General features: G+C 30.4%; 2 protein-coding genes across 11 annotated transcripts; both read left to right on the top strand.

Moving 5' to 3' along the window:
• Window positions 1–23,752: 23,752 nt before the first annotated feature.
• LOC139510298 (pancreatic lipase-related protein 2-like) lies at window positions 23,753–42,079 on the top strand. Of its 2 annotated transcripts, none has more exons than XM_071296806.1 (9): window positions 23,753–23,959; window positions 28,184–28,635; window positions 30,565–30,799; window positions 32,590–32,829; window positions 33,540–33,643; window positions 34,436–34,565; window positions 38,179–38,287; window positions 38,492–38,677; window positions 41,967–42,079. In XM_071296806.1, the coding sequence occupies exons 1-9, from the start codon at window positions 23,890–23,892 to the stop codon at window positions 42,049–42,051; spliced, it is 1,611 nt and encodes a 536-aa protein (XP_071152907.1). In that variant the 5' UTR covers window positions 23,753–23,889; the 3' UTR covers window positions 42,052–42,079. The 2 variants fall into 2 exon arrangements, with proteins under 2 accessions (XP_071152907.1, XP_071152915.1); XM_071296814.1 differs by lacking the exon at window positions 23,753–23,959 and adding an exon at window positions 27,358–27,473.
• Window positions 42,080–43,936: 1,857 nt separating this feature from the next.
• On the top strand, window positions 43,937–71,567 carry LOC139510246 (FYN-binding protein 1-like). Of its 9 annotated transcripts, none has more exons than XM_071296749.1 (15): window positions 43,937–44,392; window positions 53,477–54,524; window positions 57,037–57,187; window positions 58,352–58,473; window positions 58,880–58,903; window positions 61,484–61,524; window positions 62,399–62,466; window positions 62,615–62,726; window positions 63,133–63,198; window positions 64,010–64,178; window positions 64,806–64,840; window positions 67,779–67,810; window positions 68,463–68,506; window positions 68,878–68,899; window positions 69,703–71,567. In XM_071296749.1, exons 1-15 carry the CDS (start codon window positions 44,384–44,386, stop codon window positions 69,734–69,736), a joined length of 1,977 nt encoding a protein of 658 aa, XP_071152850.1. In that variant the 5' UTR covers window positions 43,937–44,383; the 3' UTR covers window positions 69,737–71,567. The 9 variants fall into 9 exon arrangements, with proteins under 9 accessions (XP_071152850.1, XP_071152837.1, XP_071152870.1 ...); XM_071296736.1 differs by having other exon boundaries at window positions 64,806–64,864; XM_071296777.1 differs by lacking the exon at window positions 43,937–44,392 and adding an exon at window positions 48,406–48,585 and having other exon boundaries at window positions 64,806–64,864.
• The last annotated feature ends 522 nt before the right edge of the window (window positions 71,568–72,089 follow it).

Here is a 72,089-nt window from a genome sequence, read left to right as displayed (position 1 = left end):
ACATAACAGTTTATATTGTAAACAACTGTATTATCGGTATATCAATATTAGTTTTTACATAACAGTTTATATTGTAAACAACTGTATTATGGGTATATCAATATTAGTTTTTACATAACAGTTTATATTGTAAACAACTGTATTATGGGTATATCAATATTAACTTTTACATAACAGTTTATATTGTAAACAACTGTATTATAGGTATATCAATATTAGCTTTTACATAACAGTTTATATTGTAAACAACTGTATTATGGGTATATCAATATTAGTTTTTACATAACAGTTTATATTGTAAACAACTGTATTATTGGTATATCAATATTAACTTTTACATAACAGTTTATATTGTAAACAACTGTATTACCGGTATATCAATATTAGCTTTTACATAACAGTTTATATTGTAAACAACTGTATTATCGGTATATCAATATTAACTTTTACATAACAGTTTATATTGTAAACAACTGTATTATCGGTATATCAATATTAACTTTTACATAACAATTTATATTGTAAACAACAGTATAATCGGTATATCAATATTTACTTTTACATAACAGTTTATATTGTAAACAACTGTATTATCGGTGTATCAATATTAGTTTTTACATAACAGTTTATATTGTAAACAACTGTATTATCGGTATATCAATATTAGTTTTTACATAACAGTTTATATTGTAAACAACTGTATTATAGGTATATCAATATTAGTTTTTACATAACAGTTTATATTGTAAACAACAGTATTATCGGTATATCAATACTAACTTTTACATAACAGTTTATATTGTAAACAACTGTATTATAGGTATATCAATATTAGTTTTTACATAACAGTTTATATTGTAAACAACTGTATTATCGGTATATCAATACTAACTTTTACATAACAGTTTATATTGTAAACAACTGTATTATCGGTATATCAATATTAGCTTTTACATAACAGTTTATATTGTAAACAACTGTATTATCGGTATATCAATATTAGCTTTTACATAACAGTTTATATTGTAAACAACTGTATTATCGGTATATCAATATTAGCTTTGACATAACAGTTTATATTGTAAACAACTGTATTATGGGTATATCAATATTACCTTTTACATAACAGTTTATATTGTAAACAACTGTATTATAGGTATATCAATATTAGTTTTTACATAGCAGTTTATATTGTAAACAACAGTATCATAGGTATATCAATATTAGCTTTTACATAACAGTTTATATTGTAAACAACTGTATTATAGGTATATCAATATTAGCTTTTACATAATAGTTTATATTGTAAACAACTGTATTATCGGTATATCAATATTAGCTTTAACATAACAGTTTATATTGTAAACAACAGTATTATCGGTATATCAATATTAACTTTTTCATAACAGTTTATATTGTAAACAACTGTATTATGGGTATATCAATATTAGTTTTTACATAACAGTTTATATTGTAAACAACTGTATTATAGGTATATCAATATTAACTTTTTCATAACAGTTTATATTGTAAACAACTGTATTATGGGTATATCAATATTAGTTTTTACATAGCAGTTTATATTGTAAACAACAGTATTATCGGTATATCAATATTAACTTTTTCATAACAGTTTATATTGTAAACAACTGTATTATGGGTATATCAATATTAGTTTTTACATAGCAGTTTATATTGTAAACAACAGTATTATCGGTATATCAATATTAACTTTTACATAACAGTTTATATTGTAAACAACTGTATTATGGGTATATCAATATTAGTTTTTACATAACAATTTATATTGTAAACAACTGTATTATAGGTATATCAATATTAGCTTTTACATAACAGTTTATATTGTAAACAACTGTATTATCGGTATATCAATATTAGTTTTTACATAACAGTTTATATTGTAAACAACTGTATTATCGGTATATCAATATTAGCTTTTACATAACAGTTTATATTGTAAACAACTGTATTATAGGTATATCAATATTAGTTTTTACATAGCAGTTTATATTGTAAACAACAGTATCATAGGTATATCAATATTAGCTTTTACATTACAGTTTATATTGTAAACAACTGTATTATAGGTATATCAATATTAGCTTTTACATAACAATTTATATTGTAAACAACAGTATAATCGGTATATCAATATTTACTTTTACATAACAGTTTATATTGTAAACAACTGTATTATCGGTGTATCAATATTAGTTTTTACATAACAGTTTATATTGTAAACAACTGTATTATCGGTATATCAATATTAACTTTTACATAACAGTTTATATTGTAAACAACTGTATTATCGGTATATCAATACTAACTTTTACATAACAGTTTATATTGTAAACAACTGTATTATCGGTATATCAATATTAACTTTTACATAACAGTTTATATTGTAAACAACTGTATTATGGGTATATCAATATTAGTTTTTACATAACAGTTTATATTGTAAACAACTGTATTATGGGTATATCAATACTAACTTTTACATAACAGTTTATAATGTCAACAACTGTATTATCGGTATATCAATATTAGTTTTTACATAACAGTTTATATTGTAAACAACTGTATTATCGGTATATCAATATTAGTTTTTACATAACAGTTTATATTGTAAACAACTGTATTATCGGTATATAAATATTAGCTTTTACATAACAGTTTATATTGTAAACAACTGTATTATCGGTATATCAATATTAGTTTTTACATAACAGTTTATAATGTCAACAACTGTATTACCGGTATATCAATATTAGTTTTTACATAACAGTTTATATTGTAAACAACTGTATTATCGGTATATCAATATTAGCTTTTACATAACAGTTTATATTGTAAACAACTGTATTATCGGTATATCAATATTAGCTTTGACATAACAGTTTATATTGTAAACAACTGTATTATGGGTATATCAATATTAACTTTTACATAACAGTTTATATTGTAAACAACTGTATTATAGGTATATCAATATTAGTTTTTACATAGCAGTTTATATTGTAAACAACAGTATCATAGGTATATCAATATTAGCTTTTACATAACAGTTTATATTGTAAACAACTGTATTATAGGTATATCAATATTAGCTTTTACATAACAGTTTATATTGTAAACAACTGTATTATCGGTATATCAATATTAGCTTTTACATAACAGTTTATATTGTAAACAACAGTATTATCGGTATATCAATATTAGCTTTTACATAACAGTTTATATTGTAAACAACAGTATTATCGGTATATCAATATTAACTTTTTCATAACAGTTTATATTGTAAACAACTGTATTATGGGTATATCAATATTAGTTTTTACATAGCAGTTTATATTGTAAACAACTGTATTATCGGTATATCAATATTAACTTTTACATAACAGTTTATATTGTAAACAACTGTAGTATCGGTATATCAATATTAGCTTTTACATAACAGTTTATATTGTAAACAACTGTATTATTGGTATATCAATAATAACTTTTACATAACAGTTTATATTGTAAACAACTGTATTATCGGTATATCAATATTAGCTTTTACATAACAGTTTATATTGTAAACAACTGTATTATTGGTATATCAATATTAACTTTTACATAACAGTTTATATTGTAAACAACTGTATTACCGTTATATCAATATTAGCTTTTACATAACAGTTTATATTGTAAACAACTGTATTATCGGTATATCAATATTAACTTTTACATAACAGTTTATATTGTAAACAACTGTATTATCGGTATATCAATATTAACTTTTACATAACAATTTATATTGTAAACAACAGTATAATCGGTATATCAATATTTACTTTTACATAACAGTTTATATTGTAAACAACTGTATTATCGGTGTATCAATATTAGTTTTTACATAACAGTTTATATTGTAAACAACTGTATTATCGGTATATCAATATTAACTTTTACATAACAGTTTATATTGTAAACAACTGTATTATCGGTATATCAATACTAACTTTTACATAACAGTTTATATTGTAAACAACTGTATTATCGGTATATCAATATTAACTTTTACATAACAGTTTATATTGTAAACAACTGTATTATGGGTATATCAATATTAGTTTTTACATAACAGTTTATATTGTAAACAACTGTATTATGGGTATATCAATACTAACTTTACATAACAGTTTATAATGTCAACAACTGTATTATCGGTATATCAATATTAGTTTTTACATAACAGTTTATATTGTAAACAACTGTATTATCGGTATATCAATATTAGTTTTTACATAACAGTTTATATTGTAAACAACTGTATTATGGGTATATCAATATTAGCTTTTACATAACAGTTTATATTGTAAACAACTGTATTATCGGTATATAAATATTAGCTTTTACATAACAGTTTATATTGTAAACAACTGTATTATCGGTGTATCAATATTAGTTTTTACATAACAGTTTATATTGTAAACAACTGTATTATCGGTATATCAATATTAGTTTTTACATAACAGTTTATATTGTAAACAACTGTATTATCGATGTATCAATATTAGTTTTTACATAACAGTTTATATTGTAAACAACTGTATTATCGGTATATCAATATTAGTTTTTACATGACAGTTTATATTGTAAACAACTGTATCATAGGTATATCAATATTAGCTTTTACATAACAGTTTATATTGTAAACAACAGTATAATCGGTATATCAATATTAGTTTTTACATAACAGTTTATATTGTAAACAACTGTATTATGGGTGTATCAATATTAGTTTTTACATAACAGTTTATATTGTAAACAACTGTATTATCGGTATATCAATACTAACTTTTACATAACAGTTTATATTGTAAACAACTGTATTATCGGTATATCAATATCAGTTTTGACATAACAGTTTATATTGTCAACAACTGTATTATAGGTATATCAATATTAGTTTTTACATAACAGTTTATAATGTAAACAACTGTATTATCGGTATATCAATATTAACTTTTACATAACAGTTTATATTGTAAACAACTGTATTATCGGTATATCAATACTAACTTTTACATAACAGTTTATATTGTAAACAACTGTATTACCGGTATATCAATATTAACTTTTACATAACAGTTTATATTGTAAACAACTGTATTATGGGTGTATCAATATTAGTTTTTACATAACAGTTTATATTGTAAACAACTGTATTATTGGTATATCAATATTAACTTTTACATAACAGTTTATATTGTAAACAACTGTATTATCGGTATATCAATATTAGTTTTGACATAACAGTTTATATTGTCAACAACTGTATTATAGGTATATCAATATTAGTTTTTACATAACAGTTTATAATGTAAACAACTGTATTATCGGTATATCAATATTAACTTTTACATAACAGTTTATATTGTAAACAACTGTATTATCGGTATATCAATATTAACTTTTACATAACAGTTTATATTGTAAACAACTGTATTATGGGTATATCAATATTAGATTTTACATAACAGTTTATATTGTCAACAACTGTATTATCGGTATATCAATATTAACTTTTACATAACAGTTTATAATGTCAACAACTGTATTATCGGTATATCAATATTAGTTTTTACATAACAGTTTATATTGTAAACAACTGTATTATCGGTATATCAATATTAGCTTTAACATAACAGTTTATAATGTAAACAACTGTATTATGGGTATATCAATATTAGCTTTTACATAACAGTTTATATTGTAAACAACTGTATTATCGGTATATCAATATTAACTTTTACATAACAGTTTATATTGTAAACAACTGTATTACCGGTATATCAATATTAGTTTTTACATAGCAGTTTATATTGTAAACAACTGTATTATCGGTATATCAATATTAGCTTTTACATAACAGTTTATATTGTAAACAACAGTATTATCGGTATATCAATACTAACTTTTACATAACAGTTTATATTGTAAACAACTGTATTATCGGTATATCAATATTAGATTTTACATAACAGTTTATATTATAAACAACTGTATTATAGGTATATCAATATTAGCTTTTACATAACAGTTTATATTGTAAACAACTGTATTACCGGTATATCAATATTAGTTTTTACATAGCAGTTTATAATGTCAACAACTGTATTATCGGTATATCAATATTAACTTTTACATAACAGTTTATATTATAAACAACTGTATTATAGGTATATCAATATTAGCTTTTACATAACAGTTTATATTGTAAACAACTGTATTACCGGTATATCAATATTAGTTTTTACATAGCAGTTTATAATGTCAACAACTGTATTATCGGTATATCAATATTAACTTTTACATAACAGTTTATATTGTAAACAACTGTATTACCGGTATATCAATATTAGTTTTTACATAACAGTTTATATTGTAAACAACTGTATTATCGGTATATCAATATTAACTTTTACATAACAGTTTATATTGTAAACAACTGTATTATCGGTATATCAATATTAGTTTTTACATAGCAGTTTATAATGTCAACAACTGTATTATCGGTATATCAATATTAACTTTTACATAACAGTTTATATTGTAAACAACTGTATTACCGGTATATCAATATTAGTTTTTACATAACAGTTTATATTGTAAACAACTGTATTATCGGTATATCAATATTAGTTTTTACATAACAGTTTATATTGTAAACAACAGTATTATCGGTATATCAATACTAACTTTTACATAACAGTTTATATTGTAAACAACTGTATTATAGGTATATCAATATTAGTTTTTACATAACAGTTTATATTGTAAACAACTGTATTATCGGTATATCAATACTAACTTTTACATAACAGTTTATATTGTAAACAACTGTATTATCGGTATATCAATATTAGCTTTTACATAACAGTTTATATTGTAAACAACTGTATTATCGGTATATCAATATTAGCTTTTACATAACAGTTTATATTGTAAACAACTGTATTATCGGTATATCAATATTAGCTTTGACATAACAGTTTATATTGTAAACAACTGTATTATGGGTATATCAATATTACCTTTTACATAACAGTTTATATTGTAAACAACTGTATTATAGGTATATCAATATTAGTTTTTACATAGCAGTTTATATTGTAAACAACAGTATCATAGGTATATCAATATTAGCTTTTACATAACAGTTTATATTGTAAACAACTGTATTATAGGTATATCAATATTAGCTTTTACATAATAGTTTATATTGTAAACAACTGTATTATCGGTATATCAATATTAGCTTTAACATAACAGTTTATATTGTAAACAACAGTATTATCGGTATATCAATATTAACTTTTTCATAACAGTTTATATTGTAAACAACTGTATTATGGGTATATCAATATTAGTTTTTACATAACAGTTTATATTGTAAACAACTGTATTATAGGTATATCAATATTAACTTTTTCATAACAGTTTATATTGTAAACAACTGTATTATGGGTATATCAATATTAGTTTTTACATAGCAGTTTATATTGTAAACAACAGTATTATCGGTATATCAATATTAACTTTTTCATAACAGTTTATATTGTAAACAACTGTATTATGGGTATATCAATATTAGTTTTTACATAGCAGTTTATATTGTAAACAACAGTATTATCGGTATATCAATATTAACTTTTTCATAACAGTTTATATTGTAAACAACTGTATTATGGGTATATCAATATTAGTTTTTACATAGCAGTTTATATTGTAAACAACAGTATTATCGGTATATCAATATTAACTTTTACATAACAGTTTATATTGTAAACAACTGTATTATGGGTATATCAATATTAGTTTTTACATAACAATTTATATTGTAAACAACTGTATTATAGGTATATCAATATTAGCTTTTACATAACAGTTTATATTGTAAACAACTGTATTATCGGTATATCAATATTAGTTTTTACATAACAGTTTATATTGTAAACAACTGTATTATCGGTATATCAACATTAGCTTTTACATAACAGTTTATATTGTAAACAACTGTATTATAGGTATATCAATATTAGTTTTTACATAGCAGTTTATATTGTAAACAACAGTATCATAGGTATATCAATATTAGCTTTTACATTACAGTTTATATTGTAAACAACTGTATTATAGGTATATCAATATTAGCTTTTACATAACAATTTATATTGTAAACAACAGTATAATCGGTATATCAATATTTACTTTTACATAACAGTTTATATTGTAAACAACTGTATTATCGGTGTATCAATATTAGTTTTTACATAACAGTTTATATTGTAAACAACTGTATTATCGGTATATCAATATTAACTTTTACATAACAGTTTATATTGTAAACAACTGTATTATCGGTATATCAATACTAACTTTTACATAACAGTTTATATTGTAAACAACTGTATTATCGGTATATCAATATTAACTTTTACATAACAGTTTATATTGTAAACAACTGTATTATGGGTATATCAATATTAGTTTTTACATAACAGTTTATATTGTAAACAACTGTATTATGGGTATATCAATACTAACTTTTACATAACAGTTTATAATGTCAACAACTGTATTATCGGTATATCAATATTAGTTTTTACATAACAGTTTATATTGTAAACAACTGTATTATCGGTATATCAATATTAGTTTTTACATAACAGTTTATATTGTAAACAACTGTATTATCGGTATATAAATATTAGCTTTTACATAACAGTTTATATTGTAAACAACTGTATTATCGGTATATCAATATTAGTTTTTACATAACAGTTTATAATGTCAACAACTGTATTACCGGTATATCAATATTAGTTTTTACATAACAGTTTATATTGTAAACAACTGTATTATCGGTATATCAATATTAGCTTTTACATAACAGTTTATATTGTAAACAACTGTATTATCGGTATATCAATATTAGCTTTGACATAACAGTTTATATTGTAAACAACTGTATTATGGGTATATCAATATTAACTTTTACATAACAGTTTATATTGTAAACAACTGTATTATAGGTATATCAATATTAGTTTTTACATAGCAGTTTATATTGTAAACAACAGTATCATAGGTATATCAATATTAGCTTTTACATAACAGTTTATATTGTAAACAACTGTATTATAGGTATATCAATATTAGCTTTTACATAACAGTTTATATTGTAAACAACTGTATTATCGGTATATCAATATTAGCTTTTACATAACAGTTTATATTGTAAACAACAGTATTATCGGTATATCAATATTAGCTTTTACATAACAGTTTATATTGTAAACAACAGTATTATCGGTATATCAATATTAACTTTTTCATAACAGTTTATATTGTAAACAACTGTATTATGGGTATATCAATATTAGTTTTTACATAGCAGTTTATATTGTAAACAACTGTATTATCGGTATATCAATATTAACTTTTACATAACAGTTTATATTGTAAACAACTGTAGTATCGGTATATCAATATTAGCTTTTACATAACAGTTTATATTGTAAACAACTGTATTATTGGTATATCAATAATAACTTTTACATAACAGTTTATATTGTAAACAACTGTATTATCGGTATATCAATATTAACTTTTACATAACAGTTTATATTGTAAACAACAGTATTATCGGTATATCAATATTAGCTTTTACATAACAGTTTATATTGTAAACAACTGTATTATTGGTATATCAATATTAACTTTTACATAACAGTTTATATTGTAAACAACTGTATTACCGTTATATCAATATTAGCTTTTACATAACAGTTTATATTGTAAACAACTGTATTATCGGTATATCAATATTAACTTTTACATAACAGTTTATATTGTAAACAACTGTATTATCGGTATATCAATATTAACTTTTACATAACAATTTATATTGTAAACAACAGTATAATCGGTATATCAATATTTACTTTTACATAACAGTTTATATTGTAAACAACTGTATTATCGGTGTATCAATATTAGTTTTTACATAACAGTTTATATTGTAAACAACTGTATTATCGGTATATCAATATTAACTTTTACATAACAGTTTATATTGTAAACAACTGTATTATCGGTATATCAATACTAACTTTTACATAACAGTTTATATTGTAAACAACTGTATTATCGGTATATCAATATTAACTTTTACATAACAGTTTATATTGTAAACAACTGTATTATGGGTATATCAATATTAGTTTTTACATAACAGTTTATATTGTAAACAACTGTATTATGGGTATATCAATACTAACTTTACATAACAGTTTATAATGTCAACAACTGTATTATCGGTATATCAATATTAGTTTTTACATAACAGTTTATATTGTAAACAACTGTATTATCGGTATATCAATATTAGTTTTTACATAACAGTTTATATTGTAAACAACTGTATTATGGGTATATCAATATTAGCTTTTACATAACAGTTTATATTGTAAACAACTGTATTATCGGTATATAAATATTAGCTTTTACATAACAGTTTATATTGTAAACAACTGTATTATCGGTGTATCAATATTAGTTTTTACATAACAGTTTATATTGTAAACAACTGTATTATCGGTATATCAATATTAGTTTTTACATAACAGTTTATATTGTAAACAACTGTATTATCGGTGTATCAATATTAGTTTTTACATAACAGTTTATATTGTAAACAACTGTATTATCGGTATATCAATATTAGTTTTTACATGACAGTTTATATTGTAAACAACTGTATCATAGGTATATCAATATTAGCTTTTACATAACAGTTTATATTGTAAACAACAGTATAATCGGTATATCAATATTAGTTTTTACATAACAGTTTATATTGTAAACAACTGTATTATGGGTGTATCAATATTAGTTTTTACATAACAGTTTATATTGTAAACAACTGTATTATCGGTATATCAATACTAACTTTTACATAACAGTTTATATTGTAAACAACTGTATTATCGGTATATCAATATCAGTTTTGACATAACAGTTTATATTGTCAACAACTGTATTATAGGTATATCAATATTAGTTTTTACATAACAGTTTATAATGTAAACAACTGTATTATCGGTATATCAATATTAACTTTTACATAACAGTTTATATTGTAAACAACTGTATTATCGGTATATCAATACTAACTTTTACATAACAGTTTATATTGTAAACAACTGTATTACCGGTATATCAATATTAACTTTTACATAACAGTTTATATTGTAAACAACTGTATTATGGGTGTATCAATATTAGTTTTTACATAACAGTTTATATTGTAAACAACTGTATTATTGGTATATCAATATTAACTTTTACATAACAGTTTATATTGTAAACAACTGTATTATCGGTATATCAATATTAGTTTTGACATAACAGTTTATATTGTCAACAACTGTATTATAGGTATATCAATATTAGTTTTTACATAACAGTTTATAATGTAAACAACTGTATTATCGGTATATCAATATTAACTTTTACATAACAGTTTATATTGTAAACAACTGTATTATCGGTATATCAATATTAACTTTTACATAACAGTTTATATTGTAAACAACTGTATTATGGGTATATCAATATTAGATTTTACATAACAGTTTATATTGTCAACAACTGTATTATCGGTATATCAATATTAACTTTTACATAACAGTTTATAATGTCAACAACTGTATTATCGGTATATCAATATTAGTTTTTACATAACAGTTTATATTGTAAACAACTGTATTATCGGTATATCAATATTAGCTTTAACATAACAGTTTATAATGTAAACAACTGTATTATGGGTATATCAATATTAGCTTTTACATAACAGTTTATATTGTAAACAACTGTATTATCGGTATATCAATATTAACTTTTACATAACAGTTTATATTGTAAACAACTGTATTACCGGTATATCAATATTAGTTTTTACATAGCAGTTTATATTGTAAACAACTGTATTATCGGTATATCAATATTAGCTTTTACATAACAGTTTATATTGTAAACAACAGTATTATCGGTATATCAATACTAACTTTTACATAACAGTTTATATTGTAAACAACTGTATTATCGGTATATCAATATTAGATTTTACATAACAGTTTATATTATAAACAACTGTATTATAGGTATATCAATATTAGCTTTTACATAACAGTTTATATTGTAAACAACTGTATTACCGGTATATCAATATTAGTTTTTACATAGCAGTTTATAATGTCAACAACTGTATTATCGGTATATCAATATTAACTTTTACATAACAGTTTATATTATAAACAACTGTATTATAGGTATATCAATATTAGCTTTTACATAACAGTTTATATTGTAAACAACTGTATTACCGGTATATCAATATTAGTTTTTACATAGCAGTTTATAATGTCAACAACTGTATTATCGGTATATCAATATTAACTTTTACATAACAGTTTATATTGTAAACAACTGTATTACCGGTATATCAATATTAGTTTTTACATAACAGTTTATATTGTAAACAACTGTATTATCGGTATATCAATATTAACTTTTACATAACAGTTTATATTGTAAACAACTGTATTATCGGTATATCAATATTAGTTTTTACATAGCAGTTTATAATGTCAACAACTGTATTATCGGTATATCAATATTAACTTTTACATAACAGTTTATATTGTAAACAACTGTATTACCGGTATATCAATATTAGTTTTTACATAACAGTTTATATTGTAAACAACTGTATTATCGGTATATCAATATTAGTTTTTACATAACAGTTTATATTGTAAACAACTGTATTATCGGTATATCAATATAAGTTTTTACATAACAGTTTATATTGTAAACAACTGTATTATGGGTATATCAATATTAGCTTTTACATAACAGTTTATATTGTAAACAACTGTATTATGGGTATATCAATATTAGCTTTTACATAACAGTTTATATTGTAAACAACTGTATTATGGGTATATCAATATTAGTTTTTACATAACAGTTTATATTGTAAACAACTGTATTATGGGTATATCAATATTAACTTTTACATAACAGTTTATATTGTAAACAACTGTATTATCGGTATATCAATATTAGTTTTTACATAACAGTTTATATTGTAAACAACTGTATTATGGGTATATCAATATTAGTTTTTACATAACAGTTTATATTGTAAACAACTGTATTATGGGTATATCAATATTAACTTTTACATAACAGTTTATATTGTAAACAACTGTATTATAGGTATATCAATATTAACTTTTACATAACAATTTATATTGTAAACAACTGTATTATCGGTATATCAATATTAGATTTTACATAACAGTTTATATTGTAAACAACTGTATTATGGGTATATCAATATTAACTTTTACATAACAGTTTATATTGTAAACAACTGTATTATCGGTATATCAATATTAGTTTTTACATAACAGTTTATATTGTAAACAACTGTATTATAGGTATATCAATATTAACTTTTACATAACAGTTTATATTGTAAACAACAGTATTATCGGTGTATCAATATTGGTTTTTACATAACAGTTTATATTGTAAACAACTGTATTATCGGTATATCAATACTAACTTTTACATAACAGTTTATATTGTAAACAACTGTATTATCGGTATATCAATATTAACTTTTACATAACAGTTTATATTGTAAACAACTGTATTATGGGTATATCAATATTAACTTTTACATAACAGTTTATATTGTAAACAACAGTATAATTGGTATATCAATATTTACTTTTACATAACAGTTTATATTGTAAACAACTGTATTATCGGTATATCAATATTAGATTTTACATAACAGTTTATATTGTAAACAACTGTATTACCGGTATATCAATATTAGCTTTTACATAACAGTTTATATTGTAAACAACTGTATTATCGGTATATCAATATTAGTTTTTACATAACAGTTAATATTGTAAACAACTGTATTATCGGTGTATCAATATTAACTTTTACATAACAATTTATATTGTAAACAACTGTATTATCGGTATATCAATACTAACTTTTACATAACAGTTTATATTGTAAACAACTGTATTATCGGTATATCAATATTAGATTTTACATAACAGTTTATATTGTAAACAACTGTATTATCGGTATATCAATATTAGCTTTGACATAACAGTTTATATTGTAAACAACTGTATTATCGGTATATCAATATTAGCTTTGACATAACAGTTTATATTGTAAACAACTGTATTATCGGTATATCAATACTAACTTTTACATAACAGTTTATATTGTAAACAACTGTATTATCGGTTTATCAATATTAGCTTTGACATAACAGTTTATATTGTAAACAACTGTATTATCGGTATATCAATATTAGCTTTGACATAACAGTTTATATTGTAAACAACTGTATTATCGGTATATCAATACTAACTTTTACATAACAGTTTATATTGTAAACAACTGTATTATAGGTATATCAATATTAGCTTTTACATAACAGTTTATATTGTAAACAACTGTATTATCGGTATATCAATATTAGTTTTTACATAACAGTTTATATTGTAAACAACTGTATTATGGGTATATCAATATTAACTTTTACATAACAGTTTATATTGTAAACAACTGTATTATAGGTATATCAATATTAGCTTTTACATAACAGTTTATATTGTAAACAACTGTATTATCGGTATATAAATATTAGCTTTTACGTAACAGTTTATATTGTAAACAACTGTATTATCGGTATATCAATATTAGCTTTTACGTAACAGTATATAGAAGATGCTTTTTCCATAAAATGGGCTCACAAGGAGCATAATATAATATCATTGTAATATAATATTCTTTTACAAATATAATAAACAACACAAGTTACAAACACAAATAAGAAACAACAGTTATCACATATTAGTATATATATAAAACCTTTGTCTCAGGCACACCTCTGGAAAGTAACAAAAAAGAATACTGTGAGTAGGCTAAATATATCTAGCTGAACTGCAAGAGGCACCTAGGGACGGTGCTATATGGCATGGTCGGTGCATATTAAAATGTGTTTATCAATATTAACTTTTACATAACAGTTTATATTTTTTCCATTTTCAACTAAACGTCTATTCTTGAAATGTAGATAAATAGAAAGACTGACTGTCGACGGTTTACTTGTGGTCCTTTCGCATCGAATTGTGTTTGTTTATTTATCTCATTTTCTCTCCTTATGCGTTCGTATGATTTTTTTGATTTTTTTTGTATATCCTCTATATATGCACAAGACAGATCGTGGCCTTGATATAAACGTAGCTTGAAGTCAGACTGGTCAAACGTTATCATCAATAACTGTTGCTTCCTTCCGATACTGGCAGGGCAAATATCCACAGTACTGTCTAGACTAGCTCTTCACTTCTTTTTTAATTTTTTTGTTGTCATTCTGCAATTGTGCAGATAAGTTCTGAAAAAAACAAAATTGATAAAATAATGTATTCCTCAATATTGCCGATTTCACAAAAAGTTCTCGTTATAATCAAAATTTAAAACATAAAATTACACGTAATACGAAAATACTTTTTGATTCTATTGCTAAAACAAGACAATAGTGATTTAATATTTTTCAAATCCAGTAAATCGATAAGGAAGAAAAAAGCACAAAGTTAAAACAAAAAAAGGTAAGGAATAGAATTAACAAAAATGAAGAGAGACCGAGCATGTCGATAGGGAACTTGTCAATTGGAAAGTTGAAATCATCGTGTTTGTCATAGATTCTAGTCGACTGTTTATGTTAATATCAGGGAACACAATGTATCAAGAAATGAAACATACTTTCTAGTTTCCGTAGTTTCATACTGTGGTGTACTGTGTGTGGAAGGTGTCCTTTGATATTCTGTGGTTTACATGTTGTACTGTACTATCATTTTATTTATTAATGTATTTCTCCTGCGTGTCATTCTGTTTATTTTTACTGTTGTCCTGTTCCATAACGTTGTCAATTTAGCGGCATTTTTTACATTGCGGTATAAACGGGATGTTTGGCTAGCAAAAACCCACCATTGATTCTTAAAATGTCCTATACCAAGTCAGGAATATGTCAGTTGTAGTCTCTTTGTGTAGCAGTTCAGTGTTTCTGTCATTCCGCTGTTTTGCCTCTTGTAGTTGTTGTGATTCCCTCTGCCTTGGTTTTGCTTCTCCTGATTTTTTTTTTTTTTCGCTTAATCGATATATAACTTTAGAACGGTATACTACTTTTGCCTTTATTTGTCCTTTAATGCGACTGTCATACAAGTGAGAAGTTTAGCTCTATCAAACCAGGTTCAATTAACCATTTTCTACATTTGAAAATGCCTGTACCAAGTCAAGAATATAACAGTTGTTGTCCATTCGTGCCAATGCTCTTCAACATTGTACTTGTTTGGCTTCATAACTATTTTTATCTAAGCGTCACTGATGAGTCTTGTGTAGACGAAACGCGCGTCAAACAAGTATAAAGCTGAAAAGCATTGAGGACCCAACATTCCGAAAAGTTGTGCCAAATACGGCTAATGTAATCTATTCCTGAAATAAGAAAATCCTTAGTTTTTCCAAAAACAATAAAGTTTTGTCAACAGGAAATTTATAAAAATTACAATATAGAATCATATTCAAAACAGTGTGGCTGTGGCCATTGATTGACGACCTAAATTATCCCATTGACTGGAACAGATTATGTGAACGTGTGTCTGTAACGACCACTGTTCACTATGGAATTGTTAAAGACACTTAAACTGTGGGGTCACTAAAGGTTCTCAACACTTAAATAAAGTAATTCGAAAAATTAATCAGAAATAACACGATGTTTTGATTTAGATCAATGATATAAATCAAAACATAAAGGTTCCTCCTGCTAGTTTTTCGATTTATTTTATCATTAAAGGCGTTAAGAACCTTTGGTGACCCCACAGTTAAAATTATATAATAAGTAAGTAGTGAGCAGTGGTCGCTACAAACAAACGTTCACATAATCTGTCCCAGTCAATGGGATAATTTAGGTCGTCAATCAATGGCTACAGCCACACTGTTTTGAATATGATTCTAATTTATATTCATGTCAACACCGAAAGACTGACTACTAGGCTGGTGATACCCTCGAGAACAACGTCCACCAGCAGTGGCATCTGTATGTTATATATAACACGACTGTCTTTCTCTGCCACTGAAACAACTTCATTATTCCTGCTTCACAATATAAACATTTACAGTGAGTATATAAAGGTTCTTCGAATTTCTTGTCTATAAATAGATAAGGTAAATAAATGTTTTGCAATCGCTGAAATTGCTGGGCAAATCATTTGTCGACGAAAATTCTGGAAAGATAAAACGTTTAAACCTGATTAAATATCATATCATTCGTTCCACAGTTAAATTAGAATGACATCGTATTTGAATTTAGTTGTATGCTATTTAAAGAATGTCGTGCTAAAAATAAAACATTTGCATTACAAAACGACTTCAATCATATTATTCAATCTTTTTCAAAGACCCTACAAATGGAAAAAATATGCACGAAATTCCATTCTCGAATTAATCTAGAAAAAAAGCGATTACAGAAGAAGATCATAAACTGACGAAACAAGAATATTATGCCTCACGTGCAGCAGGTATTTGCATACTAAATATAAAAACATCAATAAAAATGCTTACTTAGCAATGTTATTATTATTCATATCTTTGTTTAAATCTGTTTGAGTCATTTTTGCGTCCCCTTTCTTTCTATTATCAAAAGTATTTCTCGCTTGCACATAATGTCCTATATTTGTCTTCGGTGTTTCCCTATGGCATGTAAGTACTATGATAGGTCACGAGGTATATCATAGTTATGATACTCCTAAAAGTTTGATTGGTTAATATTTCAGGGACGGGATTCCTTTATCTCCAAAATTTTTGGTTGAAGCATAAATTGTATTGCAAATATTATATGGTTTTATATATAGATTCAGCAGAATTAATCCCTGTTTGTGTATCAACGTGTAAAAGTAAATATCAGCACACAAATAATTAAAGTATTGCATTTATTTTAATTGGTCAACAGTAACCTCCGTCAAAGCTATTTTCAATCAGCCAGAGGTTTCCCTATATTGATATTTTTGAAATTGTCTTTTGAGTTTCGTAAGCATTTGATGCATTTGACCACACCCTATTATCGATACTGGAGATGCCACTACATCGGCTCTACAATAATCTGTATTAGAATGGTAATTATAACGTCAGATATAAATCTGATATTAATGATATTTGAAATTTAATGTTGTGAATGGCATTCATATCTATAATACTTAATATTACCACACCTTGGAATAGTTGACACATATAGTAGAATATAATAAGAAGATTTATTATTCCGATGGGCAGCAGGACATTTGACACACAAAACAATACATTGTGATTTGTAACATCTTTTACATTGAAATGAAAAATAAAATTTCAGATAGATGGTATCATGATAGAGCTACATGTATTTCTTCATTTTACATATGTGATATTATACATTTATTCCAGGCATGAATCTTGTTTGAAAGAAGTCAACAGAAGCTTAGTTACAATTCCATAGCAAGCAGAGTTTGCGCATACATAATAAAATATAAAATTAGTAAGATAAGTAAGAGAATTGACTTATCACGTAAATCATTCATCACAGAAATTGCTAAGTTACATCTTTGCACAGTAGTTCAGTAAATTTATTCACGGCGATTATTTTAGTAAATTCAAGAATACATTTATCCTGTCTACTCCTTTTAGTTCCTGGTCCGTTTTTAAATTTCTTATAATAATGCTGTGTCTTAGTTTAATTGCATTTTGAAGAATATAGATCTGTTCTTTTCAATTGACTTACTCTGCTCGATCTCGCAACGCATTAAAACTGGATACAATAAGACGTTTTGATTAAACTACTTCTCGAGTTTATCTTATAACATAACATTTGCAAACATGTTCATGCTAACTGCTAATCAGACAGGTAGTTATTTGTAGTATCTGTTTTTCAAGCAGGCCCAAAAATCATAATTTGGGTATTATTAATGGGACTCCTAAAACAGACTCGCTCTTTTAATTTATACTATGTTTATGTAATTCCTCGGAAGACAAAAAGGTGGAATTATTCAATTTTACTTTCAAACTATTAAATCTAAACTTCATATTCATTAAAATGCATCGTATTTATATCATTCTGTCCGCTCACCATAAATAGAAATAAGCAATAGTGGTTTGCCGATGTTCAAATCCTATAACAATATGTTACATACTGGTATTGAAAAGTCCATATAAACTGCTTTGCATATTAATTTAAACAGTCATTGACATTGTAAGTAATGTAGCATATAATACTTACACATTTTCAAACTGCATTTAGACCTGATTGTTATTTCTGCATGCTTTATGAAAAGATCCCCGTTTCTTAAGAATTGAAATTTTCATAATTGATAAGGCGTCAGTAGTTTAACGATACACAAATTTTAAAAATTGATTTGGAAGACACAAAAAAAGGGTTACAATAAAAACTGGAGGCTCACATCAACTTCAAAAGGAGCGAAATAAAGATGATTGCAGTTTATTACAAGATACATAACAAAACTCTTATACATGAGGATTGGGTTAAGGGTATGCTATACAATATGAACAAATGATTTAATTACAGGGTCAGATTTTTAAATTAGTTCTTAGAATATGATATGTCTTCATAGCTTATTGTTTTGATCAATCTTCGCCGTAATGATAGCCAGCTAACGGTTGTAGCAATTAAATGAAACAATAGTTTTTTTACATAAAAAAAAAATGCATGTTCCAATTCAGGAATATTACAGTTGTCGTCCTTTGGTTTGTTGTGTTATAGCTTTTGGTTTTGCCATTTGATAAGGGGAATTCGTTTTGAAGTTACAGCTCTCCAGCTAACAGAATTGCTCGTACATTTAAAAATAGAATTATTTTGTGATTAGAATGAGCAATGATTATTAGTGTTTTGAAGAATATTAATCTGTACTTTTCCACTCGATTTTTCAAATCTACCTCGCATCGCACTAGGACTGCCTATTTACAAACTTAACTCTTAAGTCAAATAACTTCTGGTCACATTTTCACAAAATTTTCACAATGAAGATGTTTATATTTTTTCCTGATTCATTATAAAAGACAGTAGTTTATTGATGTTTAAATTTGGTAAATCGATCAGAAAGATACATACCAAGTTAACATTCTAAACTGGGGGATCACTCAAAAAGTAGCGAAATAAGCCGGGAAGATGGCTATTAATTGAAAGATACAGAGCAGTCGCCAAAACTTTTGCATTATGTAAGAGGAAGAGGTTTAGGGTATGAAAGAACTATAAACACATGATAAAATTACAGGGTCAGATTCATAAGATTAATTCTTAGTTAATAATATGCCTTCATATCCTTATTATATTGCCAAGTCTTAGTCGAATTGATATGTTAAAGAGTGTGGCGATACCAACACGTCAACTATCAAGTTCAAGATATTTAAAGGAAATCTTGTGTTCAATATTGAAATAAGACTGGGAAAGGATTATAACAGCAATTTGTAGATTATAAATCTATAATATATCAGTTTGATCTTGAATCGTATTATGTTTGGCTAAAATATTCTGTAGTTGAATTACTACCCGAATTAGTTGATTTTGATTTTTACATAACAACTTCAAACATTTTCAGGGCACTATCAACGTTCAATTGGTCAAAGCTTTCTTAGATTGGGTAAACTTGGTCCAAGTTATCTGTTGTCCCTATTCACCAATAACTTTATCAATGAAAAACTACCGACTAAATCCATCCAGCTTTCAAGAAAAATAGGATCAGAATCTATTTCATCCCATTCAGTATTCTACTTCGTCAAAATTATCTCCCCATTACGCCAGTTCATTTTCACATCGTAGAAATGGAAGCCATTGTAGGGATGACGCGCTGAATTTTTTTTTCTTGAAAACCGATAAATTCATCCACATAGCACCATTACGATCCTTATATGGCAGGTGTATTTAAAAAAAAAACCAAATGTATCGACTAGCTAATGAGCATCAGTTAATGATCTTGTCTGCAGTGATTCAACTTAAAACTATTGTCTGATCGGTTGTCAGGTGGAATTTTCGAAAGTTCTTAAACATTTAAAAAAAATCTAATTAAATGTTTCTGGCAAACTAAAAATTTTCAGTGGTTGAAGATATTAAAACCCTAGTTATCACACACAATTTGTTTTTCCCCCGAAGATATGCATTTTCATCATCCAACTTAAAAGACTTGTCTTCAAGTACTCTTAGTAAAAAAAATAGCTATTCGAACACACCTACTCGGTTTTTGTGATTCATTAGATAGGGATATATAAAAAATATGGAATCTGAAGCGAGATGATATATTGAATACTTTTGCTTTGTACGTTTTAAAGACAAAGTATACACCTCAAACACGCCCTAACATAAAAAGGTGCACTCGATTTCTCTTTTCGATACAATTGTTACCCATTTTTTAGAATTTTTTGTTGAGTCACATAATGGAAGGGCAGACACGAAAATTACTGAACTAATAGATTGATATGTTCTCCGTCCTTGGTAAAAAAAAATAAAAAATCAGAGGTTATGCATTTTCTACATCCAACTTGATAGATACCCATGTCGTCGACTTGATATCTTATTGTTCTGCATTACTAAGTAATAGATAAATTGCAAATGGTGTTTTTTTAAATAAAACACTTCGTAATCATGGTAATTGAGAAGAAAATTGTCGTTTTATTTGTTTCTATTAACTTTTAAAATTTTTGTTACTATAGTAAACAATGCAGTAAGCATTTATCGCCTTCTCTAACAAAGAGCTTCGATTCTTTTGTTCTATTTCAACTGGGTTTCCGCCTGATCCAAGTTCGCCAAACTTTCCATAGATAACTATACTAATAGACTAATTGTCTACCGTATGCGTTCTTGTAAGTTGTAGTCAATAGGTTATTCTAATCTTGGAAGAAACATTCTGATAGTGTAAGTATAACTGTGGGGGACATACACATACGTGTTTATATATTGTTTTTGTTGAATGCATTGCACATCGCAAAAAATAATTCAAATACAAAATTCTAATAATATGGGGACGAAGTCCCCAATAACAATAGAAAAACCAATAAAAAAAAAAAAATCAGGAAAATTTTCCCGAAATTTTCATTGTACTAATGAACTCAAAATCGTTCAATTTTTTTTATGTCATGTTTTGAATTCCCGCATCTGCGCAGAAATCTACAATGTACTTCCTTTTTCCGATCTCGTTTGTATGAAATTTTGAGTAAAATATATATTTATCAGTCTAGTATAAAATAGGAAGGAACGCAATACCAATTTCATTTTTAATAATTCCTTGATATAAAAAAACGTTACCTGATGATAGAGTTTCTTTGTTTACATTGCATATGACGTCTTAACTTAAATAACGTCACAACTAAAATCCCTAACAACAGAACCAAAATCAGAAACGTTACGGTATTTCCGTTTCTTTTTTTTTAACAAATATTTAAGTTACAAAAAAATAATTCATACAGAAGTGAGACTTTGTCCCCATTTACAGGTAATGCCTGCCTCATATTACAGCAAAATTAACACTCTTTTTATGGACATAAAGTATAGATATAGAAAATTCTCACACTGACTTTTATAAATCTTTTTACGAGTAGATAAGAATATTTGTTGTTTATTGCAATATAAGTGACACACTCCTCAAAGTTCTGAAGATTATTTTATTTAAGGAAATGATAAAAAAAAATCAAGACACCATTCAGAACACCGTGTGTGTAGTTGTAGAATATACTTTTTCAATGAGTCAGAGTGGCAAATGTATGATTTATGTTTCTACTTTCTTTTAGGCTAGTTATTATGTTTAATTGATCCAATTTATTGTGTACTATACATAAATGGATAGAGTTCTATTTTTCATTTTTCTTTTTGGGCTGCTTGTTTTGTTATCTATATCAACCACACTTGCAATAAAATGCATTAGTATTTTAACCCTCGTTCACACCTTACCGGAAAATTCAAAGTTATATGTTTGATTTCAAAATGATAAGGCAGCAACCATTTGATTTTCTGGGGGGGGCTATGGTTTTTTTTTCTGGACAAATTTTTTTTTTCGACAGCGGCGAAAAACAATCTATTTTTTTCGCGACAAGTCAAAAACAATTTTTTTCTTTCAATTTTAGCATTACATATAGTGGCAGCTGAGGGTGAAACAAACAATTTTTTTTCTCAGAATCAAAAGCAAATTATTTTTTTCTCCAAAAACTGGAAACAAACTTTTTTTTCCAAAAAAAACCATAGCCCCCCCCAGAAAATCAAATGGTTGCTGCCTAAGTCCCTAATATCTAATTTAATAGTACAAATTAATTCCTTTTGAGATGAAATATCAGCAGAATATTTTATATATATAAACATGTCACAATATGACAGCAAATATAAATCATTCCAATCTGAACGAAGAACTAAAGTAAACTGTTCTTTCGGACACGTATAGAATGACAGCAAGTTATCCCAAATGGCACCTCCATTTTAACATTCCTCAGAAGTCAGGTGTTTTGACGTCAAAATCATTGACGTCATTTGTAAACATTGCGTGATAAATCGTCGACTTCCTGTAATATTCACAAAGCCATACTATGTGTTCGACAATATTTCGTTCCAATACAAGTACATGTATTAGTGTTAGTTTTCCCTTTCTGTGAATAAAGAGCTGGAATGTGAAAAAAAATCTCAACATGCTGTGCTCCAAATATTGTAAAGACTCCAGTATCTTTCCTGCTAGGGTTCTAATTTCTGTGATAGAAGGTAAGCTATCTTCGTTAGGTAATTTTATTGCAAAAACATTATTCGCGGCTAGATGAGATTAAATTATGATAGTTGTGTTGAATAAACAATAACCCTAAAAATCACGACAATGAGAACAGAAAAATTAACTGACACTCCTGTCCACTGAATGAGGTGAATGAGATACACTGATTTCCATATACTTTATTTAGCCAATTCAGTGGAACTTGATAAAAGTTTCAAGCAAAACAGTTCAGGATACAAATAACATGGTATTAAGCTTTTATAAGTCACTGTTTACGGCCTTCAACAAAAAGGGAAAAAACTATAGTCAGATATGACAGGTCCTGACATAAAACAAAATGGGAAACACTAAAAAATATCACACACAGTAGCCTATTTTTCAACATTTTACACCTCGCTGTCGTTCCGTGTAAAGCATGAATATACACTTAGATATTGACAAATATAATATTTTTTCATGTTAAAATGAGGACAATAGAGAATGGCATGACATAATTATTTCGTAGATAAAACAGACCAACAACAAGTGGAAAACCGGTATATGGGCGTTTTTCAATAAAAGCGTACATTTCAGACCTAAAAAAAATGGAAAATCAACTTGTCTAAAATTTAATTTCAAGAGTTATTTTGAATACCTCTATAATAGACCTGTTTGTAAACAAAAAGTGCAATCTTAAATATTCTTTAAAATGATATTATTTTCATAATTTGTGTACTGTTTCGTAGGGGACTTTTGTCCCCTACGAAACTTCTTCTAAACACACATATTTTTGCAATTTTAAATGTCTCCTATAGACATTCCAGTTTGTTTACTTTAAATACTAGAAAAATATCATTTTTTTTCTGAATTAGAAAATCATTTTTATCGATAAAGATAAGACAGTACTTCACATATGAAGGTTCAACTCATGTTACGTAGTGGACATTTTGATGCGTTTCGTAGTGGACAAAACCGTTTCGTAGTGGACAAAAAGTTTCGTAGTTGACATCAACCCTATTATATGTTAATAAAAACATAATAAAAATTACATGAAACTAACCCTTGTTATTTGTTTTGCACGAATATAATTGAAAAAAAGATTAAAAAAAGACTCCATGGTAGTGGTAGTGTCCACTACGAAACGTTTTTCTCCCATACTTGTTTCGTAGGGGACCGTTTCGTAAGGGACGTATTCGCATGCTTTATTTGTTTCCCACAATCCCTATATTGTAATAGTAACAAGACTGATTGCATTCATCAAAGCATTTATCAAGCTGTACACTGATATTTTTTTCATAATTTTAAAACCAGATACTGAAGGAGATTTGACCCGTTTCGTAGGGGACATTATCAAAAATACGGTATCACTCTGGTCCAATTGATGTGCTCAATTTTTCTTACCAACAATTTAATTGCCGTTATAAAAGCATCACTTCTTTTGTAAGACCCTAATGTTTATATCTCTTGCAAACAAAAATTACATTGATTTTATAAAACTGTTTATTGGCAAATTTTAATGACTTCGTTTCTTAGTGGACAATTTGTGAGGCACCTTCTGAAATTAAAAAACCTATATTGAAAGCTGTTTATTAGAATATGTTGGCTCTGAACATACTTTTGAATTATTAAAGAACTTATGTAAAGTAAAAAAAACATTAATTTCTTCATTTTTTACGATATTTTAGAGTATGAATGTTGGACAGGCAGTCTAGGGACATGCCATATTGGTTGTTTTGGACCATTCAGGAGTCAATATCTTATCAATCCCTCTAAAAAATAAACTGTTTCTCTGCTTAAAAATGTTAAATCTAATTCAATGTACTGACTGCACAAAAAATTACTTGCAAAGATCAAACACATTTTTTTTTAAAGTGGCTAGGACAAGAAAATACGTTTTTATTGAAAAACGCCCATATATTTTGTTATCACAGTAATATTTGATTAACATAATGCACTAAGAGAGATAACTGTGAAGTTAAATATTCTTGTCATTATCCTAAAATTTGAAATATTGGAAATGCAAAGAAAACATTGTCGACCGCGGCCAAGCAAAGGTTGACAATGTTTTTTTGAGGGGCACCAATCTGCTCTATCACCCTCTCATCTATGTGTTGTTTAATTTATGAGAAAGAATGTCCTACCATTATTTTCTTTTACAGATGAATCTAATTTTAAAGTATTTTCTATGACGGCACGTACATAACTACGTTACGGGTATTTATAGAAAAATCAACAGAAGCGAAGAAAGGTGTTTTATATTTTTATTTTGAGTCAAATAATAGAATCTGAGCCAAAACATAGAACTTTTCTTTAATAGCTTGGTGTAAATTTAATTCATTGTCCTTTAAATTATCGATTTTTGATTAGTCTGGACGAGAGGGTGACATTAAAAAAAATGTCACCCGCTCAGCCATGTGATGGAGTACATTAACACCCTCGTATTAGCCAATCAAAATATGGCATTTTAACGTGAAGTATAATAAAGCTTCTTAATTTTGTGTTGGTTTTAATGCATGTTTACTCATACACATGCATGAACTTACCTCTTTTATTCTATTTAAATTCCCACTGGAAGGCCTCTGATAGACTGAGTGAGCTTAAAATCATTGTTATCGATAGCCGATGACAAACAAGTCAGTATTATTACTAACATAAGGGACGACATCAAAAGATCGATGTAGGATAAAAAAAAACTTAAATCGAATAGTTTGGGGGTGGGGGTCAACATTGCTGCAAGTTTTGTTAATCTAAAATCGATTTTACATATATCCATATAGGTAAATCAATTTTTTCCCAAATTAAGTTAAGAAGGGGGGTAGGGGGGTCAGCGAAAAAACTATGTGAATTAAGTTTTTTTTTATCCTACATTGAACTTTTGATGTTGTCCCTAAGTATTGCGGTTGTCCGCACTGTTATGGGAATGCCTCTAAAACTATCGGAAACATTTTTTAAATAGCAACCCCCGATTCTGTTTTATCCAAAGAGGGTAATAACAGTTAGTAAAAATATTGATCTCCTCTGATGCCTTACGAATAACACTATACTATTTTAGCTTGAATATATTTTTCATATTTAAAAAAACGGTTAAAACTAAGTATTATTGATAGGAAGTTCCGTAAGAAATTCCCTTGAAACCGGACAGTTTAATTCGGTTGTACGAACAATTCGTGCTACAATTTGTGATAGAGAAGAACACTATCATATATATTTTTTGTAACGAGAGCTGGTTCTGTCTTGTTGTCTTCTCGACCCCCGCCCAACTTCTGGAATATTGTACAAACCGCGTCAATATATGCAAACACAATGTTTATATAGAGAACACAATGGGAACTAAGATTTAGTCCTTGTAATGCATGAGCAAGGTGAACCTATATATATACTGAACATTCCTGTGTGTCATGATTAGTACTGATTCTATAGATGTGTCTTGTTGACTATTAAGGTTTCTCTTATCTCTCACATTTGATATTCCTCTTGTAAGTTAACAGGACGGAGAGAACATGAACAAATCGCATTTCCTTTTGGTAATTGGTAAGCACATAATATAATTATTTTTTTGATTTTAGGAATATAAATTTTACAGTCGTTTTCATAGGTATTTCATCACTTATATATTCTTTGCTAAACGTAATCTAAAAGGCCGCATTAATTGCAATAATTGCAATAATGTCATTGTCAAACGAAAACTCTTCTAACATTAAATATCGTAATTATTTTTAACTTCGTATTCTGTGGGGTGTCTTTGATTCTAGAAGAAACTATTTGTGTATCTTGTAACTGTATGATAAACAGGACAAGGTTGCTAACACATCTTTCAAAGGTTATAGTCTTTTAAAAGTACTCTTAAATTTATTGAACGAAGGAGGGCTATTAAGTTCTCAAAAGCACATTTTTGAAATGGATGTCATGCAAGTGTTTGGCTTTCTTGCACCTCAAAATCAGCTGGGAAAAACCGTGACAGACTGCTCAACTCGATGATTTGTCGGAGTGAGAGCTTCATTAATGCGACGTAATTTCCTGTATCCACTCTGCAGTTGATATCGCGCATTACAAAATTTCGTCAAATTCGCAATGTTACCAAAAAACGTCATTTGTGTTTCAGTAAAATAAATATTATGATTATAATTTCAAAATTTAGTCATATTTGAAAAAAAAAATAACGTTGTGTTTATTTGAATATACTGGTGGTGGAAAAGTTAAAGCTATTGATTAAAATATTTCGATGAAACTTGTTTTTTCAGTGCTTAGTCTAACTGCAGTACTAGAAGCTAGTCCAAACAACGTCAAAACACCACCGAGTTATGAACAAAGTACAGAAATTGTCACCACACCAAAGATCAATGAAATCAAAACGTCAAAGAGTTATCGACAAAGTACAGAAATTGTCACCACACCAAGGATTAATGTAAACAAAACGAAATGTTATCCTTTTGTTGGCTGTTTTGACAATTTCCCGCCATTCGATAATGCACAGTTAGATCTTCCTAAGTCACCACAGGAAGTTGGTACTCAAATGCAGATATTTACCAATAGCAACCCAAACCATGGTTACTTCTTAAATTTTACAGACTTGGGTACTATAACCAAATCTCCATTTAAAGCCGGACTTAAAATTAAGTTTATCATTCATGGCTTTAGTAATACCATTAAGACACCATGGATATATGAAATGAAAGACGAACTTTTGAAACTGGTAGGTTCATAATTAGTAGTATTGAAAATCTTTACAGGAAAAAACCTTATAATTTGGGTACGCTGCCTCTAAAACGTAAGATTCAAATGATTTAATTAAATAATGAATTACCTTATACCGACAAAACAAAACAGAGTTATAGACACAGTACAGAAATTTCAGTACATGTAAGTCATGTTGGTACAATGTCGCCGAGTGCTTATCATGATGGTATGATAAGTAATCACATTTAACTTGAGGAAATATACAAATCTGAAATACTAATGCATATGAAATATGCAGACATCTTGAAATGTGAAAATCGCAATAATGAAAAGAGATCTATTCAAACTCATCAGTCAAATACAAACTGACATTAGACCGTTAGTTTTCTCGTTTGAATGGTTTTACAAACTGACATTAGACCGTTAGTTTTCTCGTTTGAATGGTTTTACAAACTGACATAAGACCGTTAGTTTTCTCGTTTGAATGGTTTTACAAACTGACATTAGACCGTTAGTTTTCTCGTTTGAATGGATTTACAAACTGACTTTAGACCGTTAGTTTTCTCGTTTGAATGGTTTTACAAACTGACATTAGACCGTTAGTTTTCTCGTTTGAATGGTTTTACAAACTGACATTAGACCGTTAGTTTTCTCGTTTGAATGGTTTTACAAACTGACATTAGACCGTTAGTTTTCTCGTTTGAATGGTTTTACAAACTGACATTAGACCGTTCGTTTTCTCGTTTGAATGGTTTTACAAACTGACATTAGACCGTTCGTTTTCTCGTTTGAATGGTTTTACAAACTGGCATTAGACCGTTCGTTTTCTCGTTTGAATGGTTTTACAAACTGACATTAGACCGTTCGTTTTCTCGTTTGAATGGTTTTACAAACTGACATTAGACCGTTCGTTTTCTCGTTTGAATGGTTTTACAAACTGACATTAGACCGTTCGTTTTCTCGTTTGAATGGTTTTACAAACTGACATTAGACCGTTCGTTTTCTCGTTTGAATGGTTTTACAAACTGACATTAGACCGTTAGTTTTCTCGTTTGAATGGTTTTACAAACTGACATTAGACCGTTAGTTTTCTCGTTTGAATGGTTTTACAAACTGACATTAGACCGTTAGTTTTCTCGTTTGAATGGTTTTACATTGTTCTGTTGGGGACTTTTATAGCTGACTATGCAGTATGGGATTTGTTCATTTTTGAAGGTCGTACGGTGACCTATAGTTGTTAATTTCTGTGTCATTTGGTCTCTTGTAGAGAGTTGTCTCATTGGCAATCATGCCATATCTTCCTTTTTATATATAACGCCTGGGCAAAAAAGGAAAATCTACGAAAAGAATAACAACCTTTTATAAAACACAGCAGAACACTTAAGACTAAACAACACCAACATCACCATAAAAAGGTTTGGTCTCATGTGCCCCGGAATGGTAAACATTTCAGGTCCACAATTGACACCCGTCAATAGTATTGACAGAGGTTTCTTTGAGTACTTGGCGGATCCAACAATATAACGTTTTTTGTAACGACACCTATCTAACTTAGACATCCAATTCAGTGATGGAAGATCCAGTTCTGTAGTTATGATCATACTGAAATGTTCCAAGGCAACATAGACCAGACCTATGATGATTCAGGATTTTCTCTAAATGATTAGTGTCGGGAAGAATTATGTTGAATATTCAGTAACTCGATTAATGGCTACGCCCTATCGAACAGTGTCCGATCATTTTAGAAATATAAAGAATATATTATGGTATTTGGGTTAGCTATTTACTAAGAGTGTACTACAGTCTATATGTATACATGCATCGCATTGATTAATCCCGTATTATTGGTCTTGGTACAGAGATTCGTGAATCCATGCGACAACTAAACCCCTGAAATGTATATACATGTAATTTGCCTTTCTTCTTTATCCTAACTTTTGCATAGGAAAATATGAATGTTGTCGTCGTAACATGGGGACCTGGTGCTGCTTTCCCAAACTATGATCAAGCTGTAGCTAATACAAGAATGGTTGGAACACAGATTCGTTTGATTATAGACATGATGGTCGATCATGCCCGTGCTAAATTTTCAGACATACATCTTATTGGACACAGTCTTGGAGCTCATACGGCTGGTTTTACAGGATGGCTTCTACATGGAAGACTCGCGCGCATTACCGGTAAGATTTATTTGCATGCATAAGAGTAGTGGGGGAAGTGGGGGTTCTGGGCCACTTTTTCTAATGCAAACCCTATGGGAGTGAGGTTAACCTCCCAGAGTTAACCTCCCTAATAAATGACGTCAATTTAAGTATTATGACATTAATTAATTAAATTAATTACTTTAGATAAGGTCATTATTAAGTGTTACTAATTAATTGGCGTTATTGAATAAGTATATATATATATATATATATATATATATATATTCTTTATATTTGATGACAATTCCCAGTCTATAAATAGATACACAGGAAAACCCCATCTAAGTGTGTATTTACAGATCATTATTGTATAAGATGTCTCTGGTATTATTTATTCACCTACGGCTATTTATCTCTGATTATTAAATCAAAATTGTTTTTATAACAATCAAGGTTAATTTAAAATTCACCTAAGATTGACTTGTATTTAAAAAAAAAAAAAGTTGATACACTGTTCGGTGGCGGATCCAGGGGAAGGGGGTCCGGGGATTGGAACCCCCTGATTTTTTGGACCATCAATGCATTTGAATGTGAGCATATAGTTTGAACCCCTCCCCCTTTTCTCTGGGTTGGGACCCCCCTCTTTTTAAATGGCTGGATCTGTCACTGCTGTTGAAGTCAATTACTTTAATAAAAAATTGATACACTGTTTATTTGCAAACTGTTTTTTTCTCTCTTCAAATCATACTTTAAATTAAAGAATAAGTCAGATAAACAGAAGTACATGTATATGTAATTTATGATTAAAGAATCATTGAATTTGTTAATCTAAAATTAGAAATGCAGCATATAGTAATTTATCAACACAAACCACTGTTGTTTTCAGTACACACAAAGTATCTGGAGAAAAGCACAAGGAACAGGGATTTAGGTTCCATAATGCTTTATGTCACTGTACCGCCTTCAACAATGAGCAAAGCCCATACTGCATAGTCAGCTACAAAGGGACCCCAAATCACAAATGAAAAAAAAAAATGTGACAATTTTTTTTTAAATGTAACACAACAACAAATAACAACCACTGTATTAGATGCTCCTGGTTTGGGAAATGCACACATATACAGAATGTGGCAAGGTGAAACATGTAAGTTGGATTCAAATCCTCCCCGTAAAACATAAACACAAAGTGGACATGGCTGGCTTCTTGTACATACCAACAACAAAAAGACACTAAGTACATATCTGAGAGTACATGCAGTTACTGCAAGATAATTTAAACCGTCAAATAATATTGAATATCTTTTTTATTTATGATTATTTTTCCACATTCTGTATGTGTCTGTCCAATCGTCAGGAGCCTGATAATCAGTGTTTGTCGTTGTTGCTGTAAATCATTTATTGATTTTTTTTAGTTCAGGTAGTTAGTTTCTCGGTTGAATTGTTTAACATTTTGTAATTTGAGAGCCTTTTATTGATTTTTTGGTATGGGTTTTGCGCATAGCTGAAGACCGTATGGTGACCTATAGTTGTTAACCTACTACTTCATTTGGTCTGTGGTGGAGAGTTGTCTCATTGCCAATTATACTTTTTCATCTAATTTTTAACATTAGCGACAAATATCTTTTCAAATGCATGTGATGTCTAATATGTATTGTCTTAGGTATGGACGCTGCTAAACCAGACTTTGAGCATCATCCAAAACAGAAAAGACCTAAGTCTTATATATGTATGTATTGTTTCAGGTATGGACGCTGTTAATCAGACTTTGAGCATCATCCAATACAGATAAGTCCTATTAAGTCTAATATATGTATGTATTGTTTCAGGTATGGACGCTGCTGAACCAGACTTTGAGCATCATCCAATACAAATAAGACTAGACGAAACAGATGCTCAGTTTGTAGATGTTATTCACACGAACGGGGCTCCTTTTAGTAAGGGTGGTGCAGGCCTTATGCAGGTTTCAGGACATGTAGATTTTTATGTAAACGGAGGGGAATTACAGCCGGGTTGTCCAAACCAGTTTTCTGGAGCATTTAGTGGTTTGTTTGGTGGCGGATTCAAAGGTTTGTTTGACAAATTCCTTCACATGAATAAACGTTGACTAGTAGACACTACACCTTTTTAAGAATCAACAGTTACGGGAAAATATAGTTCGGTCGTTTTTATACTAAGCTACTCTCAGTAAAGGTCCGCAAATGATACAGGTGATTACACATGGTTTTCTTCTATAACATCTACCTGATAATTCAGGGTAATTGTGTGTTTTGATTATAATTTTTGTTCTTCCCTCGCCGGGATTCGTACTCATGCCATTTGGATGTCGATACAACACTGCCTGCACTGCGTCAAACGCTCTAGACCACTCGGCCACCTAGACAGATTTAATATTTAACTTTCGTTGTCCTAGTGTTTACTTTCCTCGTCAGTTGAATCTAGAGTTGTAATACATGAAGATGGAATTGAATAGTAGCTAAATATCTTTCGTTAAGGATCGTAAGATACAGGTACAGAAATAATTATTTTGATAATTGAAGTTCAATTACAGATACATCCATTGTATCACCAGTGAACTCGAAGGTGATACACGACTGAAAACACATTTTTTATTCAAACTTCTCTCTGCCCAGTAATGTTAAATCTGCAAATTGCTGAGAAAAAAAATGTTTTTCCCTCGCCGAGATTAAAGCTCATGCTATTTAGATATCGAGACAACACCGCCTGGACATATAAATATTAAACTGCTTTCTCCTAATATTTTGTAAACAATTTGTAGGTGCTGCCGAGGCTGTTTCGTGTAGTCATTCCCGATCTCATCAAGTGTTTACAGAATCAATCAACACACCTTGTCCATTCACAGCATATCCTTGCAATACTTCTGTAAGAATTAACAATCATAATAAGGAATATTAGAACGTCTAATCACCATTTGTTATTTCTCGTCATATCAACGTGTTGTGTGCAAGAAGTGGGTTATTTTCTTGGGGTTCGTGTTACTTAATCTGAATTTGCGTCAGGTGTTTTGATGTTAATCATTTCGTTTAAATGTACATCCTCGTACAGTAAAACGGAGGCTTCAAATCAGACATGGTTTTACTGTGTGGGGCGGCGGGAAGAGTCCAGGGATGACCATATAATTATACCCAGTAAACCATTGTAGTGGATAAGGTACATGAAGTGTTTTTCCAAAATTGTGGATTGTTAAGTAATAAAAAATAACATAAAAACACCCATGCATCCATAAACTTAAGTTGTCATATATAATATGCACAATTCCATAGACCGTCTTCCTATCCGATCCATGGCCAATAGGATCAAACTGGTAAGAGAAATTAGTTTGAAATATGCAAAAAATATACTGATGACATTTGGACATCAGATTCAATATTGAGGACTATCACTTTTACCGTTCAGGAGTTATGGTTTTTGATAAATTGGAGAATGGGCGTGATAGCCCTTTCAAGATATTGAAAACACAGGTTTGCTTTCAATTTGACAGTTCATTACTTTTTTAAATGATATTCTGTATATTTCATATGAATTTGAATATCATTTTGTTAGTCGGTAGAGTATGGTACCATAAAATAAAGCTGAAAACTCTTGTTGGTGTCTTATATTTTGTTCTACATATAAAAATGAATTTTAGTTTATAAATTCAATGTTTTGCTTCAGGAATCTTTTAATGCTGGGAATTGTCTAACTTGTGGTTCTACTGGCTGTTCACAACTTGGTTACTATGCAGATATGTATCGAGCACGTGGAAAACTCTTCCTTAACACGAAAGCAAAGACGCCATTTTGTGGTTAGTAGTATATAACATTACAAAAATGATGTTAGAATCATTGGTATAAATGAGCTTTGTTATGTGGTAGTCTGGATTACATTTTCAAAAACATGCAATGTTCATCGCTTTTTGTATTAATCTTTTTTTCGTTCCAAATAGAGGCCATGTTGGATTTTAATTTGTTTTCTGTCAAATTAAATTTTCCATAACTAATTTTAACCGAATATGTATGTTTGGAACCAAACAATGAATCGGACATTCATATGACTTAAATGTATCAAATGTCTTTTATATATTTCTTGTCCGAAACGTTTTGCATAAGAAAAAAATCATGTTCGAGTCTATAAGTTATAAGTAAGTGACATACATCACGAGGTCTACATATGTATACAGTCTAAGTATTATCAAATAATCAACATGCATCACTAGGTCCCGACATTGTTTTACATTAGTGATTTCGAGGCATTTTATAGGTAACTATGCGATTTGTGCTTTGCTCATTGATGAAGGCTGTACGGTGACCTATATAATTGTTAATTTCTGTTTCATTCGGTCTCTTGTGGAGACAGTTGTCTCTTTGGTAATCATACCACATCTTTTTATATAAATGTTACGATCTCAGATCATCAAATAACCAACATACATCACAAGGTCTCAACATATAAAGTTTAAACGTTACGATTACAGACCATCAAATAACCAACATACATCACAAGGTCTCCACATATAAAGTTTGAACGATACGATTACAGACCATCAAATAACCAACATACATCACAAGGTCTCCACATATAAAGTTTGAACGTTACGATTACAGACCATCAAATAACCAACATACACCACAAGGTCTCAACATATAGACGTTACGCACGTTATTGCGTCAATACCGTGTAATCAACTAGTCCACACTAATAAACAGCTTTTCTATAAAATCATAACAGTTAAGTTATATAAAACTTATATCCACAGACTAGACAGGTAAACACTATTCCGAAAAAAAAAGTACAAATTATTTTATCATATTTTACTTTAGTCTAAAATAAAGACAACATATTGACAAAACGTCAAAAATATGCGTGTCAGACGTAACAGACTACGCATAATCACTTTATCAGGGGTGTTTGTGTTCTTCAAAATAGTGTTATATCCACGAAAATTCGAATGAATGATATGCTTTATATATAAAGTAAAACAATATTACTGGATATGTGTTTCTGTTACGACCAACGCTATTTTTTGGCAAAAAACAAATTGTGTTCATATTGGTCAGCTTTTGGAAGATGTTAAATTATCAAAATTTATAGGTTTTAAAATATAAGATTATTTGAAATTTCGTTTGTGTAAATTCGGCTCACATATGTGCATACATAGACCATATCAAAATCGAATTTTTGCAGCACTCACACTACATATAAAAATGCAATGGCTTCTGGCAAATGTCTTGCAAGATGTCCAATGTCGAACTTCGCCGTTTTTTTACAAATAAATTGTCATTTGCGACGTTATTTATTGAAAATTTAGATTAGTTGCATGCTAAATAGTGCTTTTCCGTAATTGTGCTTTAACTTTACAAAACAGCTACATACTTTTTGATAACTTGCGTAGTCAAAACGACTTCGTTTTTAAAGAAATGAAATGTCTTGCAAGTTTGTCCACTGGACGATTTTCGTACGTTTTTAACGTTGTCGATGCGGGGTACGCTATTTATGGTGGATTATCTGTATATTTGGTTCCTCAGATAGAATTTTCTTGATAGTCAGATACTATCAACAAGACCACAAAGTATTAAAAAAAATCCGATGACTGGGTTTGTTCGTTTAGATGAGGTTCTTAAGTTGTGGAAAAGTTTTGTATCACAAGAGGATAACAAATCATCTTTATCAAATTTTCAAATTTGGGAAGCGTAAACTGACAGCGATTTTTTTTCTCTATTTCTTTGCAATAGGATTCATGTGTATAGAATTGAAAGTGAAAATAAAATTGGGCCTAGAGCGTGGCTATATACCTTTCCACATCATACAAAGCTTGTAAACATATGAGATGAATTATAATTAACCTTTTTTTCTGACAATCGTTTCATTTCATAATCTCATTGTACCGCTATTAAAGAAAGTATAGTGAATTTTATAAGCAAGACTCGTTTAACTTGTAATTCCCGACAAACTTTTTATATTAAAGCTAAATATATATCCTCCTTCTTTTCGGATCTAAAATTGATCTCTGTTAGAGAGTTGTCTCATTGGCACTCATCATACCGTATATATCTTCTCATTTCATATAGCTTATGCATTACCCAAATACGATATATTTTGTTGTTTGTTGCTTACGTTACTTTCATTGGGAAATCACTGATTCCATGCATATTCAGTACAACAACACATTATAAGAAGTATCCATATTGATGTGCAAAACAAACATTGCAAGCGAAATACAAAACTTATCCCCAAGTAATCGGTAATCGCCGTAAAACGTTAAAACTTGACGTTACCATTTGAGACGCAATATCAACGTCAATATGTTTGAACGTTATGATTACAGACCATCAAATAACCAACATACATCACAAGGTCTCAACATATAAAGTTTGAACGTTACGATTACAGATCATCAAATAACCAACATACATCACAAGGTCTCAGCATATAATGTTTGAACGTTACGATTACAGACCATCAAATAACCAACATACACCACAAGGTCTCAACATATAATGTTTGAACGTTATGATTACAGACCATCAAATAACCAACATACATCACAAAGTCTCAACATATAATGTTTGAACGTTACGATTACAGACCATCAAATAACCAACATACACCACAAGGTCTCAACATATAATGTTTGAACGTTATGATTACAGACCATCAAATAACCAACATACATCACAAGGTCTCAACATATAATGTTTGAACGTTACGATTACAGACCATCAAATAACCAACATACACCACAAGGTCTCAACATATAATGTTTGAACGTTATGATTACAGACCATCAAATAACCAACATACATCACAAGGTCTCAACATATAAAGTTTGAACGTTACGAATATAGACCATCAAATAACCAACATACACCACAAGGTATCCACATATAAAGTTTGAACGTGATGATTCAGACCATCAAATAACCAACATACATCACAAGGTCTCAACATATGAAGTTTGAACGTTATGAATACAGACCATCAAATAACCAACATACACCACAAGGTCTAAACATATAAAGTTTGAACGTTACGAATACAGACCATCAAATAATCAAGATATATCACGGTGCCTTAGCATTTACAGTCTAAACGTCACGATCTCAGATCATCAAATAACCAACATACATCACAAGGTCTCAACAGTCTGAATGTCACGATATCAGATCATCGAAAGCATCTGCAAAACAAGTAATAGTCATATTTGTAGGTCCAATCAAATTGAAGACACATTTGTTCAAATACAAGACTCGCTAAACAGAATATCTTTCGTTCAGATGATATTGCATCAAGTATTCTGTAATTGTATTGTTCAGTCTAAAGGGAATTTATGAAAAACAGTTCGGTCTTTATTCGCCTATTTGCCACATTGCGTTTTTTTCAAATATAAAACTGTTGACAACCTATGCTATCTTTTCCAGGTTTCCATTACATGATAAAGTTAGAATCTGGTTCAAAAACTACTTATGGAACAATCAACATCCAAATAAAAGGAAATTTTGGAACCACAGGATGGCTGGAATATATCAAGTAATGTTGTTGTTGTGCTTTTCTAGAAACAATTATCAATGAAGCAAATTGCATGCATCAGAGTTATTGCCCTAACAGTATTTTTGATTACAACACGAAGCCGAAATAATTAGTTGCTTTTGCTTTTAAAACATCATTTCTTGAAAAATGTCCGGGATCTTATTGTGTATTACAGGAGGTGTTCTCTTTCTTTCTTTTTTGTAGGGATGATGAAATTACTCAATACAAAACCTACAGCAAATTGATTATATCATCGGTCGAGGTTGGAGAAATCGAAAATGTACAAATCAAGTATGTGAAAAGGGGAAAGAGTTTATTCCATATGTTTGGAGGAGAAAGTCAGTATGATGCTATATCATTGGAAGTCACCTCGGGAGAAATAGGAGGAAAGTAAGTTAGACAATTTATTTTCTGTATAAGTAAAAACAATCATAATTGTGAATCTATTTAGGACAGGTGAATGATTCATTTTACAAAAAGTTTTAAAGGAGGAAACTCATTTAAATGACGAGTCTTTCGATTGATTTAATTGTGTGTTAAAGAGTCTCTTTCAGCTCTTTTGGCTATATCGAGGCTGCTGAGAAGTTCCCGGAGATAAAAACAATCTTCTACAGAAACACTGACTTGTCAATCATGGATTTATTGTTGTTTGCTTGACGTCCAGTGACAAATATTGCATGTATGTTCTGGATGATCCTAGCGTCTAAGCCAATTAAGATTAAAATCGAACCAGGGCCGTAACTACATTGAGGCAAATGAGGCAAATGCCTCATGTAAAAAAAAAACACAATTGTCTTTAATTCATATCAGCCTGAATTTTTTTTCACGGAAAGTGTCTTGCAAGAAGCAAGTTCTCTTCACTCTCTGAGATCGCCCCTGCATGTTTTTCGTGATCCATGTTTCTATTTTACTTTTAGTTTTCAGAGTTGATGGTCTATTGTTTGTACTTCTGTGTCCCGGGTTTGTCTTTTGTTCATTTATTGTCCTACTTTATAACTATAGTCTGCAGAGTGTTGATTTCATTTGTAAAGTGTGGTTTTGCAATGTTTCATGTCCACCGATGTCCAAACATTGTACGAGAAAATATTTTAAGAATATACAATGCTACTGGACATAGAAAAAAATTGTCGTTTCTGCATGGAGAATTGAACTTCATATCAAATAATACAAAACTGGCTCTTTTTTGTAGATAAATCTAGATAGCTGACATGGTTTAAATCAAAGTAAGACCACCAATTTCCCGGTATCAAATCATCTTTAAAAAAAACGTCAATGTATTGCCATATGACCTTTTACAGTGAAGGGTTAAACTTGCATGAAGTCGTTTTCAGACCCTTAAACAGAAAACAAAAGAATATGAAGTAAATGTGCACATGACCTTATCTCACACAAAGTCAATGCATAGAAAAAATACAAATGCTCAATGGCCAAAGTTTTTTTTCCTGATCTTCATCTTGATAGTTGATGGAGGGTCTTCAACAATAAAAGAATCATTAATACCGTAAAACAAGGTCAAGATGGTCCTTAGTGTCGACTTAAGCAGTACTAGTACTTAAAGTATAATACTGCACTGTCACTATATTTAAATCTAGTCATAAAAAAATCACCAAAGTCTGAATTAAGCACAATACAAGACAAGAACAGACAGACATAATGATTATGAGAATTTAGGTTTTTGCTTTATCCTACATATCGGTCTACTTTTAATGTTGTCCCTGTAAAACCTTAAATTCTTAAATTACAATGAATCTATGTTTTTGCTTTGAGACCAGAATATTGTCGAAAGAAATAACTAAAAATTGATTGCGTTTCAATGTAAGAAAGAGTCTGGGAAACACTCAGAATGCACGATTTTGCGTTATTTTTCTCAGGGCTTCCGGTGTCCTTCAGCGGTCCCCAGATCCCTCGCCAAGATTTTTTTTTTATATTTTGCCTCAATATTAAAAGAGGCTAGTTACGGCCCTGCGAACGCATCTGCCACGTGAAGGGTTCGAATTCACAAATTTAGTTTACACTGGTTAATGATACTGTTAATAGACTACTTTGGTTAATGATACTGTTAATAGACTACTTTGGTTAATGATACTGTTAATAGACTACTTTGGTTAATGATACTGTTAATAGACTACTTTGGTTAATGATACTGTTAATAGACTACTTTGGCTACTCGTCAACCGAAGCCCCTGTCGCTTAAAATAATTTAAAGGACGATTTATATGTAAAACTTGCGCTTCAAGATTTACAAGTTGGTCTGTTAGGGTGTATTAGAAATTACGGGGGATCCTTGAACAAAACACAACATCTTCGGCATTCGATCTCTGGCAGAGACGAGTCTTATTGGCAATCGTTACTTCATCTTAATTTTATCATAATTTTATGCATGATGATCATCATTTATATAAATACTTTTTTTAAATTGTATTTACTGTAAAATTGAAACAGTATATATGTTTTTTAAGAGTGATATGTATTGTTTAATGAAATCAGTGAAAAGACATACCTAAGCTCTAAATGCATCTCAGACGAGTTATATAAGAATTCATTTCTCACAGTTGTATAAAAAAAAACGCAGTATCAATTTTAAAATGATTTTATGTTTTATGTAAAAAATTATAAATATTTGTCCAACCTAGTCCATCGATGTTTGTATGTGTAACTAAGACCCCGTTCACACTAGGACATTTTTATCGATTTAAACTGGACCGGTTCACTTTAGATCGATTTAAGGTTCAATGTGAACGCTTTGAATCGATCTTCAATCGGTCTAAACTAAAACACCAAAGAGGTAGTTTAGTTTGAATCGTCGGTCTAAACTAAAACACAAAAAGAGGTAGCTTAGTTTGAATCGATCTAAAGTGAACCGATCTTACTTTAAATGTGAACGCAGAGATCGGTTTAAACTAGTACGAATAAATCGAAAATAACGTATGCGCATGTACAGCGCCAAAACTATCTCAGAGGTTCATTGTTTAACCCATTCTTCTTTGTTTACAGACATTTAAAACAAACTGAAAACATTTTGTCTTCGCCATCGCATAGATTTGCGAAATCTGTGTCTTCTTTTCTTATGATGATTTTTTTTCTTTTCAGGAACCGCAATATTTCGTCGTGTTGTAACTTCGTTACTACAGATATTTTTTTTTCAAAATTAAAGAAAACGGCAATAACATCTGTACCAAAGTGTTAACTTCTGATTCAGGAGAAACAATAACTTTGTCCATTTTTTTCAAGTGTGTGTGTCATAGTATCAATAGATGAATTTAATAAATCAGTTCTATTTATACACGATGTTTACAGTTTTACAGGTAAAAAGGTTAGATCGATTGCGTTTTTAATTGTAGTGTGAACGCAGTGGATCGGTTTAGACCGATAGAGATCGTTAATAATGTGAAGGCTAACTGGTTTTATTTAGATCGATTCAAATTAGATCGATTAAAAAAAATGCTAGTGTGAACGGGGTCTAATTGTATAAAAATTATATAGCAGATACTTAATACTGCTACAGTAACTGTTGTAATACTGCTACAGTAACTGTTGTAATACTGCTACAGTAACTGTTGTAATACTGCTACAGTAACAGTTGAAATACTGCTACAGTAACTGTTGTAATACTGCTACAGTAACAGTTGTAATACTGCTACAGTAACTGTTGTAATACTTGTATTTTCTTTTGTTTCAGTTACTTTTTCTGTTTGAATGGTTTGGATATACCACACGGAACACCTGTTACAGCCAAAAAGTCGACAACCAGAACATGTGTCTAACTGTAGTGACAATAAACATAGAAAATATTGGAATTTCTGATTTGTGTGAAATTTCCCAACGTACGTGAGAATTGTTTTTATGGAATTGTTGGTCTTTTCTATTCAATGACTAGTGCGAATTAATGAATCCATTGTTTACCGGGGGGAAAAGTGTTGTCTTTCGTTTTGATTTCCGGTTTACAGTCTCAGTAATCATAAAAATATGCCTGCATGACAGTTGTTATCCTTTGGTTTGATGTGTTTGAGCTTTCATTTTGCCATTTGATTAGGGATTTTCCGTTTTGAACTTTGTTGAGTTTGGTATTTTTGTTATTTTACTTTTTCCCCAATGACTTTTCATGCTGTTATACGTATTTATATATTTCTAAAAACAAGTAGGATCTTCACTGAAAATATTTTAATAGAGAAGATGTTTATATTTTTCGACTGTCTATGGTGCAACCGGTAGACCTGTGATCATTCAAAGCAATGCAAATATATGCTCTATATAGCATTAATTGGATGTAGGAAGATGTGTTATGAGTGCCCATGAGACAACTCTCCATCCAAGTCATAATTTGTAAAAGTAAACCATTGTATGCAATAGTATGGCCTCTTACACGGAGTCTTGGCTTACACCGACAGCAAGTTATAAAGGGCCCCAAAATGATTAAGATAAAACCATTCACACAGGAAAACCAACAGTCTAATCTAAATAAAGAAAATCGAAAAACCGAGAATCACATCAACAAACGACAACCTTTGAACAACAGATTCCTGACTTAAGACAGGTGCAAACAAATGCAGCAAGTTTAATCGTTTTAAGAGGTCCAACCTTCACCCTAACCTGTGGGAGTGGTGTAACATTACAATATTGAAAGACACACTATAAAATATCAATTGAAATACGTATTAGCATATTTATGTTTGAGATATAGGCCATAACTGCAATTTACTCATATGTTCTGCAATGGCAGCCTTGTGTATTGTAGGATCAAATCCCTGGTTATAACTTTTGAACGAGACAATATAAGGAACATTTAGCCCAGCATTTTCAGAGGAAAAGTATTTCTTTTAAGTTTAAGACGACGAACGTTACGACAAGTGATAACAAACGTTCACATGGCCTACAGGTCCCCAGTAAATATACCTTTTTTTGTCTTTAATCGCTTTACATTATAGATCTGAATAGTATAGTGTTGGCCCTTATGTGGTCTCCATCCCCGATTTATGATGCATAAATGATATTTTTTAATACAGACCTACTAGATAAACTTGCCGGAATGCTATGTTCTTGTATATATTTTCTAATTTATTTTTCTCGTTTCCTTACGTATAATCCAAGTTTATTACATTATACCTACTCTTGGTGAGGATTAGGATTTTAAATAGCATCTTATCTATGTTCTGAAATATGCAAAATGCATAGCAATTCAGACAGTTGATTTTTTTGTATGTAAATAAAATTGAGAATGGAAATGGGGAATGTGTCAAAGAGACAACAACCCGACCAAATAAAAAACAACAGCAGAGGGTCACCAACAGGTCTTCAATGTAGCGAGAAATTCCCGCACCCGGAGGCGTCCTTCAGCTTGCCCCTAAACAAATATATACTAGTCCAGTTAAAAAGCTTCACCAAAACGAATTTAAAGAAAAACTTAGAAAGAAAATAAAAAATTTGTAGCATTTTAAACAATTTCAAAATAAATTCTGAAACTGATTGTCAATATCAAGGGTAAACCGTGAACAAGAAGACTGTTTCCCTACTGTGGTATGAATATGATAAGGAGTAAATAAAGTAATAGAATCATCAGCTTTTCAATTTGGGGCTTATTGAATTCGAAATGGTTTTAACATTGGTTTTCACTTACAAGTTTACAAGGTAAAAACTTGTAGTACGTGGTTGTTTCGAATATGTAAGATTGGTATGTGTCATCGGGTCGATTGAAAAGTTAACAAACTTATGTACCGAGATATTCGTCAGGTACAAACAGAGGTTTAAATGACATTTTTACCTACATTAAGATTTGGTCACATGGACTAGAGAAGGAAGTTTAAAAGTTGAATTTTAGACTCCTGATTAATGTTGATCGGATTAATTTAATGTAACAAATTCATTTAATTTACATTTAAATCCACTAAATGTGAAGTATCCATCTGCAAATGTGTGATGTCGTACTCAATAGTCACTTATATCTCATCCGGAAGGGACAATTACAAGTGTACTAAAAGGACGTAGTTTAAACTGTATATATGATGAGGTCGGAAACTTTGATACAGAATAGTTTCTGATTTTTTTGGATTATCACTAAAATATATCCTGTATATAGAGTTTCATTTGGAACAATACAACATGGACGAGGTAAGGATTTGAGTTTTTTATTTTATATATCTGAACGACAATAATATCATAACACGGAAGTTATACTGTTTTACAATAGATAAGACGTGAAATTTGAGAGCTAATAGTTATTTATGAATAAATGTCAGACACAGTCACTATAATGCGACATCATTAAATCATTTCCTAGGGCATGTATATATTACGAAAAAACTTATCACAGTGAGAACTGACGAAGTATTCAAATCAGTGTATAACTTTCTTCAGTCATCATTGACTTTATAACAGTAACAAGTCAGGCATTGTTAACTTTCTCTCAATGTGGTTTTGCTCTATATTTAGAAAGCTTTAATTTATTGTCATAAAAGGGGGTGTCGAAGATACAAAGGGAACAATGCATGAGTCTATGAAAAACAGCATAACGAAAAAAATACCAGCAAAAATCCACGAACAACTACAAAGAAAACTTTAAGTTTGAGAAACACATTCTCAACCAAAAATTCAAGCGATGAACTCAGGTGACCCGAAAGAGGTAAGCAGTTTCAACGCCTTAAGTACCACCCGTGTTGCTCATGGTAAAAACCCGGTGGTAAGCCAGTTGCATTCGATGTTGTCATATACGATCATATACAAGGAAAAGAGAACAGGATTGTTATCGCGACAAGTAGAATATATAATATCCTTGATAATCTTTGATTACTAGTATCTTTGATTCAATATAATGGCATAACGGTTAACCTAAACATGATGCAACTTTCACAAAGTACGCCAGTTTACCATGAATAACCATAAATTCAAAAACGTCAATGCTGGCAGCAATCCTTGAATTGTCTCATTATGACAGGAAACGCACGTTCTGGATTCATGTATCAACTCGAAGATATTGGATACAGAAATTGCTGGAATGATGCTACATGAAATACATATGACCTACCAAATTTGACTTCTTTTAGTACTATAGTATTTACCTGGTTTGTAATAACATAAGCAACACAACGGTTGTATAAATGTGAAGCAGGAGCTGCTTACCCTTCCGGAGCACCTGAGATCACCTCAAGTTTTTGGTGGGGTTCCTGTTGCTTAGTTTAGTTTTTCTTTGTTGTGTCTTGTGTATTATTATTTGTCTGTTTGTCTTTTTATTTTTAGCCATGGCGTTGTCAGTTTATTTTTGATCTATGAGTTTGACTGTCCCTCTGGTATCTTTCGCCCTCTTGTCTTTGTGAACTAACATATTACAATCCAACTGAGTGTGTTGTTGTAGTACAACGCAGGGTTCAGTTTCCGTCCCGATTATGTAATGTTTCACTGGACGTTAACGGTCATCAATCACTATTATTATCTTACCGGACGAGACTGTGTATCTTTACATCCCAATCATCATTGGTTTAATGTCAGTGTTGGACGGAGAAAGTCCAGGTACTCATATTTTCATACCCCATTCTTTATTAATGTTGTATGCCTGGAATCTAAATTTCAATAGTAAATGTATCCATTTTCAGAATTGCTGTTTATAGTGTTGAAAGCCTCACTGTGACTGAGGTGGAGAACAGCAATAAAAACGCTGTCCCATATATTTGTGGGCTTGTTTGTGCATGAACTGCTTTTGTGTCATGGATGGATTCCCCATATCCTTTGTTTTTCTATTTTATAGATATATATTCGTGACAATAAAGATGTTACATTATTCGATTATGTTTTGACTGAATTCATTGTGATCTTAAGGTATTAATTTATATTAGTATGAACTTACTGTGATTTATTTTTTTGCGAGGAAGACTCTGCTTTAAATAGACTATATCCTCATAATTTGTCATCCGTTGATTTTTTTCAACTAAAAGTTCGTGCTTGTCTACTAAATAACGTTGATGACTGAAGTTTTCCGATATGAAGCAAGTGGATGTATGTATTAACTTCCTCATACCTTAACATAGGAGTGATAAACGTCTGCTGCATCTTAAATACATACTTTATCATTACGTAAGACCTACATTTATAGATACACTTATCAAGATCTAGACATTTCAATGGTCCCAAAAACGCTTGGTTAATAAGCACAATGGTTGTTACTGGCTTTGAACTAGCTGTCCGATTAACTACGAGTACTCTCAGATCTGTTCCTACTGTCTTTTTGTTGTCGGGATGTATAAGTACCCGGCCACGGCTACTTGTATTTTTGTCCATCTGATGAGTTAAGCCTTTTTCAACTGATTTTTATAGTTCGTTCTTATGTTGTACTGTTATACCACTGTTCCATGTTAGGGGGAGGGTTGGGATCCCGCTAACATGTTTAACCCCGCCACATTATTTATGTAAGTGCCTGTCCCAAGTCAGGAGCCTGTAATTCAGTGGTTGTCGTTTGTTTAAGTGTTACATATTTGTTTTTCGTTCATTTTTTTATATAAATAAGGCCGTTAGCTTTCTCGTTTGAATTGTTTTACATTGTCATATCGGGGCCTTTTATAGCTGACTATGCGGTATGGGCTTTGTTCATTGTTGAAGGCCGTACGGTGACCTATAGTTGTTAATGTATGTGTCATTTTGGTCTCTTGTGGACAGTTGTCTCATTGACAATCATACCACATCTTCTTTTTTTATATCAGCCTATCCCTTTTCTATATATATAGTTTTGTTCATTAATATAAAAAAAGAAGATGTGGTATGATTGCCAATGGGGCACCTCTCCACAAGACACCGTACGGTCTTCAACAATGAGCAAAGCCCATACCGCAAAGTCAGTTATTAAAGGACCTGGAATTAGAAATGTAAAACAACGAGAAAACTAGCGGTCTAATTCATTTTTTTACATAAATAAGGCCGTTAGTTTTCTCGTTTGAATTGTTTTACATTGTCTTATCGGGGCCTATTATAGCTGACTATTCTGTATGGGCTTTGCCCATTGTTTAAGGCCGTACGGTGACCTATAGCTGTTAATGTCTGTGTCATTTTGGTCTTTTGTGGATAGTTGTCTCATTGGCAATCATACCACATCTTCTTTTTTATAATCATTGTGCAAAAAAATGAACGAAAAATAAATATGTAACACAGCAACAAACGATAACCACTGAATTACAGGTTCCTGACTTGGGACATGCCCATACATATAGTATGTGGCGGGGTTAAACACGTCCGTGTAGAACGAATTCAAAAACTAGAAGAAAGGGGAAACGTAATTTTTTGTGTAATAAACTTCTACAACAGTTTTCAACCCAGATCCCTAAACATTCACAAGAAGATTGTACTTATGTTGATGTTATGCATGCACCTGCTATTAATAATTTTAGCAAAGTTTATGAAAACACGTTTTTTTGTCATCAACTCCTTCTCCAATTTTCAACCCAGATCCCGGACACTTCACAAGAAGATTGCACATTATATGTACATGTGCAATCTTCCTGTGAATAACAGGTACATAAAATATGTTAAAGTTGTGCACCTGCTATTAAGGATTTGTTTGACAAATATTTGCACTTCATATTTCATATTTCAAACATGTAAAAGAATTCAGTATAGAGCATTCACCATTGGTTAAGAAATTTTCTGCGCTACCTTGCCATTTGAAAGTTTGATATATATGTTTGAAAGTAAATTTCCTTGATACTTAAACTTACTTATTTTATATAATATTTTCCTGCTCTTATCTGTACGATTTTTACAATATCATTAATTCATACATAATGCCCCTCTATTCTTATTCTCTACAATCTTGTGGAAAAAAAGAATATCAAAATGAATATGGGTATAGGAAAAGGGGGCTATTCCCTAAGCACCCGTTAGAATAGCCCATCTTTAGAATTGATAATAAACTTAATACGCTGCTGATTTTGTATATATAAAAAAAATATATATTGAGTGTGTTCTTAAAAGTTTTCTTAAGCCTAACCTTATAAAAGCGCTACTTTACTGTGTACTTTTCTTCCATTATAAACGAACAATTGATATACCTGTTGTTTTAAATCTACAGTGATCTTTCACATTTCATTTCACTCGCATATATGATCATATATAATCGTACAGGGTTTCCTCGAAAACGTTTTATTTATAGTAAAGGGATTTTGTGTAAGCGTCCATCAAGTAACATTTCCGTATGTATATGTATATTTAACTATCTGACATGGTCGAATGAATCACTTCACACAAGGAAGTGTTTACTGTTGGAAATAACTAATTTATGATATTCTCAACCTTTTTGGACAACTCGTATAAAGGCAAAATTTGTAAGTATTTTTTATCGCAAACTTATTATAAATCTTGTTCAAATACCTTTATTTCCGCCATCCAGTTATCAACACTTAATTCATATGTTTGTTTATTCAACGACTCCTTTTCAAAAAGACAAGAAAACAGTAAATCGCACCTAAATATTGAAACAAGTATGGGTAACATATTTTTGTATTTGAAAAAGACTTTGTGTAGTATGACATTTTTAATTGACGAGTTAACATTTTTGTGTCAGGAAAAAGATTCAGAACTACTTTTCTTATCATATGAAAGTGGTCACTGGACACCTGAAAAATGACAATAATACCACCATTTTGTGTATAAACAAATACTTATTTAGACTGGGGCAAGTTTACGGACATGTTAATATAATGTACATACATATATGATATTATATGTAACAAATAATTAAGTCATGTAAACAGGTAACCCGCATGTCAACCTGTCACTGAAATGTGTTAGTACTGAACTTTGAAAATCCAGTGAACGAAAAGGGCAAGAGATATCAAATAAATAAAACTGTAAACGATAGTTTGGCAGTACGAATCATATCATAGAGTAAAAAACTCTCATTTACTTACTATAAAAAGTGATTTAGTCTATAAATTAAAAAGATACGGTAATTGGTTTTCTTGTTTGAATTGTTTTACTTTGTCATTTCGAAGACTTTTATAGCCAACTGCATGTATACGATATGGTTTTGCTTATTGTTGAAGGCCGTACGGCAACATTTGGATGCTAACCTAGCTACTTCGTCCGTTTGCCTCTTGTGCAGAGTTGTCTCATTGGCAACCATACCCCATCTTATCATCTTTATGTATAATAGGTATGTTTCACATCATATAAAAGGAAGCTAGTATCATCTTTATATGGTTATAGGTGTGTTTCACATCGTATTGAAAAGGAAGCTAGTATTATTTTACCTTCCTGTTACTAGAGAACAATGTTGTCAGATCCACGCATTATTGTGTGTTATACTTAATGATATAATACAACTAAACTTGTGTGTAGTTCAAGGCAGCCAATCTTGAAAATATCAAAACAATTATTGTTCCTAATCAATCTTTCCACTGTCTTCAAAATGTTTGATGTTAATTATTTTTTTTTCGGTATTTCAAAAAATTACAAAGAGCATTGCTTGCAATGGCAACACTAGTTTTATTTGTTGTTTTTGTTGTTGTTGTTGTTAATGAAATAAGCTTCGCCTGGAAAGAGAGCAGTAAACTGTATATATTACAGTTCAGTCCCGCTTGATCAAATAGATCCTCGTATATATTACAGTTCAGTCCCCTTTGATCAAATAGATCCTCGTATATATTACAGTTCAATCCCCCTTGATCAAATAGATCCTCGTATATATTACAGTTCAGTCCCCTTTGATCAAATAGATCCTCGTATATATTACAGTTCAGCCCCCCTTGATCAAATAGATCCTCGTATATATTACAGTTCAGTCCTCTTTGATCAAATAGATCCTCGTATATAATACAGTTCAGTCCCCCTTGATCAAATAGATCCTCGTATATATTACAATTCAGTCCCCTTTGATCAAATAGATCCTCGTATATATTACAGTTCAGTCCCCTTTGATCAAATAGATCCTCGTATATATTACAGTTCAGTCCCCTTTGATCCAATAGATCCTCGTATATATTACAGTTCAGTCCCCTTTGATCCAATATATCCTCGTATATATTACAGTTCAGTCCCCCTTGATCAAATAGATCCTCGTATATATTACAGTTCAGTCCCCTTGATCAAGTAGATCCTCGTATATATTACAGTTTAGTCCCCTTTGATGAAATAGATCCTCGTATATATATATTACAGTTCAGTCCCCTTTGATCAAATAGATCCTCGTATATATTACAGTTTAGTCCCCTTTGATCAAATAGATCCTCGTATATATTACAGTTCAGTCCCCTTTTGATCAAATAGATCCTCGTATATATTAATTACAGTTCAGTCCCCTTGATCAAATAGATCCTCGTATATATATTACAGTTCAGTCCCCTTTGATCAAATAGATCCTCGTATATATAACAGTTCAGTCCCCTTTGATCAAATAGATTCTCGTATATATTACAGTTCAGTCCCCTTTGATCAAATAGATCCTCGTATATATTACAGTTCAGTCCCCTTTGATCAAATAGATCCTCGTATATATTACAGTTCAGTCCCCTCTGATCAAATAGATCCTCGAATATATTACAGTTCGGTCCCCTTTGATCAAATAGATCCTCGTATATATTACAGTTCAGTCCCCTTTGATGAAATAGATCCTCGTATATATTACAGTTCAGTCCCCTTTGATCAAATAGATCCTCGTATATATTACAGTTCAGTCCCCTTTGGTCAAATAGATCCTCGTCACATGATATATTATAGTTTTCATACATCTTTTGCTTTCAAAATTTAAAGTTTTGTTGAATGAAAATCCAACGCTGCCTTCTGACCATCAAATTTCAAAAGCGGGTGTTCAAAAGGATGTTGTTCTAATGATAAAGTAATGGAAATATTATGTCAATTTGATTAAAAACTTATTTAAACAAAAAATAAACCTTAAAATTTAACAATATTCATTTTCAAACCAAAAGCAGCTAATGATATCTGAAGATTGATAGAAGTTGATAGTGTAAGTTTTGCAGTGTTTCTAGAATACAAGAATTTCAAAGCCCTAAAAGAAACAAACAAGGCAGTAGACAAATATATCAAACAAATGTACTATAAAAGTCTGGAGAGATTTATCAAACTAAGAGCTTTTTTTAAACTAAATTACCTTCTAACATATAAACAACTGTCTTAACCCCAAAACAATACTGGCTTTGTTTAATTTTGTTTCTTTGTACAAAATAAGACTTGAAGTTGATGAGTTGATTATTATTCTATAATCAAACTTAACTGTCAAATTAAAAAGACACAATGCCCATGTATGTGTCTTGTAAATGCTTTGAATGACATAATCATTTTATTCATTAGATAAAAACTGAAATCAGATATTAGAGATAGAGTAATTCATGACCGAAAAAGAATATGAAAGCCTACACTGATATTGGATTATAAACAGAAAAATTATACAAACTTAGTTACATAATCATACTAAGGGGCGTCTTAAACTTGTAGAGGTTAGAGTCTAGTTTTGTTGGAGGCATGGTCATTTTTCTTTCGACAGCGTTGGAATCTTGACAAGTTTGAAACGTTTAGATGGAATAAAACTACTTGAATCATCACCAATTGCCTTCTTTGTTTGTGTCCTTACAGTGACCTATGTGTATAAGGGGTTTTATCACACAACATGTGATGGTTGTACAGATCAAGTTTTAAAACTACTAATTTTAATCAAATGGAACTTCAGTAATTATAGAAATTGTTCTCAAATGATAATTGTTTTGTTGAATTAAATTTTCTGGTGTGATACCTTATGTTTTTGTTTCTTATTACAATAGAGCACATTTTCAGCAGAATTATCTCAGGACTAGAATTACTAGAATTAATGAAATCTTTCAGAAGTAGAAATTTTCTGACTACAATTCGCAATCTTTCCTGTGTGTTTTTTTTTATTTGGGGGGGGGGGGGGGGGGTACTTTCAACTGTTTTCCCTTTGCGTTGATATGTTTCTACCAGACCTACAGTAGAGTTAACGTATGATTTTGATTTATTTAATACATTTTTGTGTTTGTCTCTTTCACTTTCTTCTTCTTTGTTTGCTTTTTTCAGTGTCTCCCTTGTTTATTTAACTATACATATATATATATTACTTTTTTGTTTAATATTAACAATAATTCCATTATGGTATTATAATAGTAGGTTTTTCTGTTTGAATTGGATTTTGAATAAACCATCATAGTCACAAGAAGAAAAGTGACGTCACGTGCTTTTACGTGTATAAAACTCCCAAATTGTTTGATCTACAATTGATTTTGGCATCCATGTTTGCTATTTGACATATGTTCCTTGTAAGGTTTAACCGTGTTATGAATTTACTTCAATACTTTCATTGGTGTATTTTATATTTTCATTTTGGTGCAAGACCTATATTAGATTGTTATGGTTAATCTTACAAATTTATATAATTAAATGTAGTGCCCATACTTGCTCCAACTCACAACTGTTCATGGTTCGACCTCTGTGGTTGTATTAAGTTGCACCCCACGGAGCAGTTTATGTCATATGTTATACTTTTTTTTAAACACACACATTCATTTGATAGTAAAATGCATCCTTCTTCAAGTATGTTCTATCAGTCATTAATGAAGTTTCAACGTCTGTTTTCCTGGAAAAATAAACAATTCTGTGACATTAAGAAGGAACATGGAAAAATCTAATTCAAAAGGTAGTTGACACTTTTATAAAATTGGCATTTTTCAACAATGTCGATGTGGCCTAAAAAAATAATCGTATCGGCTATTGTATGCAAAATATAGTCATATTACGAAGGCAATAAAACATTCTGAATCTCATTCCACGTGTAACCGTTAAATGTAAATTATTTGACACAGGTCACCTTAAATATATAAAGAGGAAAATCAAATATGCTAAACACACGGAAAGAAGAAATATTCAAATTGATGTAAAAAAAAAAAACAACAGAGAATATACTACTATCAGCTTTGAATGGAATGTCAATTTAGATGTGTACGTCATTAAAACAGGAGAATTTGATTCCTGGTCTATACACACAAATATGACCCCTGTTTTGATAGCCAATTTTTAAATTGCATTTTAGGTTAAATTCTGGTTTAACAAAAATTTCAAAGGAAATTATATTTCAATTGTACCAATAAATTAGTTACAACTTTGAAACCGGAAGTACCGTGTATATTTTAATTATCCAACACAGGTTACATTGTTGGTATTCAAAACTTATATATTTTGTTTATTTGATAGGATGATGATCAAGACATATATGACGATGGAACGAGTATAACAAACCGGCGGGCTGTAGGACGTATAAAGTCCATGACGTCCATGTTTGAACCAGCCATGCAAGGACCAAAACCTTCATTACCATCTAAACCAGCAGCAAAACCACCGACACCAATACGGTCGACCGATACTAAACCGACTACAAATGGAGAATTCCCATTTAACAATAATAATATACCAAAGAAAACCATTGGTGATATTGCAAATGAAAACAGAGATGTAAATTCAATGGTGAAAAATAGTACTTCCGTGCCACAACTTAATTCAGAATTTGTGTCAAGATTCAACAGTATTAAAAACAAACCTGACGATAAACCTAGTCCGAAGCCGCCATGGCAAAAACAGCCAGATGTGGGTATAAAACCGCTTGAAAACAAAAGTATACCATCTCAAGGACTAGCTAGTCGTTTAAAAAAGTTTCAACAGGTTGATAGTGAAAATAGTGACGATAAAGCTGAACCTGTGAAACCATCAATGCCGGGAAAGATAGACACAGGGAAGAAGGCTGTGATCTCTGGAATGTTTCAACCAAAGTTGCCTTCTTCTCTTAAGTCTGATAATAAACCTCCACCAACACCGATAAAACCTGATAGTAGTAAACAGCCTCCGCCTACGCCACGGAAACCAAGTACCACGAGTACAACAGACCCAGAGGTTATATCTCCGAGCAAACCAAAACCATTTTCTGTTGCCAAACCATCTCCCTCTGCCGGAGGGGATCCTCAGTCTGAATTAATGCGTGCAATACAAAAAAGGAAAGAAAAAAGTGAGAACGAACAAACAGACACTGAACCTCAGTTGAGAAACATGAAACGAGGCAAATCTATCAAAAGAAAGTCCTTTACAAGAAATTTAGATAACAAAAAGTTTTTTCTAGTTGAAATTTCAAGTTCAGATAGTCCCAATAGACCTCCTCCGAAGCCATCGAAGATACTGGATATAAATTTGGATACTATTGTTTTAGAATACAAAAAGAATTTTAAGAGGAAATTTCTGTCTTCAGAAGAGGGTAAGTTTTCTTTTTTCTATGCTTTTGTAAGGAATATGTCCTTTATCATACAAATGAATGGATAAATGGATGAATAATTATAATGTGCTCATGAACTTAAAAATCAGAGAGAAGTAAATACATGTACAACAGTTCTGCATGTTTGAACATCTTACAAAAGAAGAAGCATCGTTTAGGGATTGACTTGGAAGAGATATTTTTGATAAATCGACAAAGAATTTTAGAAATTTTAAATCTTTTTAAAAATTTGTTGATAAAACATTCGGTATTTGAATCTTTTACCATTCATTCCATGGCAAGACATAAAGAAGTGGTCTGATTCTTTCATTTCTTGCAGATTCATTACGCTTTCCTGTCTCAATCGACAAGCTATGACTTTCTCACTTAAATGTACTCGAATATACATATGCTATTCTACAAGAGGAACACATTAGCCAAATATTCGTGAAAACGCTTGGCTCAAACTAAAAGAAATATAATTTAGATTATACGGGTTGTTCTCACAATAAGAGATATATGAAAAGAAGATGTGGTATGATTGCCAATGAGACAATACTCGCAAGTTAGCAACTAAAGGTTGTCGTATGGCCTTCAACAAAGAGAAAACTTGTACCACTAAGCAAGCTATAAATGAACCTGAAATGACAAATGAAACAATTTTATGTACAAGACAATAAACGAAAAAAATATATGATAAATATAGTGACAAACGACAACCGCTGAATTACAAGCACATATAAAATGTGGCGTGGTTAAACTAGTCTATAAGAATAAGAATATTTATTATTCCAATCAAGGGCCCTTGATGGGCAGCATAACATGTACACATTAAACAATACATCATGATTTGTAACAGATATAACTAGATATCATTGAGATGGGAGCCATCTCTGTGGGCCCCGCTGTGAATAATGTGCATTAAAAAATTGTATCTTTACCATAGGACATGGGTTTGTCAACTGAAATCAAAGTTTTTGACCTTGACCTTTGACCTAGGAAGTTCTAAATAAATTATGACACACCCTTTGGTGTTGGTATATAAACATGTCAAGTATAAACTTTGAAATGATAACGGTTCTCAAGATATAGAGCGGACACGATCTTTACCATAGGACATGGGGTTGTCAACTGAAACCAAAGTTTTTGACCTTGAACTTTGCCCTAGGCAGTCGTTCATAAATTCTGACACACCCTCTGGTGTTGGTTCATATACATGTCAAGTATAAACTTTGAAATCATAACGGTTCTCAAGATATAGAGTGGACACGATCTTCACCATAAGACACAGGGTTGTCAACTGAAACCAAAGATTTTTTACCTTGACCTTTGACCTAGGAAGTTGTACATACATCATGACACGCCCTCTGGTGGTGGTTAATAAACATGTAAAGTATAAAGTATGAAATCATAATGGTTCTCTAGATATGGAGCGGACACAAAGTGTTACGGACGGACGGATGGACGGACGGACAGACTGATCTCTATAGGGGACCCGCCTTTGGCGGGGCCCTAATAATGATTATAAAAGTAAGGAGATGTGGGAGACATAGTTAAAAGATAAAGATACAATTGTACAGGTTGTTCTTGTATTAGCATACTTATTCTTACAGGCATAAAACTTCGTAGAATATTTTGATATTCAGATTATTCTTTGATGTAACAAATATGTTTACAAGATACTTGTATACAAAGATGTATTTAGTTATTAAGTCTTCCGGATTATTGTAAGCAATAATAACGTCGGATATTTGTCTCATTTGCAGTCATACCTCATCTCCTTAACTCTATAAACTACATACAATATGAAAATAGATACTTCCATTTTTAGATGGACATATTTTTCTGTATATCCCTTAAAGATGATGTAAGAAACAACTGCAGATGGTCTTTGGGTCACAAAATAATTCACAATAGTTAAAACCCATATATCTTGAACCTGTATATAACAAATTACACATACACAGTGGTCAAAACCGATGTTAGTGATACAAGTTTGTTTCAAAACAACATTTTTTTCAATGAGAAGTATTCCATGCAACAAATGATAATTCTTGTTTTCTTTGCATTTATGATCCTGCTCAAGAAATTGACCCGGCGTGGCATTTCTGAAAATGTCTAGACCGTTTTGCAGTTGACTGTTTGAGAAATAGACTTTTTACAAAAATGAAATGTACAATTCCTTAAATACAAAAATTTGGAACTCCATAAACTTTTAAACCATAAAATAAAAGTGATTACTTTATGACCGAAACTTGATTAACATAGATATAGGAAGATGTGGTATGAGTGCCAATGAGACAACTCTCCATTTAAGTAGCAATTTATATAAAAGTAAACCATTATATAACTGGTTGGAAGTTTCGTGGATCCATGATGCTTGCACTAAAACATAAGAAATTAGAATAGAGACAGATAGAGTTTGATTTCTTTGATGGAAATTACTTTTTTAAACTATCGACACAATTAAAGTTTCGTTGTCTTTAAATTTGCATTATAACATTATACATTCCAGAGTCTGAGCGACCTCAGTCCGGAGGTTTTGTCGAAATGGATGAAGAAATTTATGAAGAATTACCTGATGATGAAACCGGTGTAGATTTCCCTCCTCCCCCTCCTGAGATTACACGTCAACGTCAGTCAACGAATAGACCGGTGTCCATGATGTAAGTGCTACTTTATATATTACTTTATCATTGGCGATGGTTTTTAAATAGCAGTATTGGTGCACACATTTTTTTTTTATAAAATTTGAACCTTTATAATATATTTCTGTTTCCTAAACATAATCAAAGTACCGAAGTACTGAACATCGGATAACCGCTTCAGTGCTTAATATTGGATGACCGCAAGTTAAGTTGAATGGTGAATAAAAGACAGGTGGAATAATATATAATCAAAGTACCGAAGTACTGAACATCGGATAACCGCTTCAATGCTTGGTATTAGATGACCGCAAGTTAAGTTGAATGATGAATAAAAGACAGGTGGAATAATCATTCGCAAACACGATTTTCCGGTACGTGTTCACATGGATGTTAATATTTCTTTTAATTGTATATGTGTGTGTTTTAAAAAAATATGTTCATGAGTATTCATTGGAGAAATAAATTCATAACATGCGATAAGGAATGTTGTTTTGCACTCGATAATATCCGCGTATTTATACGAAATACGTTCGGTTATCAGTCAAAAACACAAGGGACGTGTGCAAAAATTTTATGCAACATAACACCGGTATGAAATCGTAGGTCACATCCGATGTAAAAACCGAATATCATTAAAATTCATTAATTGTTGGTGTTTTAACGCCCCGGCTTTTGGGGTATTTTGTGACGATCAGTTTTCATTGGTGGAGTGCACGGAGAAAACTATCGATCTTCGATATGGGAGTTGATAATCCTAGTCAATTAAGATTACAGTCGAGTGCATCCAAGCGGGGTTCGAACTCACAACCTCAGTGTTGACTGGCTAGTGATTACTTTAGTATAACTACATTTGTACTTAGTTCACTTGGCTACCGAGGCCCCATTAGCATTAAGTATTTTGCAATAATTAGCTCACACTCTGAATACAATATAAATACATAGACATTCACTATATATTGAATTCTATGCATAAAAAGTAAAACATTTTTTTAAGTTTGACATTGACATCTCTATTTGTACACTTATTGTGTGTTAATGTTTGTCTATGATGTCTGGCTAAATCTTAGGCCAAGACATTTTTTTTTATTTAGAAAAAAAACCAATTTCAATTACGCTTATGGTAAATGTTCTATAACTAATGTGTTTTTCATAGTTGGTACTTGTAGTTTTTATGAATTGCAGACCTCCTATGACAGAAGACGAGGAATGTGATCAGGTCTATGATGATGGAATCAGTGCTCAAAGTGATGAAGCGCCCCCACCCGTTATTCCGGGTAGACCACCAAGGCGAGGAAATCTTCCTGGTTTGTACACTACATTCTAATTTAGGCAATATTAATTCTGCTCATTCAGGTCCTTTTTTGTTTCTTGTTAAAATGGTCATAAAGTGTTCATTTATTTCTATAACAATTACAAAACATTCAAGTAACCTGGACTTTGATTGGTTGATAGCCAGATTAAGTGTTATAGAGAATGAAAACGGAGAATGTGTCTGAAAGACAGCAACCTGGCCATACAGCAGAACACAGTCCAGGGCCACAAATGTGTCTAAGTGAATTTTTCATTTTTTTCTCCTCATGTCAGATGAATGTCGCCCACTACTTAACTAAATATCCCTCGTGAACATTATATATCTGTTCAGAATTACAGATTTCAAATAAAAAATATCTACATAGTTGAACATTAATTACAAATGGGTGTTTTATGCAGAACTTCCATGCGTTCCAATACAAGGTATAGTATTAATTTGATTGCTGCATGGTTCGTTATTGACAGTTCTCTTGTTAACCTATCAAAGTAGTTGTTATAACAGCATGTGTTCTAGCCGACATCTGATAATAAAAAAAAACCCGCAGCCTTAAACAATTGATGTCATTTACAAATTATCTCTAGCTAAATATGCTATCATCTTTTGAACAGTTTTCTTACTTTTACTGTTAGTTTTTATAACTTGCAATTTGATCCCACTCTGATAAGCTTCATTTGTAATTTTCTAAAAGTAACACATTGCAGTAGTTTCGTCGCTTTTGATTTCTATCGGGGATGGGGGTGGTCTCCTCTAGATATTGATCTTTAAGTCTGATTCTTATAAATATTGTTATGATTTATTCTGAATGTTATTTTTTTCATGCTTATTCTGTAGTGATCTAAGCGTACTAATCCATGTATGATACACCTATTATATATTCTATGTTCCTTACAACTATTAAATTACTAACAGTACCCCATAAATAGTACACTTTTCTTTATTATTATCTACATGAATGTTTCGTACTGTTGAGAAATCAGCATGGCATAAAGGATTAAAAAAAGTCATTGATAAGGGAAAAATATATTCCCTTTTCAGAAATAGACACAAAATCATTTAAGTAATTGATACTTACACAAATTAAACAAATATGTTTCTAAGAGATATAATAAATAAAAATTGAAAATAGTATTTGATTGTATAATGTACGCATTGTTTTATTGCTGTTTCACTCAAGTGGATTATATTTCATCATATTGAACATATAAACTTCGAATTAATTCCGTAAGGGGACAATATATACATAACGGGACATGGAGTTAAAGGATAATGATAAGCTCTTTTCATGCTGCTTGCCAAGTCGACAGGAAGAGCGCACAATATGTGGACCAAACATAACAAACATGGTGTCAATATTATATGTTGATGATGTCAGTTTCAATGTTAATCACTTTCATTTCAATTTTAAATTTCTATTGTCGATATGATGATTTGAAGTTTTATCAAACAGCCTTAAAAATGTCTGCAATAAAAGTGTAAAACGTCTTAGTTTTAGATAAAAAAAAAAAGTTTTTAAAAACCCCGAAGGAGGGTTACATAACATTCAGATACCACTGTTCTCAGGACAAGAACGAATTTTAAAATTTTATGCTTAAATAAGGTTTTGTAACGTTTACTCTCTTTACAATTGCACTGATCCGACTAAACTAGTTATAAACACATCCCACGCATTAAACGCACTCCACCACTCTTTCGACAAAGCTTTTACTTAAGGACAGGAGAAGAACAGCTGGATTAATTTGTTTGCCCTTTGAAAATGAAGGCCTTTAACTAAAAACTCATCATATAAACCAGGATGTAAACTTTATATTTGCGTGTTGAGGATTTTTTATGAAAAGGTCAATTTTAAAAGTTAGAAAATACTCTTCATTGTAAAAAAAAAGTGTAGATATCTTTCTCAACACATTTTGTGAGAAAAGTTTAAAAACCTATCGTACATTGCTTTAAAAAAGAGGGACGAAAGATACCAGAGGGACAGTCAAACTCATAAATCGAAAATAAATTGACAACGCCATGGCCAAAAATGAAAAGGAAAAAAAACAGACAAACAATAGTACACATGCCATAACTTAGAAAACTCAATAATAAGCAACACGAACCCCATCAAAAACTAGCTCCACATGTGGCACCCGTCGTTTTGCTCATGTGATTACAAATCCGGTAAATAGTCTAATTCGATAGGTCACATTCATGAAAGGGAAGGGGATTGTAGTTACGACGTAAGTAACATATATCCGATATCATTTGTGAAACGGTTAATCCATAACGGTCAACCAACTCGTGATGGCGTCCGTAAAATTACGTAGGGATGATTTCAACTTCAGCATTTGGAACTCTTGCTTTAATAGCTTCCTTGTGAGCAGCAATCCCCTATCAAGAAAATCATGATAGGAAATGCAAGCACGGGAATATCGTATCAATTGGGAGATATATACCCCGTATGCAGGTGCTGCTGGAATGATGCTACTTAGGAATGGGAAAGTTCACATCTGGAAAGCTGAAATCATCTCTTTTGTCGTAAATTTTTGTTTTCAACAAATGCTGACCATTTTCCGGGTAAAAGATAAACTGATAGATTGGGCACTTGTACCCGGCATCGAATCTTTTTTATCTATGTTAAAATCGTCCTGTTTAAGGTTTTCAAATCAATAATTTATTTTATATATATTAAGGAAATATTTAAACCTGTCAGACTTTAAAGTTAAATACATATCATATTACTGAATATGCATATTAAAACTTACTGCACACAAACTTATCACCGACGTCATGATGTTTGACCTGACGGTGATCATTACCCGGACTTATCACCGACGTCGGGATGTTTGACCAATAGTTGATAAATTTGACCCCAAACAAGATACTGTTGGAAAAAGAAAAATATAGGTTTTTACAATAAAACACTCACACAATTATAATCCATTAAACCGATTATCAGCTTTTTTATATTGGTTTCTGCTGATATTTTGCAGTATAATGAACTGTTTTAGTTTATGTATTTGTAGAGGAGCCTTTACCTGAGCCACCCGTACAGCCACCTTCAACGGTTAGTACTCTCAAATAGTTGTGTTATAATTCATAAATTTAGAATAAATTACATTCTTTGTCCAAGTAGTAGCAATTTCAAGTGCCTACACGAAAGCACTTTGAACGGTTAATGTTTCATGTTCTCAACAAAAACCTGAATCTATAAATTAAAGTATCCACACTGTATGTATTGGCCTCCTGAATTTATTATTACCAAGGAAAAATAGCAAGTTTCCATTAAATTCTGTAAATGTTCAAAAGCATTTCTGATGAGTTGACATATACACTAACACCGTAAACGAGTTCATTGTCAATTAATTTGACAAAGCACGTATTAATGGACCAAAAAGTTCAACACCAATCTTTTCAAGCGCACACACCAAATTGTATGTCTTGATGTTCTTGAGTGTTCATTTAGTCCTTATGAAATTGCGTTTCTTTGGCTTTCGTTTCGTTTCCATCTATAAGTATGATTATCGGCTCTAAATATAGGTACTATACAATTGGATCAAAGAAAAGAAAATCCGTTTAATCAAGGATCTGTAGAGAAAGACTACAAATCGTTGATTTAATATAACAGTATTTCGATGACTTTGGGTGTAACAATATTGCTGTATTTTCTTAATTTCCTATTTTGTAATTAAACTTACATATATATAAACTTTGAACATGTAAAATAAATGTTGAAAGAAATCAAAGATGTACCATGATGTTATATTTTTATTTGTGAGTTGAAAGTATTTGTTTATATTTCAGTGATTGTTTTTGGTGTTTTATTAAAAATAGATATAATAATATACATAACGTTGTTTTTCAGGAAAAGCAAACGCTTTTAATTCTATCTAATGTTGATTAAGCATAAATTTGATATGTTTGTACATTATGATTTTCAGTCCAATGTTATAGCAGACGATCCAGAATCTGATGGCGAACTGTACGAGCCACTTGACGACATTATCAAGTACGTTGTTATACTTTTAATTTCCATAGAAAAATAATGTTGAAGTTTGTTCTAATTGAAATATATATCGAGCTTTATATGAAATTCCGACTTCTAAAACAATAATATGAAATGCATGAAACTCGAAAAACTCATTTATGTTTTGCAGTGAGGTGGCCAAATTGGAGGAGAAAGCAAATAATAATACAGTTTCCACTGATAATGATAAAACAGAACAATTATCAGAAAAGGAAAGAAAGAAAAAAGAAAAAGAAGAAAAGGTATTGTTCTTTTTAGTTATTATGCACATCATTATTGTTCTTAGGATTTAAAGTAAAATGTGGAAATTCTGTTTTGACATATGACCATATATCTACAGCTTACAACTCAGTGATCATGTATTGTAAAGACCTTTTTTAATTGTTTCTCAATACCCTCAATAGACAGTTGTTACATAATAATGTTTTTTACTTTTTTTTATGCAAAAATAGAAATAACTGTTTTAACACAAATTATATATTATTTCATAATTAGAATATTCATTTTAACAACTGGAATTGAAATTATTGTCATATGAATAGATTAACAAATTTTACAAGGTAAAAAAGGTTAAGTGAAAATGTGAATACTACAGACATTGACAAGTAATTGCTTTTAATAATTATGATGTTGGGGTTTTTTTTACAGAAAAAACAAGAAGAGGAAAGGAAAAAACAAGAGAAAAGGGCAAAAGAATTAAAAAGTAAATTCAAGGTAAATATAAAAAGTAAAAGTAAGTAATATAAAAAAAAGAAGATGTGGTATGATTGCCAATGAGACAACTATCCACAAAAGACCAAACTGACACAGACATTAACAACTATAGGTCACCGTACGACCTTCAACAATGAGCAAAGCCCATACTACATAGTCAGCTATAATAGGCCCCGATAAGACAATGTAAAACAATTCAAACGAGAAAACTAACAGCCTTATTTATGTAAAAAAAAATGAACGAAATACAAATATGTAACACATAAACAAACGACAACCACTGAATGACAGGCTCCTGACTTGGGACAGGCACATACATAAATAATGTGGCGGGGTTAAACATGTTAGCGGGATCCCAACCCTCCCCCTAACCTGGGACAGTGGTATAACAGTACAACATAAGAGCGAACTATGAAAATCAGTTGAAAAAGGCTTAACTCATCAGATGGACAAAAATACAAGTGGACTTGGCCGGGTAAGTACACTTTAATTTTCAGAAAGAAGTTAACCGTTTTAAATCATGGATTTGAAAGATCGATCATATATGATTATGTGATTATATTAGCTCTCCAATCTTTGTAAATCCGTTAATACACTACCAAAAAGGCAAACATACAATGTCAGTAGTAGAATAGTGCAAAAAAAAAAACAAACAAAGAAAAGATACAGAATATGTAAAATATAGTAATTGATTTTTAAAAAAATGCTGTTTTTTCATTATCCACAAAATTATATTGTTTTTTCACTGAGAGTCCAATGATCACTTTATAATATCTATCTACATTAAACTTGGTTATTTGTCGTCATTTAGATCGAGCTAAGCGAGCTTGAAGAATGTAGTACTAAGGGAGCAATTAAAGAAGACGCCAAAGGCAAGGGAAAAGACTTAGCAGTCACTAAAGACCAAAGAGTTATAATTATATGTATGGATAAAAGAAACCCAAAAGGAAGATGGCTAGTCAAATTAGAGGAAAATGAAGGTAGTATGAAACTTCTCTTGGAAAGTTTTTTCGTCAATTACAAATATTAATTAAATTGAATTTTTGTTTGTTAAATGTTACACTTTTTTCTTGAAATGAACTGTTGTTATGATTGTTTCCAGAATAATATGTTTCAAAACGAACTTAAATTAGGTAATTTTATTTGTGAGTTCTAATTTTATGGTTTCCCCCTTAAGTTGTGTATTAAAATTGGTATATGTATACAATAGTGTAAGAGATAATCGTTGTATAACAATAACTGTATCAGGAAAATAGCTTAATAAAGCACAACTTTGGTATACTCCTGTTCAAATTTACCTTATTGACGCGCTAACGTCGTATCTACGATGGGCAAGGCGAAACAAGTAAAAAGTTTAAACGTATACTATAGACTGTGCAAAAGTCATAATATGAAACATATTTGTTTTCAAAATGATTTTATGAACAGATATTATGTCTTTGTAGATACATTTGGTTATGTGTATTGTAACAATGTTTATTCTATTATGTCTTTGTAGATACATTTGGTTATGTGTATTGTAACAATGTTTATTCTATTATGTCTTTGTAGATACATTTGGTTATGTGTATTGTAACAATGTTTATTCTATTCTGTCTCTATTGTAGATACAATTGGCTATGTGGATTCTAACAATGTAGAGGTAGACAACAATCTCATTCGTAGTGTAAGCTTTGCTTTTGCTTAACTCATTTATTCTAATTTCTATTATCTCATTGAATCAGACGAATAGCACGCCCATCAAACCTTGAACGAAAATTATTCTGTGTGCAACATCCACATAGTCAATTTCATTTAAGTGTAAGATAACGAAAAATATTTAATTACATAATGAACACTTTAATAAAATTACAAAAATAACAGATAAAAACCATTGTCCGAATGTTGAAATGTCTTTCAAGAAAACAGTGAAGTTTTCATGATTTTGCAACTAGTTTTTTTCTACTTGTATTGTTTGCTCATTCATTATAGCACAAGTCAGGCTAGTCATCTTAAAATAGACAAGTCAGGCTAGTCATATTAAAATAAACAAGTCAGGATAGTCATCTTAAAAGAAACAAGTCAGGCTAGTAATCTTAAAATAGACAAGTCAGGCTAGTCATCTTAAAATAGACAAGTCAGGTTAGTCATCTTAAAATAAACAAGTCAGGCTAGTCATCTTAAAATAGACAAGTCAGACTAGTCATCTTAAAATAGACAAGTCAGGCTAGTCATCTTAAAATAGACAAGTCAGGCTAGTCATCTTAAAATAAACAAGTCAATACTATAAAGTTTAAATAGAATTTCTTTTTTAAGTTAAAAAATAATTTATATAGTGAATATGTTTATAGAACTGATGAAATAATAGTTTAGTGTAATTAATAGTATTGTGCTGTACATAATACCAATCAGTCATATCCTATTATAGAACCACACTTTAAAAGTAACTTATGTATCAGTTTGAATGCATTTCTTTTAAAACACTCATGAAAGCTATGAGCAGATGACAAACAATTCATTGGTCACCAACTCATTTTCTAACACCTCACACGATTTCAGAAACATCAGAATCGTTGCAGTACGATTTTCTCTGGTTTTTGGTAATGTAACTTATTGTAGGCCATTGTATAATAATGCCTTATCAAATAAATAACGCCTTGGTTTGGAATTTACGTTAAGCTTATCAAGCTCACTAGAGCTAACTGGAAAATACAAATATGGTCACCTGGACATCTCCAATTAGACAGTAAAGCAGATGCTATGAATACAAAGTAGTGTTAGTCGGAATGAGGCATAGAGAGGGTATCGCGCTATCGGCATATTTTATAAACCCATAGCAAATCTTTGAGGAGTCCGTATGTGGCTCCTGTTCATAGTCATAATTTTCATACATATCAAGTATATTTAAATAATATTTATACTTTTATTATTAAAAAAATTTGGGAAGTGTTTCACGATTTTTTTTGGGGGAAAAGATGAATTTACGAAGAATCTGGTGCCATCTCATACTTTCGATTAGACCTGCAGAGTTATTTATTTTCAATACAGTGCCAGTCAGGTAATTTATTTTCAATACAGTGCCAGTCAGGTAATTTATTTTCAAACTACCACATAACAAACCATTTATTTTTGTGATTATCATGGCTGAGTTATCTATTTTTTCAAAATCTTCCCCCCCCCCGAGAATATCAAATGGTCGTCCCCTTATTGGTGGTTGCCATTAATATCTTAACACTTATACAGTATAATTCTCACGTTTAAATGACAAGTAGCACAACTTATTGTTCCTTTTCCTTTTCATGACGCGAATGCTCTGTTTGGTCCTTATGAAGTGGTCATTTCTCATTTGGTTGGACATTCGAGTGTTTGTAGTGATGTAACCAATTTCATTTCAGTGACCTAATACTTTCAACACCAAAACACTTTTTCACAACAAGGATCGTATATTTTAAAATAAAATGTTCATGATTTTTGTTTTATCCCAAACATAGGTATTATATACATGTATTAACTTGGAGGCGTTATTCCGATTGCAGGAACTTGATTACAATACGAAAAACAATGTATTTTAAACCAAGCTGTTAATGGTAAAACTCTTTATAAGGCAAACCTTGATAACATTTATCCTTTTGATATATTGTATTTGCGTTATAGACGTTTGCCAAAGATTATATATATATAATTACATGTATACTAGTGTTGTGTAACCATCGTGTTTTGTTTATTTAATTATTACTTTCAGTTTTAAACGCGATTACAACGGTTTCATTTATTTTCAGTACACAAATTTAATTATAACATTGCACATGATCATATTTTCTGCAATGTACATGGCGTTTATTGTATTATTACGTTCACAACCGTTTTTATGTTATTTTCTTCATGAGGGAAAAAGGGGCTGCTCAATACTTTATTTTGATGGACTTCTATTTTCCTCTTTCGGCTATAATGTTTCTTTTTTAAAAATCGTTTTCTCGTTTTAAATTCGCCCTTTGCATCCTTTTTGCCTTTTTGAAAGGTGAAAAAAAACCTTTAGTTTGTGTCCGGTAGTAGTAACTCAGTAAGTATTTTTTGTCCTGAACTTCTAAATGTTTTATTTGTTTGGAGGTTTTGTTGACTGTTTTGTTTATACCAGATTTGATCGATTTATCAAGCGTCTTTTCTAAACCGGTTTTAAGCGTGCGTTGGTTTGTTTCCTTTGCTGTTATATGATCGAGGGTTGGGTTCTTAAAACACTGGTTTTACCAAGCCATATGATGGTGCATCTGTCCCACAATATGGATGTTAATGGATTCATCAATTTCACTTTCTTTTTGTCAAGTCATTCGGATTTCTTTTGACAATTTTTAATCAGAATATTAGAAAGTGTGCATTCCATAAACTATAAAAGAGCACAGTTATTAGTTCATCAGAAAAATGACCTATTAATATATTTCCCATTATGTTTTACCAATTCTTTATATATAAGGTTGAGAAACCATACAAACCAATTCTCTCTCTATATTTATAAGGTTGAGAAACCATACATATTGATTCTTTATATATAAGTTTGAAAAACCATCCACATGAGTTCTGATCTAATGGACTGTTCCTTTTTCTAGGTGATGCTTACTTCCCAGAAGCCACAAACCGAGTAAGTATTGTAGTACTGGATCTTCTTTTATTATCATATTTAGGAGTAATACCACAATTGAAGTTCCTCTATTAGTCTTTGTTAATGTTATACTTTTTAAAAAATTGTGCAGAATCTATCTTGGTTTCAAATAAAGAAATACTTGGCATGAGTGAAGTTTTATCCTGTCCATTACTGCAGACAAAATCTCACATAAAGTTTCATTGCGTTTAAGTTAATAACCATCACTTGAAGTTAACCAAATACATGTTGACTTTCTTTTTCTTCTTTAAATGCTTAAGTAATCATGAATGTAACCTCAAGTTTCCAAAATATTTTATGAAAACACCAAATAAAAATGAATGATGCTTTGAAACACTCGAAATATACGCTGATGAATCAGAATTGTTTTTCTGCAATGAAATACAGGGTTAAATTCTTACAACTGTCAAATTCAAGTGAATATATTTTTTCGACTCTTTTTCGGAAATGACGTACTATGATTGATTTGGTGGCATTACACATATAAAGAATCTTTGAATAAAAGAATCTTTGAATACAAAAAGGAATTGTTTTTTGTTAAGAGATGTTTTGAAAGACTAGTAAAGAGATTGCAATAAATAATATTTGTTTGTCTAAAGAAGAAAACCATATTGTTTGTTATAAATTTTAGCTTTGCCGAGGATGGTGAAGACTATGAGGTACCAGAACAAGATGGTAATATATCTATTTTTTTTAGATATGAAAACTTTTCTATTGTTCATCAAAATACTTTTGGTATATTTTCAACTCGCTGTTATTGTTATTACCATTGTTTTAATTCAATGAGAATCGTCCTGAACGTGCATGGAATATTTGCCTCTGGACGTTAACCAAACATCGATCAATCAATTAATTCAATAGTGAAGAATGTAACATATTAAAGATTACTGTTATTGACATAGGGGATATGTAAAATGCTGGAAACAAACATAAATGTTGTACATGAATTGTGTATTTCACATGTATGGTATGGTTTTATGTGTATATAAAATTTATACACATTTATTTATACTATAAATAAAAGTTCTTTCTTTTCGTTAACTTAGTATTTTATAAAATACAAAAGAGGTAGGCAGAATTTTATTCTTTATCTATTTCTAAACACATTGATGTAGATACTAATTTGGGAGGCTGCATGTTGTCTCAGTTTTTTTGCCGATGTCACATGTTTGTATTGTTTAATTTTTGTTAATTGGTAACAATTCCAGTGTATGAATTTTTAATAACAATTCCAGTGTTTGAAGTTATTTAGTAACAATTCCAGTGTATGAATTTTTAATGACAATTTCAGTGTTTGAAGTTATTAGTTTAGTAACAATTCCAGTGTTTGAAGTTATTTAGTAACAACTCCAGTGTTTGGAGTTATTTAGTAACAATTCCAGTGTTTGGAGTTATTTAGCAACAATTCCAGTGTTTAAATTTACACTAACAAATTTCTTATGGTACCTTGCATATTTGCTTTACTCCTTTAAAACTAAATCCATAACCTGTTTTATTCTCTTTCAAATAATGAAGGGATGATAACTAGTCTATCAAAACTCAACTGTATGAATATTCGTTCTTTTAACAATAATAATTTAAATACTAATTCTACTTATGAGCTAGGAAATTAAAACCTTTAATTCCGATGAACAGCTTAGCTCAACCTTCGTCATGAACACTTACAACCAAAATGTAGCCCAGAATTTAATATAGGTATGTCAAATATACAAAATTTAACATCTACGGTCAAGTTTGTCTGACTTGCAACTTGGATTTTTTGTAAAATATACAAAACCTACATGAATTTACATACCTGTTTGCTTGCAAAATCATGGTCACTGCCGGATCTCGATGTGTGATATTCACTCAATATCTGTTTTCTTTTTCAGAAGTTTACGCCGAGGCTTTATAAAGACACATTAGTAAAGAGAAGTCTAGGAGTCATCCACACTATAATGATCTTACCAAACCTTGTGTTGTTTTCTTCATATTTTAAATGAAAGAAAATGTTTGTTTTATTTAAAATGATAGAAATGTTCCTTTCATTTTAAATGATAAACTTCTTTAGGGACGACATCAAAAGATCGATGTAGGATAAATAAAACTTATATCAAATAGTTTGGGGGTCGGGGGGGGGGGTTAAAATTCTACAAGTTTTGTATATCTAAAATCGATTTTTACATATATCCCTATTGGTAAATCAATTTTTCCTACATTAAGTTAAGAGGGGGGTGGGGTGTCAGTGAAAAAACTATGTGAATTAAGTTTTTTATCCTACATTGAACTTTTGATGTCGTCCCTTAATATGCCAATATGTTTCTTTCAAAGAATTTGTAATTTCAATGCCTACAAATGATTGTGTGAATCAGTTCATCATTGATATAAAAATTACTACTTATAATTACAATGACTGTGTGATTCAGTTCATCATTGATATAAAAATTACTACTTAAACTATTAAATCGATGGCAAGCATCATCATCTAGGAAATTTATATTTTTGACATAATAGACTTTTTGGGATAAGTGGAATATTTATCTGAAATGTGCCATAATTTCTTTTTTCTTAAAAGGTGCTTTTTTGTGATGTCATTAGATACAAAGCTAGGTTGTAAATTTCATTAATGTTGCAAACTGCTAGTTGTTAGAATAAAATACACATTGATCTTCATGAAGAAAAGCAGTGTGTAATCAAAGCAACACAAATATCCACATATATCATACAAATGACGAAAAGTGAAAATATTTTTTGATTTAACAATATTCACATTATCGTCAAAAGAAATGTATGCTTTTACACTCATTGTGTTTTTTATACTCATTGTGTATTTGAGTATATGAACTATCTCATAAAATGTATATTTAATCTCAATATTTATTTTTTTATTAACAGTAGTAATATGTAATCATATACAATTGTGTATTTGATAATGTACATTGTAGATTGATAAGGAACGAGTAATAAGTATGGTTGTAGTACAGTGAAAAGACTTTATATTTAATCAGATTTTCAAAATCCCAATTAATATATTGCTGAGACACACAAGAAAATTGAAATAGCTTTTAGAAACATATTTAAACTGATTTTTAAAAAGATTTACAAGTGTTGCCTTCTACTTTCCAATGGATACCTTGAAAGTATTATATGTTTGTCTTTTTTCATTAAACAAAAAAACCCGACCGTTTCTCTTTCTAATTTAAATATAGATCTCTGATTTCGTTATCCTTATATTTTTCGAAAGATCTTAATTTTAATTAGATATCAGTTTTTATAAATTTTACTATGCTATTTGGTTTAAAACTTAAAACAACTGCACACAAAAACGTATACTTAGATACATATATAGATGATGTTAATTGTCAACTTTCCTTGGTCTCATTTCTTATAATTCCAGATTGACAGTTGTTCAGACAGAAGTTTAATATTTCCAGTAGTTGGAACATTAATTTTCTTTATTTCTTTAAGGGATCCCGGATATTCTAATAATGTCATTTTGCTCAGAATTGAAATTAAAAACATTGTTGCATTATAACTCAATATCTTAACTTGTATTATTAAGTCTGTAAATAATGCTTATCTAAAGAAATAAAGTATAATTTAACAAATGCTCATCAAAGAAAATGAAAGATTGTGATAAGTTTAGTCTAGTAAATTGCTTCATTATAAAATGCTAGTGTATATGCCTTGCTATGTTACTACATTCCAAATTACAAGTGTGTTATTTTATTTTTTTAGATAAAACATGCAAAATGTTTTTTATATGTTGTTCTTTGTTTGTTAGTAAATATTTTCGAGATACATCAAATATTTCAATTAGTCTTGTTTCCTGTATATCGTGTGTGTTACATTTTAATGTTGTGTCGTTGTTCTCCTCTAATATGTAATGTGTTTCCCTCAGTTTTAGTTTGTTACCCCGATTTTGTTTTTTCTCCATAGATTTATGAGTTTTGAACAGCGGTATACTACTGTTGCCTTTATTTAGAAACAAACACAATAGGCTCGAAATAGAAGGTAATATTAAACTCCCTTAAAGTCCAATAATTCTTGGTTAACTCCTTATGTTGCCTGAAAATCATTTAACTACAGTTAAATATGATACGGATAAAAAAAAAAGATTGCCACATGTAGAGCAGGATCTGCTTACCCTTTCGGAGCACCTGAGATCACCTCCAGTTTTTGGTGGGGTTTTGTTTGCTTAGTCTAGTGTTCTAAGTTATGTGTTGTGTACTGTTATTTGAATGTCTGCTTGTCTTTTTATTTTTTAGCCATGGTGTTT

Source organism: Mytilus edulis, chromosome 1, assembly GCF_963676685.1.
Source record: "Mytilus edulis chromosome 1, xbMytEdul2.2, whole genome shotgun sequence".
Lineage (NCBI taxonomy): Eukaryota > Metazoa > Mollusca > Bivalvia > Mytilida > Mytilidae > Mytilus > Mytilus edulis.
Note: the sequence above shows the minus strand (reverse complement) of the source record. Positions and strands in the feature narration are given on the sequence as shown.

Excerpts from the sequence above, each read along its gene's own strand:
- LOC139510246 (XM_071296736.1), top strand. Across the intron at positions 58,474-58,879 it reads AAGGCGAGGAAATCTTCCTG|AACTTCCATGCGTTCCAATA; the intron begins GTTTGTACACTA and ends TGTTTTATGCAG. Across the intron at positions 63,199-64,009 it reads AATTAAAAAGTAAATTCAAG|ATCGAGCTAAGCGAGCTTGA; the intron begins GTAAATATAAAA and ends GTCGTCATTTAG.
- LOC139510298 (XM_071296806.1), top strand. The coding sequence starts at position 23,890 with ATGCTGTGCTCCAAATATTGTAAAGACTCCAGTATCTTTCCTGCTAGG. Across the intron at positions 23,960-28,183 it reads TCTAATTTCTGTGATAGAAG|TGCTTAGTCTAACTGCAGTA; the intron begins GTAAGCTATCTT and ends TTGTTTTTTCAG. Across the intron at positions 32,830-33,539 it reads GTTTGGTGGCGGATTCAAAG|GTGCTGCCGAGGCTGTTTCG; the intron begins GTTTGTTTGACA and ends AACAATTTGTAG.